Source organism: Macaca nemestrina, chromosome 6 (genome assembly GCF_043159975.1).
Source record: "Macaca nemestrina isolate mMacNem1 chromosome 6, mMacNem.hap1, whole genome shotgun sequence".
NCBI classification, from domain to species: domain Eukaryota; kingdom Metazoa; phylum Chordata; class Mammalia; order Primates; family Cercopithecidae; genus Macaca; species Macaca nemestrina.
This window is the reverse complement of record NC_092130.1, coordinates 179,522,963-179,594,344: the sequence shown is the minus strand read 5'-3', so window position 1 is coordinate 179,594,344 and position 71,382 is coordinate 179,522,963. Positions and strand designations below refer to the sequence as shown.

General features: G+C 49.8%; 2 long non-coding RNA genes across 2 annotated transcripts; one reads left to right on the top strand and one right to left on the bottom strand.

Moving 5' to 3' along the window:
• Positions 1-46,217: 46,217 nt before the first annotated feature.
• On the bottom strand, positions 46,218-48,321 carry LOC139363933 (uncharacterized). Its single transcript, XR_011625178.1, has 3 exons — positions 48,226-48,321; positions 47,868-47,953; positions 46,218-47,313 (listed from the first exon to the last, which is right to left on the bottom strand). It is a non-coding gene; the product is annotated as an uncharacterized lncRNA (long non-coding RNA).
• An 8-nt stretch (positions 48,322-48,329) lies between these two features.
• LOC139363934 (uncharacterized) lies at positions 48,330-53,040 on the top strand. The gene is made up of 2 exons (XR_011625179.1): positions 48,330-48,467; positions 52,576-53,040. It is a non-coding gene; the product is annotated as an uncharacterized lncRNA (long non-coding RNA).
• Positions 53,041-71,382: the final 18,342 nt, after the last annotated feature.

Sequence of the window (71,382 nt, the reverse complement as noted above, 5' to 3'; positions counted from 1 at the left end):
AATCCACAAGGTTGAAGAGAATTAAAAACCATGGGAGGGCCTCTCTGCAGTGTTTTCCCCACCAGAGCTGATAACCAAGATTTAATGTGTGTCACGAAAACCCAGGGTGCAACAGTGGCTGGGGTCACTCTCTTCTCCCGACGTGGCCCTGTGTGCCCCTCCTGGGATCCAGGGACTCGCCTCTGGCTCAGGAGATGGAGAGGTGTTCTCCAACACCCCAGAGTCAGCCTGCTGGGCCAGCACGTGGCACGAGTTCTGTGCCTGGCACTTGTGAACTGACTGCACCCCGGGAAAGACAAAGGGAAGGACCCGTGCCGTGGCATCTGTTTGCCTGTGAACTGCGACACAGACACGGGAAGTGTCCCCTTGTTATCGTCAGCCCAGGGAGAGCTGTGTGGAGGATGGAGACACCAGCCATCAATCTCCCGGAGCACGCGGCATCTCTGTTTAATAGCAGATAGAGCGTCTCCAAAGGGCTTTTTTTTTTCTCTTTGTTTAAAATGACATATAGTGGGTCTGGACTTATCAGTGTCTCTAATGCATTTTCTGTGCTCTGTCCCCACTGGGGGATTTAGTCCTTTCTAATGAATGTATGCAGGATTGATTTTGAACTTGGTATAATTTAATCCATCAATTTAACATTAAATGCATATGCAAAGGGAGCCTCTTTGTGGCTGAAGACCAGAAGGGGACGTTCTTATTCATCTGAAATGAACTTGAGACATGAAAACCATCGGCTGCTATTCGTATCTGCCATGGGGTCTGTGACCGGGCTGTCCCGGGCTGCATGAGTCCTGAAGCACCTAAACCGGCCCACAGCCCCTCAGCGACTCCCGGGCACGGCTCACACTCCCTCAGAATGGAAGGATGTGGCTGCTTAGGGGCCTGGCTGCCACGCTGAGGGCTTTCTGGTCAAGCCGCGCTAGCATTGAGCTCTGAACTCAAGCCTGGAGCCGGATGGGGAGCTCGAAGCCAGTGTGCTGATGCGCCATTGAAAGTCACACCCGTGCCCAGGGCTGGACGACAGGGTGAACTGATGTCCTACTTCTTTGATCCTAATGGTCTGTCAAAGCCTTTAGACAGTGCATCATTTATAAAGCTCAAGGCCACACGGCAGCGGGGGAAGTGCAGTCCTTCAGGTGCGCACAGACTCCGGGGAGCTCGGGAGGTCAGAAAGAGCCGAGTGGTTGAAAACACAGCCCCTGAGCTGAGAGAGTTGCTGAGTCATTGTTGATTGTGCTGAGTGCAGCTGTGATTTCCTGACTCACTTCTGTGTGTGGGGGCGGGAGCAGGGTCCCCTTTTCCGCAGCTGTTCATTTCTCATGGCCGGGTCTCTCCAATGCCTCCCACTCTCTCACTGACAGTCTGTGAGCCCAGCAGCAAGGCCTGCGTTCGAGGGAAACCAGAAGTGTTTATGGCCCAAGGGATCCCCCACTCAGGCCTTTTTCAGACTCATAGTATTCACCGCAATGGGTGCTTTCCTGAGTTCTCCATGGGGACTTGAAGGTTTGCCCTAGAAACCAAGCCTCCTCTGGGATGTAATTCTCAGTCCTGTCCCCACCCTCTGCCATCCAGGGACTGGGCTGGGAACTTGCTGTGAGGATGAGAAGGCGGCAGAGCCCACGATGACACGGACCACTACTGCACAGACCTCCAGGACTGTAAACTGACAGGGGCAAGCAGATACAGAGCAGATGGCCCACAACCTGGGGCAAAAGGAACATTTCTACTGCAAATCAACGCAATTATTGTGTTTGACAACGTTTTTCTTTGCACAAACTCTTCCACTTGACTTCCAAAAAGAATATGAGAGAGACTTAGTGCACACATTTGATTTTCACAATTGGAGACTCAGCCTCAATCAAGGAAGAAGAACTGGTGTTCAGGGGAACTCCGCAGCAGCCAAGGCTCATACTCCAGTAACATCTGTGCACTCCCTGCAAGGCTAACCATGGAAGTGCCCTAGAGTGTCCAGGTTCGTAATCGCCCACTCCTCCAAATGACTTCAGGACGGCTAAATGACCTTCCTAAAGTGCTATTATTTCAACCAGAAAGTCTCATTTCCCACAGACACACGGAACTGAGGTGGCCTCTGGCTCCCCTGTGAAGCCTTGTCCCTGGCCCCACTTTTTCTCCTGCTCTGTCCTGTCACCATCTGTGACTGCTGCGCTCTCTAATCCCGATGGCTGCCTTGGCCTCCAGAAGCCAGGCTGTGCCGCCTCCCTTTTGTCAGGGCCCTGCCCATGTGCACAGGCCCTCGGGGTCTGCAGAGCCCAGCTCAGCCCATCCCCAGAGCTCCACGTGCTCACAGAGGCGCACCCCTCCCGGGTCTTCCCAATGCCTTCCACACCCCTCCTGGCAGTGACTTGGGTTCCTCACAACTCGAGGGACACCAGTTCTGCCTGTGTGTGGCAGGACTCAGCTCAGCACCATGATCTTCCTGGACACCCAGCCAGGCAGCACAGGGTACAGGTGACCCGAGCTCTCTCCATCAGGCCGTTGCGTCAAGCCAGGCTGCTGGCTACACTGCCTAGGGAGCCTTCCTGACAGTCTGCTCAGAAACAACGCCAGTCAGCGAGGGCTTGGTGTGCGGCCGTGAGCACTGGCCTCACGAGCGCGGGGCTTGGCACGCTGGCACTGTGTGCGTCTGCAAGGCCCGGGTGTGGACAGAGGGGGACGGCATGGTCTAGGCCTCCTTAGAGCAGCCCCAAAGCCCGAATACTGTGGCCGAATGAGCCCTCGTTGCCTCCTTAGTGGGGACAGCAGATCTACATGGGGGCCCGTGGCATCGCCTGACTCAGTGGCTGCAAAAGCCCTGTGGACCTGAATGAGGAGCACCTGAGCTTCCCGCTCAGCTGAGCTGAGTCTTTAGAAAATGAATCCTTGTTGCTTCCCATACAAAATAAATGAACCTGAGCTGCAGCCAATGGACACCAACGGGGACATGAAGAAGAAACACTTGTATTTATTGTTATAAAGTAGACTTGCCCGGTTTGTGTGGGGTGTGCTTGGGATGTGAAGGGAGCTGAGTGTTCTCATGTCTGGGGTTCCCCCTTCCCTTAGTTGTCATGGGAAGAAGCCCCTTCTAACCTCACTTATTCTGAGGTGAACGCAGGTGGCCCCTACCCACGTGCTGACTGGAAAACAGCCCTTCCTCGGCCCTGGGTGCAGCAGGAGGCCGGGGGAGCCCCACTGCCTTCTCCGTTCTCTTCCCAGAAGGTGCCCGCCCTCCATCTAGATCCTGGGATTGTGAGCAGATCCAGCCCCAGCCCCGGGAAGGTGCAATGCTTGCCGCCAATCCCCACTGGGCAGAGCTGACCAGGTGCGGGGATGAGGCCTTGAAGGCACAGGTGCTTCTCCAGGCTGATCTGCACCTGGCTGGGGACTTCCTGAAGAAGCGGGGCCAGGGAAGGCGGGTCCTTCTTCGCAGTTCTCCGTGTGTCACTGCCATGTTTCTCTGGCCAGCATGGCGTCCCGGAAGCTCTTCCCCAGGCCAAGCAAGGCCACCCTCTCTCCTTTGTCTCCAAGCTGCCGGTGATGAGTTAAATGAATGCACAGCGAGTGTCCAGAATCCCCCCTCCCGTCCCCCGTGCACTCACTGCTCCCTGGGTGGTGACTCTTGTTGGACCCCCTCAGCTCCAGACCCCAGCTGGGGTCACACTGGGCACCCTTCCAGAACATGTCCCGTGTCCCCTCTGTTTCAGATCTGAGTCAGTTCCTTTGTGTGGGGCAGGATAGATGGCTTTGTCCAGGGAGGTGCCTTCTGCCTGGTGTTTTGGGTCCCATGGAACCCACTGGGATGCCTCTCGAGGCCCCGCACTGGGAAGGCAGGGACAGCCCAGCTGTGCACTGTGGCATCTGAAGATGGTGCTTCTGGATTCGACTGGCTTCGGCCTTAATGTGGACACAAAGAAAGAGTTCCTTTCTTGCCTAAACTTACAAGAGTAACTTTAGTTACAAATCAGCTGTTGGACCAACATGTACATTTCATATTTCTCATGTGGGTTTAGTTGCTCAAAGACTTGAAATTTTCATATTGCAGCAATGATTGTGGTGATGCTATAGAAGTCACTGGAATCGTTTTGCGCTTTTCACAAACATTTTACATGGGCTCAGAATTCTTCAGAGTAAACCGGCTTCCTGGTTTCTCAGCTCCAGCTTTGATGAACCCTGAAGCTGTCGCCTTGGGAAGTGACGCTGGGCTTCAGGTGTCAGGTGCAGACTGCACAGGCAGGTCCCATCTCATTCCCCCGAAACACCAAACTGCAGGAGAGAAAGTTTTCATGAAAAGGCAGACGTGCTCTAACAGAGAGGATAAGAGAGTCAATATCAACAGAACACGACCTTAGAAGCTGGGAAGCAGAAGGAGAAGTGGAGACTCACTTAGCAGAACCAAGAAAGTGAAATTCTAGGTCTGAGTGAGAGAAGCTGAGACCACCCAATTGTGCCACAGAAACTCTGGGAGGCTCAGAGTCATTATCTCTGGCAGGAGGAAGTGGCATGGGGGAATGCCTAAGTACCTGGCGATTTTCTATTTTTTAGGGTAGGTAGTGGGTAGTGAGTGTTTAACATATAAGTTCCACACAAGGAGTTGTGTTGAAGACACTTGCACAGCAAGAAATCCCAAATACCACCCCCAACATCTGCACATATGAAGTGAGTCAGTAAGAGCTCCTCATCCACTGGCCAGAGCAAAGGACAGTCACTAAACAGGTACGCGCTCCAGAGAACCAGATCAGCCACGGGTCAGGGGCTTCCCTGGCAGGTGCCTTCCCTGGACACGTATTTACTGAGTGGTGAACGGCATCGTGCAGCCTCACTTGCTTCGTGTTGATTCAGTGACCAATAAGAAAGATTTCTTTTCTCTAGATCTTTCTGGTGCCTCCCAGGAAGTGACATTTATCAATGGTCAGTAAGTTTAATTGATGATTTGGGTTACATATTCAATTTATTTATACCTGCCTTGTCCCATGAACAGTTTTAGCAGGTTTTTTACATACTCCCGATTGATTTAAACGATGCACAGTCATTGCCCTTTGCAGTCTTGCAGTGTGCAATACAGGGCTAACCGTGTTCATAATCTTAGCCTACAATGCTGACTACAAATTGCCAATGCTTAATCATTGTTAGCAAAACTCATGATGTGGAGAAGGAGCAGGAATCCCTTTTGATGGTGACAGACTCTGTTTCTCTGATGCTGACGATCTTTCCCCTGATACCACCAAAAAATTGTCTCCAGAGATCACTCAATCTCTCCTCGAAACTGTGGGTTTGCAAAATCACACGTTGCTTCATTTTGATAATTTCATAAGTGCAGAGTTGAGCACTTGGCTGCGGAAGACCCTCTGGGGAGTTTTGGAATGCAGGTCTTGGGTACTGGTTTCCACTACCATGCCTTGTGGAACAAGCGGCCCCAGAGAGAGTCACCGGGCACTGGCCCTCAAAGGGCCCATGTGCGGAAGAGGGAGACAGCCCCAGGTGGGGTTAGCCGCGCGCTCCGAGAGGCCTGGGGCACAGCCCTCGGTACTTCAGCATCAGTGAGAGATGAAGCCGCAGGAGGCCTCTTCTGCAGAGGGAAGGGCCGTGTGAGCTCAGAGGTCCAGGCAGCGCCTCTCTCCCACCCTGACCGCCTGCGCCAGCTCCCACCCGGACTGAAGGTGCTGCTTTCCTGCAGGTTCTCTGGCTAAGGACCGAGGAGGCAGCGGCATATCATCTTCCCTGTCTGTGGTGTCATAGCAAATGGCCCTTCCTTTTTCTCACTGTGCAGTTGGCCTTGAGGTGAAGCTTAGAGCACAGGACGCGTTGTTAGAGACTGGTGAAGCTGTGTGTTGTACCAGAGAAGACACATGGCCTTAGTTCCCATGTGATGAGTTTTCAGAGTGATGTGAAGACCTGCCCTCTTACTGAGCACCACCTCTCAAACGGCTGAGGGCTCTGATGTGGCCCACTTGCAATGTGGGAGGTCATCCTAGCAGAGGGCAAGGGAGGGGAGCTGGCCGCAAAGGTGGACAGTCAGGCTGGAGGGCCTGAGACCCCCAAGAGATCCCCTTGCTACGGGACAGGGGGCTGGCGTTTCTGGAGACAGTGTGCTAACTCCAAGAGCCCAGGGAGGGCCATGCTCCTGGGAGCCAGCCTCTGCAACCTGGCTTTCTGGTGCAGTGGGGCGGCGGGGCTGAGCCCAACCTGGCTTTCTGGTGCAGTGGGGCAGCAGGGCTGAGCCTGGCCTCTCTGTGCCGGTGGCTGGCTGCCCCTTCTCAGGGGTACAGGTGACATGCAGTCTGCACACATGGACTGCACAGGGGCCTGTTGCCTCCCTGGACACTCCTGCTCCCAACTTGGGGCGGGTCAGCTCAGCCCAGAGCGCCCAGTACCTTCTGAAGTTATTTTCTCCTCTTTACCAGGAAGAAATGTTTATAGGAAAAGAAACGGTGGCATAGAATTTTGGAAAACAAATGTATTTTGAGGGCTACTGCTTGTAGCTGGGTTTCCCAGATGCAAAGTTTACACATTTTATTGTCATCCTTCCATGTTTTGTGCATACATGATCGAGAGGTGTGTGTGTGTGTGTGAGAGTGTGCATGCGTGGGATGCCAATGTGTACGTGGTACAACTGTGTGTGCACAGGTGTGTGTTTTTGCTCTGAGTATGTGCAGTGTGTGTGTGTGATACGTATGTTGTATGTTATGTTGCAGAATGCCCATGTGTGTTATGTGGTGTGTGTGCCTTGTGTGCAGGGGCATGTCTGTGTGTGTTACATGCCTGTGCTGTATGCCCGTGTCTGTGTGACTGGTCACTGTCGTGTGTGTTGTGTGTGTCTGAGAACGGGGTGCTCGCTCTGTGTGTCGGGTTTATGTACGTGGTGCATCTCTCTATGGAACTTGGTGGGAATGAAGAATCAGGTTAACCTCCCAGCTCTCAATCAGAAAATGACAACCAAAATTTGCAGTCACACAGAGAAGATGAATTTGTTAATGTCTGGCTGGACTTTCCGCTGAGGTCTTAACCACCTGGAAAGCTGAGGTGCAGCGTACGTGATTGATGGCACACGGACGAGGGTGGTTTCTGCTGAGCACTTCAGGCATGAAATTCAAACTCAGCAAAAGAGCCCCCTTTGCCAGCCCCCTGCTGTTGTTCTAACCCAGTCGCTTGTCCCGCTCTTCTCGGAAGATGGCAGCCGCACTTGAGTGGGTTATCAGAGTGGCTGCTTTTCATCAGGAAGAGGCAGAGAGAGGCTGAGTCAAGTGGAACCACTGCAGTCCCCCACTGTCAGGCGGCCCCCACCCGCACTCGGAGCCTGCCCAGGGGCAGCTTTGTCTAGACAGGGAGGGGTACAAGGACTCGAGCTGAGCAGGGCACTGGGCAGTGGCGGCACCAAGCTCTGTGCTCAGAACAGCCTCGACCCAAAGCCGGATAAGTGACCCGGCAGTCCCAGCCCCATCTCCTCCCTGCTAAGCACTGGCAGGACCCACAGGTAAGGAGGGAGGAGGGCAGGCACTTCCTGCTGCCTCTGGACATTTTTCATTCTCAGGAGCAGCACAGACCTGGCCACTCCATGTACAGAAAGTGCCCTTGCAGTGTTGCCCTCCCACACCATAGGCCACACACCTGGACATTCCACAACATATAACGTACACATCACACACACACACACACTGCACACACTCAGAGCAAAAACACACCTATGCACACACAGTGGTACCATACACACATTGGCATCCCACAGCGTCCCATCTGGCCACAATTGCCTCTCCCCTGTTAATGACTCTCAGGACACTGGACATAGGAAAGGGCAGTGACCCATGACAGATGACACGCAAGTGAGCTGAGCCCTGACGCTCTCCAGCTTCCTGCCTGAAGAGAGTCTCTGAACCATGACACAGGGAGAGGAGCCCAGGCACAGCCCACAGCCTGGCTGAATGCAGGAGGCAGAGCCGAGAGTCTGTGGAGGTGACAGAAAGTGACGTTTGCCCTACAGAGTCCTGCAGAAAAGAGACAGGTGTGGAGCACGAGCTCCTGGGATCCACAGCAGGTCTGGATGGAGGAGCCCACAGAGTGCTGCTTGGTGCACGATAGACTGGATTAAGAAAATATGGCACATATACACCGTGGAATACTATGCAGCCATAAAAAAAGATGAGTTCATGTCCTTTGTAGCTGGAAACCATCATTCTGAGCAAACTATCGCAAAGGCAGAAAACCAAACACCGCATGTTCTCACTCATAGGTGAGAATCAAACAATGAGAACACTTGGACACAGGAAGGGGAACATCACACACTGGGGTCTGTTGTGGGGAGGGGGGAGGGGGGAGGGGGGAGGGATAGCATCAGGAGATATACCTAATGTAAATGATGAGTTAATGGGTGCAGCACACCAACATGGCACATGTATACATATGTAACAAACCTGCACCTTGTGCACATGTACCCTAGAACATAACGTATAAAAAAAAGTATTTAATCCCATCAGCATAGCAATTTAAAGATCAAAGATTAAAATTTTATAAAACAAATTGTGAGATAATGCAATGTCAATCTTGCAATGCTTTATGAGAATAATGCAATCATATTACAATATATAAAATTTTCACATGTCTAACAAAAGCTTTATAAAATGAACATATTGTATAGAGTGTGATTACAAACTGAAAAAACAATTTTCTTAAATAGAAGATGTGACAGAACATAGTTATGAGGATTTACTAGGTAAGGTATTTTGAGGACTTCTTAAAACAATAAACTACACATCTTATATATTGAAAAAGAAAGAAAGAAAGAAAGAAAGACTCACGAAATGGGAAGGAGGCTCCGGGAAGGAGTAGAGGTCAATGCCCAGCACTCACCCTGGGCCAGCCACCTCTCCTGCTGGGGAAAGTCGAATATGCATTGGGTAGAGCGCACAGGACCAGCACTCACCCTGGGCCAGCCGCCTCTCCTGCCAGGCAAAGTTGAATACGCATTGGGTAGAGCGCACAGGAGAGCGCTGCCTCAGTACTGGAGAATAATTCATCCTTAATTGCTCACCTCTCAGGTTCTGCCTAACAAATCTTAAAAGCGAGATCCAAAAGGATTGATATTGTTTCAAAGAAACTCAACGTTGTTCTTGAACAATTCTCAAGAATATGTATAGAAGTACAAAAATATCCATCACCCAGCAAAGTAAAATTCTCAATATTTGGCATCCTATTATAGACTGAATTGAATCATTCCCCAAAATTCACTTGTTGAAGTTGTTTTATTAATATGGTTAATTACATTGCTGGCTTTTTTTTTTTTTTTTTGACAGGGTCTCACTCTGTTGCCCAGGCTGGAGTGCAGTGGTGCAATCTCGGCTCACGGCAACCTCTGGGTTCAAGTGATTCTCCTGCCTCAGTCTCCTAAGTAGCTGGGATTACAGGTGCCTGCCACCATGCCTGGCTAATTATTTTTTTTGAGACAGTATTTTGCTCTTGTCACCCAGGCTGGAGTGCAATGGCATAGTCTTGGCTCACTGCAACTTCTGCCTCCCGGGTTCAAGCGATTCTCCTGTCTCAGCCTCCCTAGTAGCTGGAATTACAGGTGCCCACCACCATGCCCTGCTAATTTTTGTAATTTTAGTAGAGTCAGAGCTTCACCATGTTGGCCAGACTGGTCTCGAACTCCTGACCTCAGGTGATCCACCTGCTTTGGTCTCCCAAAGTGAGCCACCGTGCCTGGCCCATTGCTGGGGTTTTAATGTTAAGTCAGTGTTGGAATATGGGCATGAACCTAATCATGATGTATTATCCTTGTTGTATACAACTGGATGTAATTTGTTAGAATTTTGTTCAGAAGTTGTACATCCATATTGAGAGTTTTTATTTTTATTTTTTTCCGTAGTTTTAAGACTTTGTATGGTTTTGGTATTAGGGTATACTGACTTTAAAAATGAATTGGGAAAAAAAATTTTGTCTTCAATTTTATAAAAGAGTTTGTGTAGAAATTGTAGAAAGTAAAAACTTTCCCCCTCAAAATTTAAGAATAAATCATAAGTGTTAGAAATAATAGTTTATTTTAAAAACTAACTTCTTTCAAGCCTCCTTGCTTTGCGCTAATAACTCTTTGTTAAGCCCTATCCTGTGTAGCTGTTAGACATGCTCAAGGGCACGTAGTACATTCTATGTCCTCGTACCTTAACCAAGATATTTGTATTGGACATGCTCACAGGCATGTCCCAGCTCGCAGCCTATGCCTCTTCCTTATTTAGAAATATTATAACTTTTCTACCTATTTTTAAAAAGTATTTAATTATTAGCAAATCGAGTTTTAATTTAAATTATGAGGTCTAGCTCCAGCCAACAGAGACAGGACACAGCAATAAAGACCTCAATTAGGAATAAATATTCTAATGTCTCCTTATTCTATATGTACCCTTGCCATTATTCCATCTGCAAAGGGCACCTTTACTACAAAAAATAAAAAATTACCTCACTAAAAAAAAAAAATTTTTGTCTGAATGCTAATTTCTCCTTGCAGCACCGAAGAACAAACATTTTACATTTCTAACAGAAATAGTATAATTTCTTCCCTAAATGTTTGGTAGGATTCACCCGTGAAGCCACTACAGAAAACACTGTGACAGTTTGTTTAAAAGTTGATGGCCAGGCATGTGGCTCACGCCTGTAATCTCAGCACTTTGGGAGGCTGAGGAGGGCGGATCACCTGAGGTCAGGAGTTCGAGACCAGCCTGGCCAACATACTGAAACCTCATCTCTACCAAAAATGCAAAAATTAGCCAGGTGTGGTGGCGGGTGTCTGTAGTCCCAGCTATGTGGGAGGCTGAGGCAGGAGAATTGCTTGAGCCCAGGAGGCGGAGGTTGCAGTAAGCTGAGATAGTGCCACTGTATTCCAGCCTGGGCACCAGAGCAAGACTCTGTCTCAGGAAAAAAAAAAAAAAAGAAAGAAAGAAAGAAAAAAAAAGTTGACCACACTCCTAAAATGTATTCCAGCCTTCCCCTCCTAGGTATTTACTCAAGAGAAATGAAAGTTTATGTTTTCTCACCAAGACTTCCACTTAAATGTTCATAGGAACTTTATTTGTAGTATCCCCACATTGTAAACAAACCGAATGTTCATCATTAAGTGAATGCATAAACAAACAGAGGATATGCTCATTATCCTGATTGTAATAATGGTTTCACGGTTGTATATATCTGCCAAAATGTGTCAAATAATACACTTAAATATTTGTAATTTATTGTATGTCAATTATACCTTAGGAAAGGTGCTACAATATGAAACACTATAATATAAAATGTATTTTAATAGGCAAAGATCTGAAAACAACCGTATATGTTGTAAACAGAATAATTACAAATGCTTCTGTAAATGTAAAAATATAACAGTAGAAAGAAAACTTTGATAGGCTGGGCATGGTGGCTCATGTCTGTAATCTCAGTACTTTAGGAGGCCAAGATTGGCCGATCACTTGAGGTCAGGAGTTTGAGACCAGCCTGAGAAACATGGTGAAACCCCATCTCTGCTAAAAATGCAAAAGTTAGCCAGGCATGGTGGCAGGTGCCTATAATCTTGGCTACTCAGGAGGCTGAGACAGGAGAATTCCTTGAATCTAGGAGGCAGAGGTTGCAGTGAACCAAGATTGTGCCACTGTGCTACAGCCTGGGTGACAGAGCAAGACTCCATCTAAAAAACACACACACACACACAACTTGATAAATGAGTTAAATAGAAGAGATGACACAGATAAAGAGAGAATAAGTGAACTAGAAGATAATGCTGAAAAATGACTCAGAACACAACATAAAGTCGAAGACATTTTAAAAATGTCATATAGAGTTTGAAAGATATTACAGATGGGGTGAGAAGTTCTAATATGCTATCTAATTGGAGTTCACAAAGGAACTAGTTGAGAGAATGAAGAAAAGTAACTATGTATAAAGTTAATCACTGAGAATTATCTAAAATTTATAAAAAACATGGATGCCATAATCATTTGCCATCAGATAAATGCAAATCAAAACCACAATGAGAGATCATCTCACACCAGTTAGAATGGCAATCATTAAAAAGTCAGGAAACAACAGATGCAGGCGAGGACGTGGAGAAATAGGAACACTTTTACACTGTTGGTGGGACTGTAAACTAGTTCAACCATTGTGGAAAACAGTGTGGTGATTCCTCAAGGGTCTAGAACTAGAAATACCATTTGACCCAGCCATCCCATTACTGGGTATATACCCAAAGGATTATAAATCATGCTGCTATAAAGACATATGCACATGCATATGTTTATTGTGGCACTATTCACAATAGCAAAGACTTGGAATCAACCCAAACGTCCATCAGTGACAGACTGGATTAAGAAAATGTAGCACATATACACCATGGAATACTATGCAACCATAAAAAAGGATGAGTTCATGTCCTTTGTAGAGACATGGATGCAGCCAGAAACCATCATTCTCAGTAAACTATCGCAAGATCAGAAAACCAAACACCACATGTTCTCACTCACAGGTGGGAATTGAACAATAAGATCACTTGGACAAAGGAAGGGGAACATCACACACTGGGTCCTATTGTGGGGGGGGGGGAGTTGGAGGGAGGGATAGCATTAGGAGATATACCTAATGTAAATGATAAGTTAATGGGTGCAGCACACCAACATGGCACATGTATACATATGTAACAAACCTGCACGTCGTGCACAGGTACCCTAGAACTTCAAGTATATATAAAAAGAAAAACCTGGATGCTTAGATTCAGAAACACAAATTCAAACAAGATACATAAAAAGGAATCTGCACCTAAATGCAATATAGTGAAATTTAAGGATAAACAGAAGATCTGAGAAGTATCTGGAGAAGAGACAGATTAAAGAACTCATTAAAGATTGATAATGGGTTAACAGAATAAAGTCATTTGAATAAAGAAATCAAAGAACTACTGCAATTAGACTGACAGCTGACTTCTCCATCCTCAATATGGAAGCCAGGAGTCAATGGAATTACATCTTTGCAGTGCTGACATTAAGTAATGCCAACCTTTATTCATAAACCCAGAAAAACTATCTTTCAAGAAGTTTTCAGTTTCATCTTAAAGAAGAAAAAAATTCAGACATATGTAAACAATGAGACAAAGGTCAAAATTACCTTCTTTGGAGTGGTTTTCTCACCCTCTAAAAATGTCACCATTGCTATACTCTTCAGCTTACCAGTGCTATTCAAAATATCTTTTTTTTATTCCTAGCACAATCTATCCCAGAGTCTTTATCATGTTGAACTCAATGATGTGTCTCACTTGCATCACATGTGAATAAAAAATAATGAGAGATAGTTATTTCATCCTGTGTTCTTCCTGAATTCTCTACTTTATTACTTCTATCTCTTGGGGTAAAAAAAATTCAGAGAACATTTAGGGTAAAAATGGGAACTCCCTTAATCCCCCCAAATGCGCTAGACAGACTAACATTGTTTTTCATTTCTGCATGTGCTCTCCTTTCTGTCTTCCAAGTTCAGAACAAGAATTGCCACCATATATTTAAGAGTGGTTCCCCCTTTCTTCTGGACACTTTACTCCCTATGTCCTGCATGTCTCATCTCTCTGTTCAGAAGCTCTTACTTCCTCCTGTAAGGAAAGACTTTCCTGTTCTTGTCTTCTGGGTCAAGCCTATGCATTGTTCATGACTACATCTAAGGGTCCTTTTACTATTAAGGCTGTGGGAACAACGCCCCTCACCCTGGACAGGTCTTTTAACTGCAGACTCAGCACCCCTGTACAGACTTGGACCATGACTGATATGGTTTTTTTTCCTTGGACGTTTTCACTTTGTCCATCTCCCTCCATTCAGCTGAGACTTCTTTTGAGCAAGAACTGCTTGTTTTCCTCAGCACCTTCAGTGCCTCATGTAACACCTGACATTGGTGAGCTGCCATATAAAAGTCAGAGGAATGTGGAAATAAATTAATGAAATTTTTTTTCTGTGACTCCTCTGAACTTCTGGACTGATGTGTGACGAAGCAGCAGGAGCAGGATGTGGCAGGATACGGAAGGACCAGGAGACGCTGTCAAAGGAGGACAAGACACTGGGGTGTTTGGGCTGGAGAATGCCTGGGTGCCCAGCAAGTGATGCTCAGATCGGGGGGGCCACTGCAACTGGAGCATTTTGTGCAGGCTCTTGGTAGGAATCTTGTGTGGAGCCGTTTGCTTATCTAATGGTGGAATAGATTACCTCCAGGTCTCTATTGAACGTGAGTCAGGATCCGTGGGAGTGCCTGGGAGTCCACTGTCTCTCTCTCTCTCCAGTTCATCCTCCTTTGGATAAATTAATCCTCCTAAACTATTTCCAGCATTATTTCAGTCCATTGCTCACAACCCTCCAAATATGCTGCATTGCCTTTTAAATCAGACCCATTTTATAAAAGCCCTGCATGAGAGTCAAACTTGCTCCTTGATCCCCTGGTCCCCATGTGCCAAGGCCGTTCTGAGCATGTCCAGTAGCTTCCGTCAGCCCCCGCCTCCTCCTCCTGCTGTGAGCCTCCTCTTGGGAGTCACCAGGGATTTCCAAGTTAACATATCCAAATTGAATACATGACCTTCAGGTTGTTCAGTTGGGAGAAGACTTGAATTTGCCCCCACAGGAAGGGGGTATGTCACGAAGTGGCAAATTTTCCACCTCTGGAAGTGTCCAAGTAGAGAACAGACTACTGTCTCCCGCGAGTGCTTGAGAAAGGTGGCGGGGGCATTTCACCTCCCAGAGGCTCCTCCCAATGCCAAGATTCCAAATTCCTGTCAGTTTCAATCATCTGCTGGCAGAGATCAATCAATCAAGTTAAATCCGCCAGTTATCTCTTTTGTGTGTCCTTGCATATTATTGCTTCCACCTCGGCTGCCCAAATAGGACCCCAAGGCCTCTTCACCATGGCCCCTTCCTCCTGCCTGCCTGCATGGTGCCTGGCTCCCCAGGAGCCCCACGCTGTCTGAGGGAGGGCAGTGCTCACTCATCTTTATGCATCTGCTACCCACCCTGGAGCAAGCACAGTGCAGACCCTCAATGAAGGCTCAGGACCCACGGGAGGCGGGGAGGTCTTCAGGGAGATACAAGGAAAGAAGCGTGTCGCGGGGGCCGGCAAACTTTAACTTTGCCAGGTGGGGGTAGCTGCTTGTGGCACTTCCTTTGCCATCAGTTCTGTCAGGGACAGGCTTTTCGAGACAATTATATGAAACCTTACTTCCTTCTGTATTACTGTCCTGCCATTCCTAATAAGCTCTATTTTAATTTAAAACAGCAATTTACAGGGTAATTCATTTACAACAACACAATCCATTGTGATCACAATGCCATACATTTATGTTTTGAGTAATTTTTAATGCTTGTAGCAGCTGGGTCTCTGAAAATAACTAACATTTTTCACCTTGTGCAGCGAGTGGAAGAAAAAATCTCTGCTCTTTAATTATAGAACCACCAAAGACAACATGCAGCGAACAGGGCAGTTATAATTGCAAAATCAGAAATGGTTTGCTGAGAACATAGCAGATCCCTCCATGTAAACATGTAACTGCCAGGGAGAGCAGGTAAAGCCTGAGGCAGAACTGTGCCCCCTCCAGGCTCACAAGCCACGGTAAAGCCTGGAGAACTGTGCCCCCTCCAGGTTCACAAGCCACGGTAAAGCTTGGAGAAGAACTGTGCCCACTCCAGGTTCACAGGCCTCGGTAAAGCCTGGAGCAGAACTGTGCCCACTCCAGGCTCACAAGCCACGGTAAAGCCTGGAGCAGAACTGTGCCCACTCCAGGTTCACAGGCCTCGGTAAAGCCTGGAGAACTGTGCCCACTCCAGGTTCACAGGCCTCGGTAAAGCCTGGAACAGAACTGTGCCCACTTCAGGTTCACAAGCCTTGGTAAAGCCTAGAAAACTGTGCCCACTCCAGGTTCACAGGCCTCGGTAAAGCCTGGAGAACTGTGCCCATTCCAGGTTCATAGGCCTCGGTAAAGCCTGGAACAGAACTGTGCCCACTCCAGGTTCACAAGCCACTGTAATTTTAAGTCAAATTGATTAACACAAGAAGCATCATTAGGAAGATGGAATTATAGAAAGAGTGGAAATAGTTCCCTCTAACCAAAAAGAGCTGTATTCAAAGGGCACGAAGTCGGGGTTTGTTGCTGCTTGTAGTTATTGGAAATGCACACACAGCCTGAGCCACAGCCTTGCATGGGTGTGCAGCTGTGTCCCGAAGGGCGGCACCCTCTTGCCTACCTGGGCACCACATTAACCACTTTTTTTCTCTCTCTTTTTTGAGACAGGGTCTTGCTCTGTTGCTCAGGCTGAAGTGCATTGGTGCAATCATGGCTCACTGCAGCCTCAATATCCTGAGCTCAAGAGAGGCTCCTGCCTCAGCCTCCCAAGTAGTTGAGACTACAGGCGTGCACCACCATGTCCAGCTGACTTTTTTATCTTTATATTTTTAATTTTAAAGGAATCTATCTGCAGAATACTTACTGGCTAATTTTTAAATTTTTTGTAGAGACGAGGTCTCACTATGTTTCCCAGTCTAGTAGGGAACTCCTAGGCTCAAGTAATCCTCCCACCTTGGCCTCCCAAAGTGCTGGGATTATAGGCATGAGTCCTATACTTTGCTGCCATTTTCTTTTTGAATTAAGGTGTTCTGGGAGTGATTAAGCCACCTGTGCTCCTATGTAACTAAAATCCCTCATTGCACACTTAGCATCAGAACTGCTAGGCAGGACCACACCTGCCACCCAGGCACTGGCCTTCGACAGTCACACCAACGTCCTCCGCCACAGACACTTCAAATCTTCATTTCTTCACGTTTCTGTCCCTGCTCACAGGTGCATGAGGATTGGACTCCGCCTCCCATCTTGGTCTTGCAGTGAAGTGAAGGCTGAGCCAAGAGCTTGCTTTCAGCGTTAGTATTTCCGTGATGAAAAGACAAGAGAAAGCTCTGTGCTCTCCTAGGGTGTCCGCTGGGTGGGAGTCTGTGGCTCCAGCTGCTCAAAGGCGAGACTTCAACTTGAAGGTTCTCCAGCCTGGAAATTTGGAGTATGTTCCCTTTGGAAAATTTCCACCCACCACATTTTCCTTCCATTTCTTTTGTCTCGATATAGCGGTCCAGGAAACTGGAGAGAATGCGGCAAAGAAAAATAAAATAAAATGAACCCAACATGCGGGTTCCCAACACTCTTCCTTTAAGCACTATTAATGAGAATGAAATGTGATTTTCTTACAATTTGATTCATTCAATGTATGTTTCTTGGGCCGTGCTCTGCACTAGCCAAGGTGCTGGGGTCGGGGAAACACTGCAGGTGCAGCAGAAGTAGGGGTGCCTCCCACGGGCTCCTGGTAGCCCCTGGCTGTACACACGAGGTAATGACGTTAACATGGTGACAGGTGACGGCACATGCCCTTGGCGCGATTCTCCTGTTCTCTTGCCTCCTCTGGTGAACATAAATCCTATCTAGAACACTAAATGTCCAGAAACGGACCCTACCACACTGTAATCTATTACTCTTGTAGAACAATGCACAGTAGGCCAGTCTTGACGTTCTCTCCAGAATAACCATTACTTGATTAAACATGGAGTCGTCAACGGTTTTTTATCATTCTTTTATTTATTTATTTATTTTTTGAGATGGGGTCTCACTCTGTTGCTCAGGCTGGAGTGCAGTGGCACGATCTCGGCTCACTGCAACCTCTGCCTCCCAGGATCCAGTGATTCTCGTGCCTCAGCCTCCTGAGTAGCTGGGATGACAGGTGCCTGCCACCACGCCCAGCTAATTTTTGTATTTTTAGTAGAGACGGGGTTTTGCCATGTTGGCCAGGCTAGGCATTTTTTGTTTTAATGAAAGAGTTCTGACTCTTGGGCCTTGGAGACGCAAGCCCAGGCCCACTCCGTGTCACCACTGGCTGCTCCATTCTCCTGCTTGTCATTGATATATGCGGCATGGAAATAAAGGGAGCGCTGGTAACAGAGGCGGAGTAAACGCACATTAAGGAGAGCCGCCCGTGCCTGCCCTTATCTGCATGTGCAGGTCGGGTAGATCCATCACTGCAGGGGCAGCCGGCTCCGGATCTCAGACCCGCCAGAGGCCGGGAGGGAGGAGCAGCGTGAGGAGTACGCCGCGGACCGCGCGGTGAAATGCAGCCGTTTCCATTTAGAAATTTCTATTGGGGGCAGGGGCAAAGTATCTATAATAATTTTAAGGACATTTCCCAAATGTTTATTTAGATAAAAGATAGATAACGGTCAAGCTCCCGAACCTGCGGCCTGATAACTAGGCTTTATTAATGACCTGCCATATGCCAGGGCTGGGTAATTAAAGTTTTTCCCCCAAAGGAAGAGAGTGGACAAATTTATTTGATGGTTTGATAACCAGGGACACTGGTTGAAAACTATTGATATAATCGGAGCTCATTCGATTTACTTGCGACAGCCACTCCTATCAGCTAATTTCACCTGTGAATAGTTAATTACCCCGGATGCATATGGGCCGGCCATTAATAACCTGGACTGTCAGGGCTCCTTTGTCCCCACATGCGCCTTTTATCTCCCGAATCTCCTTCTTCTTTTTTTTATTCCTTCCCATTCTCTCTCTTAAAAAAAAAAAAATAACGCTTGGGAAGACAGATGTGAGCTGTGAGATTCCGCGGCTATGTGAGAGGAGGCGCCAGGGCCTGGGTGCAGAACGAGTCTCCAAGTGTGGCGTGAACAAGGGAGGGTGGCTGGAGCTCCCTGGCCAGCCCCGGCGGAGGCGCTGCCTCCAGACCCAGCCTGTGTGCAGACGGGCTGGGGGAGCTCGGACACCGGGCTGGCTGGCCTTTGCCAATGGACCTCGGGTGTGTCCAGGCCCGGCGAGGGCCGGCAGCCCAGTGGGGCCACTCCCTCGTCCCTGGAGTCCCCAGCGAAGCACTGGAGGCTTCCCTCTCCTGGGAATGTGCCTTTCCACAGCGGGACCTTGCTCTGTGTTGTTCATCCTGCTCCAGTGTCTGGGTCTCGACCAAGTCAACCGACCTCTCTGACGTTCATTTGCTCAGATGTAAGGTGCAGTTGACAGCATCTGTGCTGGAGCACGTGGTGGCCTAAGGGCAACAGGTGAAAAGGGCATCTCAGAAGACACCCTCAGGACAGGGGGATGCCAAATGCCACAAGTGGTGGAGGGTGCCCCGGCTCCGAAGGGCTCCTGAGCCTGGCAGGCTGGTGCCGACACATGTGCTGGGGCTCACTCTAGCTGTTCCCTCGTCGCTTTTATGGATGTTCACAGAGTAGGGTGAACTTCTGCTTCCCCCACATTTTGCTTTTCAGGACTGTGTGTCTTCTGTGACCACGGCTGTCCTAGGCTCCAGTGGGATCTCCTTGCCGGCCCAGCAAAGAGGGCGAGCTCAGAGCAGGCTAGGGTCAGGGGGAAGGGAAGCCTCACTGTGCAGACAGATGCTCTCTGCAGGGGACGCTGCTCGCTGGAGTGTGGAAGATGGCCAGAGATGGGGAGGCGAGGCGGGGACAGGAGGTTCCTGAGAGCTGCCCCTCCCAAGGGGAGGTGACCACAGAGGGGCCTTTGTCTTCAACAGAGCCCATCCGTGTCCACAGCAGACAGGGCTGGTGATCCCCAGCAGGCGGGGGTCAGAGGCAGGTGGAATCAGGGAGGAGGCAGAGGGCCCTTCCTCCAGGACGCTGTGCGATCCCCTGGGTCCCGCACTTCCTCTTTCTCCCTGTTTTCTGTCTGTCTCCCCTAGGGTTGAATTCCCTGAAGCTGAGCAGAGCTTCCCCTGCCTCGATGTCCACCCACAGCAGGACCACAGGGGTGCAGCAGGTGTGCAGGGAAGGCTGGAAGAATGAATGACCTGCAGAGGAAGTGCTTGCTCAGTGATTGGCAGGATGGAGTCGCTGACTTTAGGGAGGATGCGGACCATCCAGCCTCGTGGTCGTCCCCTCGGTGACCTCCAAGCCCATTGCTGTGTCACCAAGCGGGGGAGTGCTTCATGAGTTTGGGTGCTCAATCAAGGACACTTTGGGGCCCCTGGAGAAGGAACAAGGTGGGTAGCGGGCAGCCCAGGGCATCACTCTAGTTTTGAAAAGTTCTCTGATGGATCCTAAAGTGCAGCCAGAACCATTGACCTTCCCTAGAGGACAGCACTAGTTTTCAAACTTGGTTGCACTTTGGAATCCCCACCGAGAAGCTTTAGAAATACTGATGCCAATGTCTCACCAGAGGGATTCATGATCAATTGGTCTGGAGTACAACCTGGGCCTGGGGATTGTTAAAAACTCCCCAGGGGATCTGAACTTCCGCAGCCTGGACTGAGACCACTGAGTGTGAGATTCCTGTGCAAACTAAGCCTGTGCTCCATCAAGGCTCCAGGGATGCTGGGTGTGGGGCCATGGGCTGACCTGGCCCAGATCAAGTTCTTTAAGGCCACCTGTGTTACTCTAGGCTCGGTCCTTTGAAAGATGCTTCAGTACCCCCCAAAACCATCCCCCAAGGGCTTTGAGGGGCCAAGGTGGTCCTCAAGGAGGATAAGTGACCCTCAGTTCCTTGCTGGACACCCCTCCCTCCCCAGACACACCGATCCCTGCAGGTAGAAGGAAAGAGGGAAACAAGGGCTCCACCAAACACCCCTCATCCCGTCCTGTTAGCCTACCCCAGACACATCTCCTCCCGTGGTACAGCTGCCAGTGAAACCACTTTTGCAAAATTATGACTGAGACAGTGAAAGAGAGCTAACTTAACCAACTCCATCTTCCTTCTAACCTCCAAGCTGTCCTTGTTCATTCCTGGGCATAGGCTGAACTAACTTTGGGAGAAACTTTGTTTATAGTTTAAACAAAAACAAAAACAGCGCTTTCCCAAGGTAGACCTCCGTCTTGCTGGGGACTAGATTGCCTTTGTAGGACTAACAGCCACAAGATTAGAAATGATGGTTTAGGAGTCATGCAGCTGGAGGCTACTAGATTCTGACCCTCCCTAAACTGGTTCTAGGATCAGTGCTTGAGAAATTTTGCAGACCCTGCACTTGATGGACCACCCAGATCGATAACTGGCTCATCTGATCTTGTGGCCCTCACCCAGGAACCGACTCAGTGCAAGAGGACAGCTCCAGTTTCCTATTATTTCATGCCTGACCAACCAGCACTCCTGGCTCACTGGCTTCCCCTCATCCACTGAGTTGTCCTTAAAAACGCTGCTCCCCAAATGCTCAAGGAGACTGACTTGAGTAGTAATAAAACTCCGGTCTCCCGCACAGCCGGCTCTGTGTGAATTACTTTCTCTATTGTAATTCCCTGTCTTGATGAATCAGCTCTGTCTAGGCAGTGGGCAAGGGGAACCCCTTGGAAAATTACACCAGCACCGTTCACCAGCTCCCACCAGGCCAAGGCACCCCCCAGGCTGACCTAGGCCCATCATCCTCTGGCCTTTGGGTGGGCCTGGCCCAAGAGAGGCTCTGCAGGGGTGGAGGCAGGAGGAGCCCTGCGTGGCTGCGCTTGCCTCCCTGGCCCGGTGGACACCACTATCCCCTGGCTCTTGTACTCTCAGAGCCTGCAGGGCTGCCTTCTCCCCTGCCCTGCTGCCTGGGTGAGGTGCCACTGCCCATGACAGTTCATTCTTGCTGCCAGGAAGACCAGCACCAGAGAAGTGGAGAAGACAGATTTTACCCAGGGCAGTCACGTGAGGGGCGGGGCCCGCTGTGGAGCTGGGCTCCATGGCAGACATGGCAGGACAGGAAGAGACTTGCAGCCAGGGAACGGGGGTTGGTGGGTGGGGAGGGACCGCCAGGAGACATGGAGCCCCCCTTTTTCTGGCAGAACCAACCTCACAGAATTCCTGCTGACTGGAGGCTGGGGGTCGGGTACTGAGGGTCAGAGAGAGGAATTTTCCAGATACTGAGGGTGGCCAGTACCAAGGGTGGGGGGTTCTTGTTACAGTGACCTAGTGCGGTTCACTGTTAAAACTGGATTGTACTGGAAAGGAGGCAGATGAGCTTAAGAGGAGGTTCAGGAGACTGGCTGCAGTTTGGACCCCAAATAATCTATCACAAGCCCCCACTCCCAGCCAGCTGCCATGGGACCCTCTCCCTTAACCAGCTGAGCACCCCTCCCATCCTCCGTTCCCAGAGAGTCACTGACCCTCCCGTCCTCCATTCCCAGAGAGTCACTGACCCTGCCGTCCTCCATTCCCAGAGAGTCCACTGCCCCTCACCTCCTGCCGCCACCTGCCCATCCTGTCCTGCAGCAGCCAGAGGGATGGTGGGAAACCCACGCAGCACTCACCATTCCCTTGCCGGGCTCCGCAGGGGCGCCCATGGCTCTTAGGACAAATCCAGGCTCCTTGCCCCAGGCACTGGCCCCGTGGCCCTGATCCCTGGCCCTTGCCACCCTCTCCTCCCTGCCCCCAACGGCCCTGACCCAGGGCCTCACCACCCTCCCTTACTGCCCCCCATGGCCTTGACCCCCACTCTGCCCTCCCTTTTCCACCCCCCACAACCCTGATCCATGGCCTGGCCACTCTCTCCTCCCCACCTCCTAGCGCCCTGACCCCCACCCTCTTGCCCTCTCCTCCCTGACCCCTAGAGCCCTGGATCCCACCCTCTCGCCCTCTCCTCCGTGACCCTCACTGCTGTCTTCACAGCCATCTCCTCCCTGCCCTCAGGAGCCCCTCAGCAGCCCGCCCAGGTCTGCCCAGCATAGCCACCATCCCTTCTGCTCAGAAAGTCTCAGCTCAAGGCACTCTCTGCAGAGGGCCCCTGCACCCCTGGAGTGACCCCTCCCCACTCTCCACCACTTCCAAGCCTCAGGCATCACTGCTGGGGGAGCCTCAGGCTCTCCTGGGACTGAGCTCCCTTGTCTTCTAGCTCCCTTGTCCCACTAGGACCTGGTTGCCAGCCCCCACCTGCAAACCTGGAACTAGAGGCTAGCCACAACACCCTGTGGTTCTGGTGGGGGCTGGAGAAGGGAAAGGGCCCAGCTCTCAGGGTTCCCCGTCATGCTGTGCCAGGTCTTGCTGACTCAGGGACTGTGCTGGCCATGGCATTAGGGAGAAAGGCTGCAGCCAGCAGGGCTGAGTAAGGTGGGTGGATGGGCACCCTGCCCTAGGTGCCATAAGCACCTGCGTCCAGACAAGTTCAGCAGACATGGGACCCGATTGGGATCCTTGGACTGAAGCTCTAGGTGTGGGCTGGGCCCTCTCAGCCAAACCGGTTCAGACAGCTGCAGTCTTAAACTCCATGTAATAGGAAAGGGAGGGAAATCCATCCCTGGGGGAAGCTCAGCCCTGCAGCCCCAAGAGGCTGGCTGATGTGATGTTTGCTGTGGGAGTGCAGATTCCTGGTCAGTGATTAACTCCAGAGGATGTGCCTGCATCCCGTCCTTGGTAAGAGGATCCCACAGCCAGGAAGTCCTGCACAAAGACGCCTGCCGGAAGGCACCTGCAGCTCTCAGAGATGGGGGGCCCAGGGAGGGACAGGAAGAAGCTGGTTCCACGCTGCCCACGTTGCGACGTTTACCAGTGCGTCCCCCAGCCTAACAGCTCTAAGGTTTGGTTCACCATGTAAGCAGCTGGCAGGCTGAGCATAACCTTCCTTGGCCCTGCACTCCTGTGTGTGTGGGCAGGTGGGCTCATAGGTGCCAGAGATGGTTCGGGCAGCATGCTGCGTGTTACACGCGCCCTGGCACTGGGGAGTCAGAGCTGAGCCAGGCAGAGAGCATCCACGCAAGGAGGCACAGAACAAGGCAGCAGTGCAGCACCTGCTGTCCCCTTCTGCCTAACAGATGCTCCCAGGGGCAGCTCCTTCAGATGGCAGTCATGTCCTTAGCTCGCGACTGTGGTCAGCAGCAGGGCCTGGGCTCAACAGGGAGTTCTGCCCACCTCTCCATGACCATGTGACCATGTGGCCGTGGCTGAGCTCTCTGTGGGTTGGAACCTGGGCTGGAACAAGCAGTCAACATGGCTGGTCCCAGGTCTCACCCCCAGGCAGGCTCATCCACTCATTCTGGTGGCTTCTGGGGAGGGCTCCAGGACAAGGGGCAGCAACTCCAAGGCCCCCTGAGGCCAGGCTCTGCCCTGACATGAAGTCCCTCCCAGGGTGCTCCATTGGTCAAAGCAAGAGCAAGACCAGCTATGATGCAAGGATTGCTATGCAAAGATAAGTACATGCATGTAACATGTGGGACACACTTAAAGCACTACATGATTTGCTATCTGAATTTCACATTTAAGCTGGAGTCCTGTCTTTTGTCATTGCTCTTGTTGGTGTGTTTCTGCTCCGCCTGGCAACCCTATTCAAATCAAGATTGATCAGAGACAAAGGCTTGGTGCATGGAGAGCTTTTCTGCAAGTCCTGGGCAGCCTCTGCCATGGAATACTTACCCTGGGATGAGGCTGTGTGGAGGTGGATACACCAGGCTTCCTTGGGAACATGTAGCTGACATCTTAAAACTACTTTTAAGAAGGTCGGGGTCCCACTAGACAACTCTGGCACCGGTGGGTATGAAGGAGGGGTGAGCAGCCCTGCAGCCACCCGGCTTCTCCCAGTCTCCTTGTCATGAGCTGCGGTCAATGCACGGTTGGTCCCTGGGGCAGGGGAGCAAGCGTAGGTCCTGGTCCTGGTGGTGCCCATGCCGACTCTGTGACCCAACTGGGCCCCTCCCTGGGCTTCTGAGTCTCACACAAAAAGAGAGAAGTCAAATCAGATGTCCTGCACATCCTATGCATCTGTGTAAGTTAATTTTCATCCGAGCTGCTATTCAGTGAGACGGAGAGGAACTTCTGGGAACTAAATTAGAATCTGATTTCACGGTTATTTTCTTTTACATGTGGATAAAGGAGGTTCTGGCTGCCTTAGTGACTTTTATGACAGTTTCCATTCTCGGGATGGTCCTCGTTCTGCACCTTGCTGCTCTGTTCTACGTAACATCCAGGCTGAGAGGGGAGGGGGCAGGCCCTCCTCCTCTGTCCCAGGCTCTGCAGTGGGCGACTTGGTTCCATCTTTGCCTTTATCAGCTGGGCATGTGATCTTGGTGCTCCCAGCCTTGTTCTCTGTGCTAAGAACATGAGGTTCACTGGAAAAACTGACATTGAAATGGGCTTTCCTTTCTTTTCTAGAAACAAGAAGATTTTCGCACTGCCTATCTGAAGATCTGTCCTTTCCTCTTTTTGTTTTATTCCTTGTAGTCATATGCATCTCTGCAGCAACGTGCATCCCTTGGGATTTCTAGGGTTCCAGCAAAGTGTCTCCACAGAGGAAGCTGGTGGGGGAGAAGCAGGTGCCTTCCGCTGCTGTCCTCATTTTCCTGTAGCCCTTAGCCTCCCAGATAAAGATGACACTCTGAACATGGCGAGCCTGGCCGTGGCAACCTCGGGGTGACCCCAATCCACTGTGGGCCCAGTCAAAGCTCAGGAGCAAAGGCCCTACTGGCCCTCAGCTCGGTGAGATCCTGGCAGAGGTGGTGGCTGTGTCCCTACCTGCTTCTCCAAATTCCTCAAAACAGAGGGACCCGGATGTGCAAAGCTGAGGACCCAAGATGCTGGAGCACAGGTCCCAGGGACCCCCTAGTGGGGATGATGGGTGCTGACTGGCCCAGGTCCTTGATGACCCCCTTCTGCCTGGGAGGGAGGAGTCCCAGACAAGGAGCCCCTCAGCACCAAACAGAGACAGCAAAGTCCAGCAGGCAGCAGACTCCACGCATCTGGAAACGGCCTCCCATGGGCGGCCCTGCCAGGCCCCTTAGGGAAGTGAGTGTCCTCACAGTGCCTTGATGCCCACTCCCTCCATGCTGCTCCCTCCATGCTGCCCCAGCACCAGCCAGGCCTGGACCCCCACTGTGGTCTGTCCCTTCGGGACAATTTGGAGACCCCTGCATCCCATCCAGGATCATGTGCTGCTGTCCCTCCTGGCCTGACGCTGGGAGGCTGGAGCTCCCTGTGCACCCTCCCTGTGGTCAGCCTCAGGATTCTGTCCTCAGAAAGCCGAGAGATCCCGAGCCAGCCGCACACGTCTACCCTACAAAGGCGCCTTCTTCCTGTCCCATGACCTGGCTCTGCTCCTTTTATGAACAACTTGTTTTTGAGATAAAATGTCTTCTGTTTTCAGAAAATTTAGGGATTAATGTGCTGCACAACTCTCTTTTTAAAATTAATAAACTTTATTTTTAGAGCAGTTTTAGGTTCACAGCAAAAATTGAGCAGAAGGTACAGAGTTCCAGGGATCTCCTGCCCCCAGGCAGGCACAGGCTGCCCTCTACCAACTTCCCCACTAGAGGGTGTGTTACTACCAAACCATCGTCATCACCCCGAGTCCACAGCCTGCATTCGGGCTCACTCTTGGCACTGCACAGTCTAGGCTTTGGATAAATGTGTCCACCACTGAAGGGTCCACATGTGCCCACCGTAGAAGTGTCATGCAGAGTATTTTTGCTGCCCTAAAAAATCCTTCATGCTCTGCCTATTCATCCCTCCTTCCCACTCATGCCTGGAACCACTGATCTTTTTACCATCTCAATAGTTTTGCCCTTTTCCGAATGTCCTAGAGTTGGAATCACACAGTGTGTAGCCTATTAGATTGGCTTCTTTCTCTTAGTAATAAGCATTTAGGTTTCCTCCATGTCTTTTCATGGATCATTTCTTTTTAGGGCTGAGTAATATTCCACTGTCTGGATGTGCACTATTTATTTATCCATTCACCTACTGAAGGATATCTCAGTTGCTTCCAAGCAAATATGGAATTATTAGGCAAGGAATGGAATTATGAATGGAAGCTTCTATAAACATTGTAAATAGAGCTTGCATAATGAACAATTTTCTATGAGCATCATGAATAAAGCTTTTATAAACATCCACATGCAGGTGTTGGTGTGGACACACGTTTTCAACCTCTTTGGGTAAATACCAAGGAGTATGGATTCTGGATTACAGGGTAAGCATATGTTTAGTTTTTCAGAAACCACTAAACTGTCTTCCATAGTGGCTGTGTCACTTTGTATGCCCACCAGCAATGGATGAGAGTTCCTGTTGCTCCACATCCTGGCCAGCATTTGATGTTCACAGTGTTAAGGATTTTGGCTATTCTAATAGGTGTATAGTAGTATCACGTTGTTTTAATGTGCATTTCCCTGAGGACACATGATGTGGAGTAGCTCTTCAATGCTTACTGCCATCTGTATGTATTCCGTAGTGAAGTATCTGTTATCTGTTCAGATCTTGCCAATGTTTAATTGGGTTGCTCATTTTCTTCTTGTTGCATTTTAAGAGTTATTTGTATATTTCAGATAACAGTCCTTATCAGGTATGCCTTTTGCAAATATTTTCTCCAGGTTGTGGCTTATTTCTCATTCTCTTGACATTGTCGTTTACACAGCAGAAGTTTTTAATAAAGCCCAACTGGTCAATTATTTGTTTTATGAATCATGCCCTTAGCATTTTATCTAAAAAAGCCGTTACTATACCCAAGGTCATCTAGGTTTTCTTCTACGTCATCTTGTAGGAGTTTCATAGTTTTGCATTTTACATTTAGGTCTGTGATCCATTTTCAGTTAATTCCATTTTGAGATGATTTTTGTGAAGTGTGTAATGTCTGTGTCTAGATTTACTATTTTGTCTGTAGCTATTTGTTGAAAGGCTATCCTTCCTCCATTGAATTGCCTTTGCTCCTTTGTCAAGGATCAGTTGACTAAATGTGTGTGGGTCTATTTCTGGGCTCTCTTCTGTTCCTTTGACCTATTTGTCTATTCTTTTGCTGTTATCACACTGTCTTGACTACTAGAGCTTTATAGTAAGGCTTGACCTCAGGTAGCACCAGTCCTAGGACTTTGCTCTTCTCCTTCAGCACTGACATGTCTATTCTGAGTCTTTTGTCTTGCCATATAAACTTTAAAAATCAGTTTTTCTGCATTTGCAAAATAACTCACTGGGATTTTGATTGAGATTACATTGAAGCTACAGATCAACTTGGGAAGAATGGCATCGTGACTATACTCATGGAGATGGAATATCTCTCCAATTATTTAATCTTTGATGTCTTTCATCAGAGTTTTGTAGCTTTCCTCATATGTATCTTGTAGATATTATTATACTTATACCTAAATATTTCATTTGTGGGGGTGCTAATGTAGATGGTGATGTGTTTTTAATTTTGAATTCCACTGTTTATTTTTGGTACATAGAAAAGTGATTGCCTTTTTATATTAACCCTATATCTTGCAATATTGCTATGACTTATTCCAGGAGGATTTTTAGTCAATTTTTTTTGAATTTTATACATAGATGGTCATGTCATCTGTGAACAGACATGATCATAGATGACATTATTTGTTTTACTTTTTCCTTAATCAGTATACCTCTTATTTTCTTTTCTTGTCTTATTGCACTAGTTAGGACTTCCAGTATAATGCTGAAAAACAGTGGTGAGAGGTGGCATCACTGCATTCTTCCTGGTTTCAATAGGAAAGCTTCTGGCTTCTCACCATTAAGTATAATGTTAGCTGTGGGTTTTTGTAGCTATTATTTGTTAAGCTGAGGAAGTTACCTTCTATTCCTAGTTTGCTGAGAGTTTTCATCATAAACGAATGAAATAAATCATGAATTCCATTTTGTAATAACATTACAGCACTTCACAGGTAGTTCAAGTATCCTATATAACAAAATAACCCTAACTCTTCTTTTCCATCCCTTGTTATCATTGCTCATTCATTTCTTATACATAAGCACATATGTAAGCACAGCTAACTGAATGCATTGTTGTTATTATTTTGTCAAATCCAACAAAAACCCCAATATTTTCATCTATTAATATAATCATCTGGTTTTTCTTTCTTAGTCTGCTGATGTGATGGATTTTATTAATTGAATTTTGAATGCTGAATCAGACTTACACACCTGGGATAAAACCCATCTGGTTGTGGTGTATAATTTTTTTTTACACTTTAATGGATTTGATTTGCTAATATTTTGTTGAGTATTTTTGCATCTATATTTATGAGAGATATTGGCCTTTGGTTTTTTTTTCTTGTAATATCTTTGTCTGGTTTTCATATTAAGGTAATGTTGGTCTCATATAATGAGTTAGGAAGTGTTTGCTTTGCTTCCATCTTCTGGCAGATACTGTAAAGAATTGGTATGATTTTTCCTTAAAAGTTTGGTAGAATTTACCAGTGACCCCATCTGGGCCTGGTGCTTTCTGTTTTGGGAAGTTATTAACTATTGATTCAATTTCTTTTTTTTTTTTTTTTTTTTTTGAGACGGAGTCTCGCTCTGTCACCCAGGCTGGAGTGCAGTGGCCGGATCTCAGCTCACTGCAAGCTCCGCCTCCCGGGTTCACGCCATTCTCCTGCCTCAGCCTCCCGAGTAGCTGGGACTACAGGCGCCCGCCACCTCGCCCGGCTAGTTTTTTGTATTTTTTAGTAGAGACGGGGTTTCACCGTGTTAGCCAGGATGGTCTCGATCTCCTGACCTCGTGATCCGCCCGTCTCGGCCTCCCAAAGTGCTGGGATTACAGGCGTGAGCCACCGCGCCCGGCCTCAATTTCTTTACTATAGACCTATTCAGATAGTCTATTTCTTCTTTTGCGAGTTTTGGCAAATTGCATCTTTCAATGAATTGGTCTATTTCCTTTAGGTTATCGAATATGTAGGCATAGAGTTGCTCATAATGTTTCTTTTCTTTTTTCTTTTCTTTTCTTTTGAGACGGAGTCTCGCTCTGTGAGGCTGGAATGTAGTGGCGTGATCTCGGCTCACTGCAAGCTCCACCTCCTGGGTTCACGCCATTCTCCTGCCTCAGCCTCCCGAGTAGCTGGGACTACAGGTGTCCACCACCACGCCCGGCTAATTTTTTGTATTTTTAGTAGAGATGGGTTTTATCATGTTGGCCAGGATGGTCTCGATTTCCTGACCTCATGATCCGCCTGCCTTGGCCTCCCAAAGTACTGGGATTACAGGCGTGAGCCACTGCACCTGGCCCATAATGTTTCATTATCCTTTAAATAGCTACAGGATCTGTAGTGATGTTTCCTGTTTCCTTTCTGATACTAGTAAGTTGTGTCCTCTCTTTTTTCTTAATTATCCTGGCTAGAGTCTTATCAATGTATTGATATTTTCAAAGAACCATCTTTGGGTTTTGTTGATTTTATTTTCTGTTTTTAATTTTATTGTTTCTGCTCTAATTTTTATTGTTTTCTTTCTTCCGATTACTTTGGATTTAACTGCTTTTCCTTTTCTAGTTTCCTAAGGTGGAAGTCTAGATTATTGATTTTCTTTTCTTTTCTTTCTTTTTTTTTTTGAGGCTGAGTCTCACTCTGTCACCCAGGCTGGAGTGCAATGGCACGATCTCAGCTCATTGCAACTTACTCCTCCTGGGTTCAAGTAATTCTCCTGCCTCAGTCTCCCAAGTGGCTGGGATTACAGATGCATGCCACAACACTCAGCTAATTTTTGTATTTTTAGTAGAGATAGGGTTTCGTCATGTTGGCCAGGATGATCTTGAACTCCTGACTTCAAGTGATCCACCTGTCTCGGCCACCCAAAGTGCTGGGATTACAGGCATGAGCCACTGTGCTTGGCCGATATTTCTTCTTTTCTAAAATATATTCAATGCTATAAATTTTCATCTAAGCACTGCTTTATTGCCATTATTTTGCTATTATATTACCATTATTTTGAACACAGTGTTACCTGTTAGATCAGCTAACAATATGAAAAACAGAACTTTTTATTTAACTTTCACTCATTTCTTCTTCAGTGTCCTTTCTTTCTTTATAAGGATCCAAGTTTCCGACCTCCATATTTTTCTTCCCTCTAAAGAATTTTTAATATTTTCTGCAAGCAGGTCTGTGGACAAGAAATTTCTCAATTTTATCTGAGAAAGTCATTGTTTTTTCTTTATTTTTGAAGAATAGTTTCACGGGGTATAGAATTCTAGGTTGGTGAGTTAGGTATATATTATACCTTCTGTAGTTGTCCCACAGTTCTTAGTGTGTTTTTTTTTTTTTTAATTTTTTCTTTGCTATTCAGTTTTGAAATTTTCTATTATCATATCCTCAAGCTGAAAGATTCTTCCCTCAGTTGTGTCCAGTCTAGCAATGAATCCATCACAGGAATTCTTTATTTCTGTTGCAGTGTTTTTGATCTCTAGCATGTCTTTGCCAGAATTTCTACCTCTCTGCTAATGTTACTCATTTGCCCTTGAATGTTGTTTGCTGTTTACATTAAAGCCTTAGTATATTAATCACAGCTTTAAAAATTTCAGGAATCCCAACATTCCTGCCATATCTGACTGGTTCTGATGTTAGTTCAGTCTCTTCAAACAGTGTTTTTTGCCTGTTAGTCTTGTAATTTTTTGTTGAAAGGTGGATAGGTTGTACAGGGTAAAAGAGAACTGCTGTAAATAGGACTTTAGTGAAGTGGCCGTGCTGTAGGGGGAGTATTTATGGTCCTGTGACTTGGTCTCAGCCCCAGTGAGCCTGTGCCCCTGGCCTCTAAGCTACACAAGTACCTCTCAGATTCTTCCTCTCTTAGGTGGAACAGGATGGCTAGAATGGGCTGGAGTTGGGTGTTTCCAATCTCAGCTCTGATAAAACTTCAGCAGGTCTGGCTCTGGTTAAATAGTTTCTTCTGAAGCTTTGCCAAGAAGAGAATGCTCTGGTGTATCTCAGAACAGCCCCTTTCCCTTTCCCCTGCCTAAAGCACAGGGGACGTTTCTCTGATGGTCACTACGGGCACTACAGGGCTTCTGGAGGTAAAACTCACAAACGTGTGCCCCTCAATGCCCAGGTCCCCTGGAGTTGATAACTCTCAGACTTGTCCACACTGAGCTTCTAGCAGCTCAAGAGGTTGTGCTTCTCTGTATCCACCTGTCTGTCTGTCACTCCAGTTCTGAGGGCAGAGGCTTGCTGTGTGACCTTACTTCTCTGATGAGTCTAAGAAGAGTTTTGACTTTTCACTTTGTTCAGCATTTTGTTTCATTAGGACTGAGGGGCGACCTCTGAGTGTCTTACGTGCCAGACTCCATAACTCCTTTTTACAGCTTCACTGTGTCTATACCAAGCTGGAACCTTTTTCTACATAGTCAATGCTAGATACAGCAAAATGATGACCAATGGGTTGGTTATTTCAGCAGGCGTTCACTAAGCACTTATTAGGGCTAGTCCTACACACCTACATACTGCAGTGACAGCACAGAGATGAACAGCGTCACCAAGGGGCCTGCATCAGGGTGTTAAAGATCTTGAGGTTGTTCATGGGACAAGGGACAAGTTGGGAGACAAGACAGAGGACCCAGTGCCACCAATAGGGGCACTCTCAGTCTTCAGCCCCAGCCAGAAGACAGTTCCCAGGTGCCCAAGAGTTCCCCAAACGTCCCTGGTAGACCAGTGGAGTGTGACAGAAACAAGATTAAAATAAAATGGTTCAGGCCACTGGCCCTGACCTGCCTGGAACTGGAGCTCTGCTGAAGGGATCTGTGGGGGCCGAGGCTGCTGCCTTCATAGAAGCTGATGGTTAGGATTTCCCTACAGTGCTGAGGGCCAAGTGGTGTCCCCCATACACACTATGTTGGAGCAGTAGCCTCCAGCTCCTCAGAACATAACCTTATTTGGAGACAGAGATCATACAGTAGTAGCGTGGCCCTGGTCCAATATGATGGTGTCCTCATAAAAAGGGGATATTTGGACACAGATGCACACACAGAGAGACCCCATGTGATGGAGAGGCAGAGACAAGTGATGCTGCCGGGAGCCGAGGAACAATGGATGGTCAGCAGCCTCCAGTCACTAAGAGAGGCTGGAGCCGGGCCTCCCTCTGCCTCCAGAAGGAACTAACCCTGGTGACACTTTGATCTCGGCCCCCAGCCTCCAGAACCATGCAAAAACAAACTTCCGTTGCCTAAGCCCCCAGCCCCAGGAAACAAATGCAGTTAGAGTTGCAAAAAGCAGCAGCAGAAACTACTGGATATACAAGGTGTTTTCTGATCTACTCTTCCTGATAGAGTCAGATGTGGAGTCTGAGAGTTCATTATTGAAATTCTAGCAAACAAGCTGACTCCACGTTGATTCTGGAAGCCACTGACAGTGGAGGCAGGATTCCCTGTAAACTCCCAGTGTGGTTTTGTGGCTTGGGCCTTGGGCCCGGCTCTGCCAACCAACGACCCACTGTCCTCCGCGCTCCATGTGGCGTCTTGCTGACCGTCTGCCGTTGGTAGAGCCTGGGGAGGTCAAAGTCCCAGGAATGGTTCATCAGCATTTGCTAATCCTAGAAATGCAATCCCCACGTCAGTGACCCCCGGCATTAATTCTGGGTGCTGGGGGGTGGCCATGGGCAGCTGGGTCAGCGTCCCTGCCTACAAACCGTCCTAGGGCCCCGAGAATAGGTGTGTGACAGGTGGGAAAACGCGTTTCCTCCAAAAGGCAGAGCCCGCATAAGTAGAGGCCGCTCCCAGCGTTCATCTGCCAGCCTCGCAGCTGACCCATTGTCCTTGGCACTGGCTCAGGAAGCAGCTCAGCTCAGGAGGATGGCCACGAGAGCCACTTTTCAGCTCTTCTTTTCCTGTCCCTCCCGAGAAAAGCCTCAACTAGGAAGCAACAGCTGGAGGGAGTGAATGGTTTTGTTATGCTTGGAGAAAAAACAGGTTTCATCATGGCTTTCCCACCCTGACCAGCAGCACCTTGGGATGTGGACATGAGGAACCCCCCAAGCAGGTCTTCCTTCCCCTAGGAAGAAGTCTCTGCTGGCCCAGGTGGCTGGGAGAGCTGCAGACAGCACCCAAACTGTTCACTGGGGTGCCACCTGTACTCTGAGCCCTGCACCCCACAGCCTGTAGAGCAACCCCTTGTGCCAGCCGGCGGCCTCAGAGCAGCCTGCCCAGGCCTGGGGCTCGTGGCTTGCCTGTTTCCTGGGTGGGGGAGGGTTCACCCAGGAGGATTCAGGCGAGTGTGAGGGAGCGGCTGGCTGAGAGATTAGGATCTCAGCCCCTCTACAAGATGCATGAGCCTCGCCGCTCCTGTGCCGGCCCCATTCCTCTTCTGATCCATTAGTGAGGTCTCCATCACGGCTGTATCTCCCTCGGAGGTCGGGTAGCATCCATCCTGGCTGGCCGCACCCGCATTTCCGTGTCGCATGATCCATCCGGTGCCTCTGCAGACAGCAGGCACTAGGACAGATGGGCTGGAGCTGGCATATCGTGCGGATAAGCTGTTTATCGCTCCATTGTCACCGCCCCATCTCCCTGCAGCTGACCCCGCGCTCACTAATGCCCAGATCGTGGGCACGAGAACGGCCGTTCCTGGGGGTCACAGTGTGCATCTCCTCGTTCTTTGGTGCTGAGGAAGGAGGTGGCAGAGGCCTTGGAGCAACAGAGCCAGGGTTGTGGGAGAGGAAGGGGGCTGAGCGTGGTGAGGGCCCTGCCAGGTGCTTTGGGAGCCCTGTGGGCCTGGAGAATGAGCACGTTCGCTCCATCGTTCGATGACAAAAGCACCCGGTGTCCCTGAGCCGGGCACCCGCCGTCCACTTGGTCGGCGCATTAGCCGGTCGGTAAGCTGCCCGGTCCAGGGGGGCTTTCGGCCTGCGGGACGCCGAGAGCCATCTGTAAACCTCTCCCTGGTTGTGTGGGTCTCAGGCCGAGGCAGCCCACGGTGAAGGAAGATGTTTTGGAGAAGCTGTTGGGGGCTGAATCCCTAAACACAGGGGACACCCCACACCCGTGGGATTTGGAAAACCGAGACAGGGATCAGGGAAGGGTGTGGGACTCAGGAACGGGGAGCGGCTGGTGCTCCTTTAACTCACCTGGTGGCAGTTCAGGGTGTTTCCATCTGAGATCCTACACTCAGCCGGGGGCCCACGGTGTAGCAGGCCGTCGGCCGGGCCCCAGGTCTTCTGGGCAGCGAGGACCCTGGCAGGACCCCGAGAGCTGGGCCAAGGAGGGCGGCGCGCTCCGGGGCACCTGCCAGGGGCCCCACACGGCTGCTTTTAGGCCTGTGGTGGCAAACACGCTGCTGGCGCCCGCTCAGGCCCTTATGGTTGTGAAGGATCCTCGTCACTCCCCGTTGGCTGCCTGAGCCGCCTGGGGACCCTCCTGCTGCTGTCAGCACAGACTCTGGAACCGCGACCGGTGCAGGAAGCTCCCGTGTGAAGGTGCCAAGCACCGCAGAGGCCCTCACAACGCCGGGGCCCGTTTCCCCGTGGAGGTGACGTGAGAACGTGACGAGAGAACGTGACATGGGAACGTGACGTGAGAACGTGACGTGAGAACGCGATGTGAGAACGTGACGTGGGCACAGCATGGCGGGAGCGGCGCCTCAGAGCCAGCAGGGAGTGAGACGAAAGGAGGGGCGGATGAGGGGCCCCGGGATCCCGGGCCCTCACGGCTTGTGTGCCGGCCAGGCTGCGGCGGTCCTGGGCGCGGGAAGCAGAGTCAGGACACAGACCAGGGAGGGCAGGAGGGCCGGGGCGGAGCCAGGGCACCTGCGGGCGAGGACGGCTGGGTGCTGCGTCCGCGGCGTCAGGGCGCAAGGCCGCCTGGTGGAGGTCGCCGTTCTCCGGGGCTGCTGGGACACATGGCTGCAGCTGCTTGGCTCACGACAGCGGAAGTCGGTCTCTCTCATCTTGGAGTCGGCGCGGCTGAGGGCGAGGTGTCCTTCTGGGGGCCCTGAAGGGCTCTGTCCCCGGCCTCTCGCCTCGGCGCCCCTGCCCGGGTAAGCATTGCGCCAGCCCCACCCGCACCTCACGTGGCGGCCTCTTCGCCGGCTCGGGTACTTCTCTCTGTCGCTTGCAAAAACACGCGTCCTTGGATTTAGGGCTCTCCCTGTTCCGGGAGGCTCTCATTTCAAAGTCCTGACCTTAAGGAAAGCTGTAGGACCCAATTTCCAAGCACGGTGGCATTCCCAGGCAGGAGGGGTTAGGACCTGGGCGTGTCTTTTTGGGGGACTCCATTTGGCCCCCAACAGGGCCTCAGGGTGGCCACTGCTTCTAAAGTTGGCTGTGGTGCTTGTAGACTTGCCACGGCCATCCTGGTATTTTTGAGTATGTGAAATGACAGATTACCACCTAGGAAATTGAAGCAGGTGCGGGCGAGTACTGAGGCTGTTCGTGCAGGTCCACACCTCTCCCTGCAGCCGCCACCTTGACCCAGCCTCGCCTGTCATTCCTTCCCATCCACCTGTTCTGGAACCACTGGCCCCTTGTTCTCTCCCTCCCTGACCATGCCGAGGGGTCACCGCCTCTGGTTGTCAGCCTCTTTCCCATGGATACATGTTCCTCCAACCACTGGTCAGCCCCTCCTAGTGTCCACCTGAATATTAGCTCAAGTGACTGATCCGGAGGGACCCCCCCACCCCGCGTTACAACCTGCCCTTGCCTTGTGTGTGAGGAAGTAGAGGCGCTAAAGCCTGGCAGCTGGGAGCCCATGTGGGGAGTGGGGACTTGAGGGCCTGGGCTGGGGCACCTGGAGGAGCCCAATCACCACCTGTGGCCCCCCGGGCACCAAGGACCCCCAGCACCCCAGGCACTGTGTGTCCATCTCAAGAGTGGCTCAGGCTCACAGGAGCCCCCACTGCTGTCCTCTTGCATCCCCACAGACACACCCGGAGTTAGTTCTCTCAACCTCTGCTTGCTCAAATTTGGACTCCAGTTCCAGGACACCCAGCCACACATAACTTGGATGAGCAGCCCTCCTTTTGTGTTCAATAAAAGATAACACAAGAGATCATTAGAGCAACTATGTCAGAGTAAATGTATTTCCTTGTTCAAGAGTGAAGCTCCTTCAGGAACATCTGCAATTTGCTTTGTCTTGCTGAAAACAATATTTTCCCAGAAGACCCCAGCATGAGGGCCATTACAAAACGTAATTCATATTGCATAAGTTCCGAAGCGTTCAGCACGAATAACAAATGGAGGGTTAGTGAAGTATTTATGCTCTGCTGTGAGCGCGGCATCTATAAGTCATGGGGGTTCCAGGCGCCTGGCCCAGCACTCGCTCAGGATGTGCTCGGCCCCCAGGGCTGCAGCTGAAAAGAGCCCTGCTTCTTCCATGTGGGGGAATGCGGTGCTTTGGGCACAGACGCAGCCAGACTTTCTTGTTACCGAGGGAGAAAAGAGGGCTGGTAAGAGGAGTGAAAGACAACCCAGCTAGCGGGAGGAAGTGTTTGTGATATAAACAGCGGATGAAGGGCTGGGGTCTAGAATGAGCAGGAAAGCGCCAGCCTTATTGAAAGATGCCCAAAGGCTGGCAGGGCCCTTCCCGACTGAAGAAGTGCCAACCAGAAACTCAACACCCAAGGAGGTGGCGTCCTGTGAGCTGTCGGGGACATCAAATTTATGTCACAGCAATGCACTGCCACCCCCACAGTGGGTTCGAGATTAGAGTGTTGATGTGCAAACGTTGCCAGGATGAGAGACGCTGAGAACTCCTTCACACTTATGCGTGCAAATTGGCACAGCCACCTTGGAAACTACAGGAGCTGTCTGGGCCTCCAGCAAGTCCACGCCTGGTCTGCTCTCGTCCTAGAGATCCCTGTGCACACGGATGGGGCGTCCACACCACCTGTCTGTAGTGGGTCCCGAGGACACCACTAGGCTGCCGTCAAAAGTGCATGAACGAGTAAAGCCTGGCATTGCCAGGGAACAAAAAACAGCACAGTGAATGACCTCGGCCCAGCAATCTCACACTTAAAAATCCATTGTGAAGGCATGCTGAGAAAGGCACCAGACGATTCATGTCCAGACCTGTTCGCTGGACGGAGTGCAAAGGCGTGCAACACACAAAGGGCCGGCGGAGTACACTGATGAGAGCCCCAGCGTCCGTGGTTTAGGAGAGAAAAAAGCTGGGCACAGAAGGGTTGATGTACGATGTCCCCTCTTTTATGTGGAAATGGGGCAAATGATGTATTTTCAGCTATACTGTACCAGTAGCCCCACCTCACACACGTTCACCCCTCCCAAGCAGACCTGTGACTGGAGTGGAAGTGGCCTTGACAAAGCTAGGTCACCAAAGGCAGTGAGTGACCCGTGGCCAGTGATTGGTCCATCTGGGACATCCACCTTGGAACCCAGCCGCTGTGCCACTGAGAAGCCAGGTGGCCACAGGGGAGACCACACGGGGCCCCCGGGCGCAGCCCACATGGGGTCCCCCCGACAGCAACACCACACACTGAGCACCCGTAGGACGTACAATGGACCTTCCTAGGACCCAGGACCCAGTCTCCCACTGCCTCAGGGTGGAGCCCATATCTGTCCAAACTGGACAAAAGAGCAAGGCTCATTACCTTGTTGTTTGAAACATGGTGCTCTGAGGCAGTAGAGAACCGGAGCCATGACCGCAGTGTTGTGGATACACATATGTACATACATTGTAAAAAGAAACGCTGGGAGGCTGAACCCAAAATCAACAAATCTGCCAGGCACTGTGGCTCATGCCTGGAATCCCAGCACTTTGGGAGGCCAAGGTGGGCAGATCGCTTGAGCCTAGGAGTTCAAGACCAGCCTGGGCAACACAGAGAAACCCAGTGTCTACCAAAAAAAAAAAAAAAAAAGGCCAGGCCTGGTGACTCAGACCTGTGTTCCCAGCTGCTCAGGAGGCTAAGGTGTGAGGATTGCTTGAGCCCAGGAAGTTGAGGCTGCAGTGAGGCGAGATTACACCACTGTACTCCAGCCTGGGGGACAGAGCAGGTCCCTGTTTCAAAAAAAAAAAAAAAAATTAACAAATCTGCCTTGAAGTGGAGGTGTCAGGGAGGGGTCAGGGTTGGGGGAGAGCCTTCTCGTGGCATATCCTGTTAACATAGTTCGGTTTGGAATAATTGTGTTTTGTACAAACAAGAATAAAATTAAAGCCAAAAGAAGAAAATGCCATCCTGAAAATTGAAAACAAACCAAGACAAAAGAACCTAACGATGTATCAAGTTGGTGACAAACCCCGAGAGAAAAGCATTGCTTAAAGTGACTTTGGAGCACAGCGTTTTGACTTCAGTCCTCTGTGGAAAATGTCATTGGGACAAACAAAGACCTGAAGAAATTGGAGGCATCACATGGTCATCGTCACACGGCTGCTGCCACATGGCCATTGTCACACCATCACCGCCACACGGCCACCACCACATGGCCACCGCCACACTGCCATTGTCACACGGCCATTGTCACTCGGTTGCCGCCACATGGCCACTACCACACGGCCACTGCCACATGGCCATCGTCACAGCCATTGTCACACAGTCACCGTCACACAGTCACCACCACACGGCCATCACCACACGGTCATCGTCAAACAATCACCTGTTGTCAGCTGACATTGTATTGATGGGGAGCGCACGCCCAGGTAATCAAACATAAGTTAAAGGAAGGTGGCCATTCAGCCGCTGGGGACTGCAGATGAGGGGACTGAGCTGTAGGGAGACCTCATGGCTTCTGGGGACCGGGGCCTGCGCAGCCTCTTCCAGCTCACCTCGTCGCCTCCTGCAGAAAGCAGGTTGGATTTCTTGGTCTCAGGATGGCAAGCGTGGCTACTGAAGTGGGGTCTGTGGCCTTGTTGAGCGCAGGCCAGTGGGGCGTCCCCTGAGCATTCTGCAGCAGCTGCTTCGCTGAAAAGCATCCGAGGTAATCAGATACCATGTTTGACATATTCTCCATGATTCCAACCTCTTTCCTATTGCAAGTAAACAAATCCTGCCAGGCCTTCGGGTGACCACAGTCAGCAATCTGCCTTCCCACCTACTGACACCTGAATTGTCACTCTGGGTCTCCCTGTTGCCCGGCCACCTGGTGACAGCTGCCGGATGTGGGCACCTCCCATGGGCCCGGGACACCCAATGTTCACGGGCACTGCCTTCCTACATTCCCACAAGCTCTGGGGTCGCAGTTTCTGCGTTTACCTTACCACCTCCAGCCCTGACTGACCCCAGGCCAAGAGTGTGTGTACCGTTTCCCAGCCCCCCAGAGACTGCCCTGCATGGGAGCTCACACACCCATTGCACAGGTGGCCTGGCCAAGAGCCTTTCTCGGATTTGCTGAGGAAGGTGTGCCTCTGTCCTCTCCCTCCATGGGGACCTCCGCCCCCTCGTCCCTCTCCTTCCTCCACAGGGATCTCTGCCCCTTTTCTCTCTCTTTCCTCCATGGGACCTCCGCCCTCCCCTTCCTCCGCCACCCCGCCTGGGCCCCTCGCCCTCCCCTCCCTGACACTCAGGCCTTGGGCTTTGCGTTGCTATGCTGACAGCTCCCTACTGGATGCCCAACTGTCGTAGCAAGTCTGTTCTGTTCAACCTCCTGGGTCCTGGGTCCTCCTGCTTCTCTCAGGTCCCTTGCCTCATCCTGTCTCTTGCTGCTGGATGTGCAGTCCTATGAGGGCCACGGGCTTTGTTTGGCTCTCACTGTGTCATAGCACCTAGAACTGGCGCTGGCGAGGCCTTGAGGCGAAAGCACACGCATGCCTTCCACATGCTGGGAACGACCCCCAGAAGCTGCGACCAGCTAGGATCCCCGTCCTCCAGGCAGCTGAAACCTCCCCCCAGCCTGTGAAGCTGAGACCTTTCCCCTCTTAGCTGAGATACCCCCTTGGGCAGCTGGGAGCCCCTTTAAGGTGACTGGGATCCTGGTCCCATGGGCAGCCAGGTCCCCAGCGCAGGGCAGTGGGGCCCCTTCCTCAGGCTGTGGGATCCCTGTCCCCAGTCCTGGTGAGGTGGATCTGGCTGATTCTCAGCGCTTTTCCAACATTATCCCCAGAACTGACACCCTGACCCAGCCCAGCAGGCACGGGACTGGTCCAACCCTCCCTGCCCCTGCTGTGTGCTGACATCCTCCTAGGACCTCTCCCCATGGGTAAGGAAAAGAAGAAAGATAGAGGGACCTGGAGAATTTGGGATACTTTGGGTAGAAAGTGAACACCTGATCCTTCCAGGAAACTCCTTTTTCCCCTCTGCAGGGATTCAGTTTCCTCTGCAGATGCTGGCGGGGCAGCCGTGCACTGCTCAGTGTCCTGCCAGGTACGACTGGTCCCTGCTTGCTCCATGACATTTTGAAGCTATTCTTTCTCACCACGAAGATGACAGACCAGGGTGTGGAGTGCATCTTAGCGCAGAGGAGTGCCACTTTGCCACGATTGCAGATCAGAGGAGCTTCTTCTCCAGGGAGGCTGCCTTCATGACGCTGACCACTCCACCCCAGCCTTCACCGCCCGCTTCTGCCAGCCTGGCTCTTCCCACACACATTTCTACCACGTAACAAAGAACGGGCCCTCCAGTGCTGTGGGAAACCAGGCTCTCATGTGAGTTCTTTGGGAAAACAAGAACTGGGAGAGGAGAGGGTGAGATGAGAAAACACACAGCGAGTTAGTCCCCTCAGAAGGAAATGAACAAACTCCACAAAAACGTGACTGTGCGGGACAGCAGGCAGGACCCCGCAGCCTTCAGTGATAACATAAGAGGACCCCGGTTGAAATCCTGGCTGGAGCAAACTGTTCTTTCCACTCCGAGCTTCCCAGACCTCCATCCGCCCAGATAGGTGTAGCTACCCAGTGGAGACTAGCCCCGTAGGCCTTTCCCTCCAAGCCCAGATGGTGGCCAGGCCAGCCAGGCGGTGGGAGGCGCCCCACAGTCCCCTAGAAGATGAGAGACCCGCCCCCCCGGGGGCACGGGGAGTGCTGTAGACAGGGAGACTTCCTAGGATGAGAACTTTTCCACTGGCTCCATCTGGGCCGGAGGAGGCTCTGGGGAGCCTCCGTCCTCGGTCCTGAAATGAGGTGGTCACCCCTGACCAGGGGGCTTTGGCTCCTGGTATTTCCCGGTCCGTCATGAAGGTGCTTTTCTTGTAAGTGCCAGCCAGAGCCTGAGCACTGAGAGAGCCCCATCTGGCCACCTTGCCTTCAGCAAACCGCGTGGTTTTATCTGGATATACATGTATCCAAGTATGTAGAATTGTAAAAATGAAAGAGTGATCTGTAAAAACTTTTAGAATGTTTTACCTTTGAGGGTAGAAAGGGAAAAGGGTGGAGGGGATGAGGCAGAAGCTCAGGTTCTCCAAGCAGCCCCAGCTTTGTTTAGAGGCAACTTTGACCCCTCATAAGTATTTTACATAATTATGAAAGAATCAATCCCTAAAAATGGAAAGCAAAAACAAGCTACAGCCTAACTATGCATCAAGTGTTGGCAGAACCATGCTGATGGCTCCTATTTCAAAGACAATAAAACATGGAGATGTGGCTGGAACTCCTGGATGGCACAAAAGCTGGGAAAATAGAAAACAAAGGGCCCTCGACATCCTGCTGTGTCTGGGGTCCATGCTACCAGGGGCAGCATTGGTGCTGGTGCCCTGGGCCCTGGGTGCGACTGTGGGGAAAGTAACCGGGTCCTCTAGGAATCAAGGTTTTCAGCTCAGGAGAACAAAGACACAAAGTAGGAGGTGAGGAGTTACCTAGAACCTTTTTCAGACAGAGTCTCATTGTCACCCAGGCTGGAGTGCAGTAGCATGATCTTGGCTCACTACAACCTCTGCCTCCTGGGTTCAAGCGATTCTCTTACCTCAGCCTCCCAAGTAGCTGGGATTACAGGTGCCCACCACTACACCTGGCTAATTTTTGTGTTTTTAGGAGAGACGAGGCTTTGCCATAGTGGCCAGGCTGGTCTCGAACTGCTGACCTCAGGTGATCCACCCGCTTCAGCTTCCCAAAGTGCTGGGACTGCAGGCGTGAGCCACCACGCTCGGTCATGTTTCTTAATAAAACAATGTACGAGGACGGTGTCTTTGTTCTGAAAAGCACCAGTTTATACCCACAGTGATTCATTGTCCAACCCCTTGGCAGGGGGACGTGGGGAGGACCTGAGCTGGACTTTGGCAGGGAAAGGCTGGGAGGACCTGAGCTGGAGAGTATGGCCACTTCGAGAGCCACTTGTGTTTTTCTTTTTCTTTTTTTTTTTTTTAGATGGAATCTCACTTTGTCACCCAGGCTGGAGTGCAATGGTGTGATCTCAGTTCACTACAACCTCTGCCTCTTAGGTTCAAGCGATTCTCCTGCCTTAGCTTCCCAACTAGCTGGGATTACAGGTGCCCACCACCACACCCAGCTAATTTTTGTATTTTTAGTTGAGACGAGGTTTCGCCATCTTGGTCAGGCTGGTCTCAGACTCCTGACCTCAGGAGATCTGCCACCTCAGCCTCCCGAAGTGCTGGGATGACAGGCATGAGCCGCCGCGCCTGGCCTGGGTGGCTGGTTTTATTCAACGCCCACACAGGGTCTGGCACCTTTGACCTTGGCACAGCCTGCGAGCCTGGCTGTTTCCTTAGCTGGCCTGTGCTGTGGACTCATCTCTCCAGAGACCCGCTCTCCCTCGCCCTGCTCTGATCAAGGGTTTGGCTCCACTGTTGCCCTTGCTGAGGACGGAGCGTTCATGCCCCGTGAAATTCGTATGGGGAATCTATCCTCCATTGCAATGTGTTAGGAAGTGGGGCCTTTGGGAGGGGATGAGGCCATGAGGGTGCAGCTCTTGTGATGAGATTAGGGCTCCTGTGAGAAGAAACACCAGAGCCTCCCCTCCCTCTCTCTGCTGTGTGAGGTCACAGGGAGGAGGGGCCGTCTGTGAAGCAGGAGGGAGCCCTCCCTGGACCCCACCACTGCTGGCATCCTGACCTCAGACCTCCAGCCTCCAGGCCTGTGAGAAACCCACGTCTGTTCTTGGAGCCCTCCAGCCTATGGCATTTTGTTATTCCAGCCTGAGTTGGCTGAGATGCCCCAGAGAGGGAGGACTTTGTCCCCTCTCCCCAGAAATAGTCCACACTCTACTTTTGGCTTTGAGACTAACATTCTAATCTAGCAATCTAAAGCTTTATGATGTTGGGTTTTTTGTTTTTTTTTCACTCCACTTGATCTTTGCTTTCTTTGAATTTTTCTTTTTTTTTTTTTTTTTTTGAGTCTTTGTCTCCCAGGCTGGAGTGCAGTGGCGTGATCTTGGCTCACTGCAAGCTCTGCCTTCCAGGTTCACGCCATTCTCCTGCCTCAGCCTCCCGAGTTACTGGGACTACAGGCGCCTGCCACCACACCCGGCTAATTTTTAGTATTTTTAGTAGAGACGGGATTTCACTGTGTTAGTCAGGATGGTCTCGATATCCTCACCTCGTGATCTGCCCGCCTCGGCCTCCCAAAGTGCTGGGATTCCAGGCGTGAACCACCGCGCCTGGCCTCTTTGATGTTTTCATTACCAAAGTAGTGTATGCTCATTGTAGCAAGTCAAACCATGTGATGAAAAAGTTAGCCATCTCCCTCCCTGCCATCAAACACACCTCTGAGGTGCACCGTGAGAAACTGGTTGATCATTAATCTATCTCTGTGCCTTTATGTGCGTGCAAACACACACACACACTTCACATTATACATACGAGTGGGCGGCTTTTCTGTCTCATTATTTTTATTATAATTATTTTTAATTTTTTTAAAATTTATTTATTATTATACTTTAAGTTGTAGGGTACATGTGCATAACGTGCTATTTTATTTTTTTTATTTTTATTTTTTAAATTTATTTATTATTATTTGTCTCATTATTTTTAAGCAAAACCAGGATGCGTCCCACCACTGGTCTCTTAGAACACTGCCTTCTCTGCTACTTCACATCTCCAGCTGCTGCGGAGCCCACTCTTTTGGCGGACAGCTGCCTAGGGAAAGTGCCTGTTTGCACATCAACAGTATGGGGACCAGGGACCCTGAGGTTGACCATGGCTTCACGTAAAGGAAAGCCCCTTCCTCCTGAGGCTGGCTGAGGACAGGCGCCATGTTCCACTCAACGTCTGTCTGCTAAAGGCAGGCAACCGGCAGGGCTGCAAGGTTTTGTCCTCATAAAAAGGCTGCAGTAAACACCCCTAAATCCCTATGGTTATGCACAAATGCTAAGATTCCTGCGTGATACTTTTCCCCTGGCCCCCGGTCCCTGCCCCCCTGAGTGATGGCTGGATAAATCAGTTCACTTTTAATTGAGCGGATGTGGCCAGATAAGAGTCTCAAAAGGTCATTTCAATGTGCACTTTTGCCAGAAGCGTGAGCTAATTCCCCAACCCTCAGCAGCTCCAGAGGTGCGGAGTTCTGACGTTTGCTGTTCCGAAGCAGAGAAGCAGGCTCTGCTGTTGCCAGAGTTTGCATTTCCCTAACCCCGCACTGTGCCTCGTTTTAAATTCTTATTAGTTGTTCGTAGATCATCTTTGGCACGTGGCTCATTCCTGTGCTTTGCTATTTTTCCCATTGCATTGCCTGACTTTTTCTCAACATAAAGTAAGATAATTTGGTCTTTGAAGTATAGTAACCCTTTATCATACAAACTGCAAACATTTTTCTCAGTCTATCATTTGTTATATCGCTATAATTTGTACTTGCCATATAAAAATACCTAATTTGACATTGTAAAATATATTTAACTTTTCTTTAAGGTTTTGGGTTTTCTGTTCTGGTTAAGGGAAGATCTCCCAGCTTCCAGATTACAAAAATAGTGTTTCAAAACTTCTTTCTAATATTTTGTTGTTCTATTTGTAGCATACTTAAGCTTTTGTGCTGTTACATCTTTTTTCTTTCTAAAGTAGAGATCTACATTTGTTTTCCTTCAGCCGGAAGACGCCTCAGTGCTCAGCCAGCCTGTCGCCTTCCTCTACAATGTTTAATTTGCATTTCATGCCTTGGGTCTTAGATCCCAAGTCACTTCCTCAGAGCTTTGAACTCCCAACTTAATTAGCTCCTTTTCCTGCTTGATCCAAATCAAACTGGAAGACCGAGTAAGTGCATACGGTTCCTTTCCACTCAACATTTCTCCAAATGTGAGAAAATATACGTTAAAAATAATAAATCCTGGCCGGACACAGTGGCTCACGCCTGTAATCCCAGCACTTTGGGTGACAGAGGCAGGCAGATTGCCTGAGCTCAGGAGATCACAACCAGCCAGGGCAACATGACAAAACCCCATCTCTATTAAAATACAAAAAATTAGCCAGGTGTGGTGGTGTGTGCCTGTAATCCCAGCTATTCGGGAGGCTGAGGCAGGAGAATTGCTTGAACCCCGAAGGCAAGCAGAGCAGATGACTCTGCGAAACAGAAGTGATTTCGAGACCCAGAAACATTATCGCAATCTTTTTTTTTTTTTTTTTTAGTTGGAGTCTCGCTCTGTCACCTGGCTGGAGTACAGTGGTGTTATCTCAGCTCACTGCAAGCTCTGCCTCCTGGGTTCAAGCAATTCTCCTGCCTCAGCCTCCTGAGTAGCAGGGACTACAGGCATGTGCCACCATGCCCAGCTAATTTTTTTTGTATTTTTAGTAGAGACGGGATTTCACCATGTTGGCCAGGTTGGTCTTGATCTCCTGACCTCATTATCCACCTGCCTTTGCCTCCCAAAGTGCTAGGATTACAGGAGTGAGCCACCATGCCCAGCCCGTTATCGCAAAATTTTAATTCGTATTAGAAGTGATATCCGAGAGTCTAATGCATTCATAAAATTAAACAAACGGGCCTCACCGAAAACAAAGAATAAAAAGCGATCAGAAATGAAAAATCTAAACATCTCCTCCAGCAACATACGTAAGAACAAGTCAAGTCAGCAGCATGAACATGGTTGAAGTCCAGATTAATGAACTGGAAGTTATGATCAAAGAAATCTCTCAGAACGCAGAGAGGTAAGTAAACAGGCATTGATGTTCACTGTGTGTGTTTTACCACAATCAAGAAAATTCAGAGGAGATGATACTTACACGCAATCCAGGGTATCCAGCGTTTCTCTAGGATTTCCAGGAAAGAAAACAGAAAATTCTAGGAAGAATAACGGAGAATTAATAAAAGATCTCGGAGCTGACACGATACAAAGCACTAGCTTTGATTCAACAGGGGTAAAGGGGTTAAATGACACAATCAGAACGGACCCAGACCAGTAAGTTCTGAGTCTCTATGTTACCTGAGACTGAGAACACCAGACAACAGAAAGCGTTGCCATCTTCCAGAGAGAACAGACAGCTTAGCTAGAAAGGAAGAAAACCAAGCATTCATCAGACCCTCCTCATTGTGACACTGGATCCCAGGAAGAACAGGGAGCCTGTCCAGGGGCAATTTCAGTATCCATTGAAACTAAATCAGTCTCACCTTTTCCTGTTTGATTTCTAGGTAACTTTCTTAGAAATATACTCGCAAATGGACCAAAAATGAGACGTATACAAGGATGCTCTTTGAAACTTTATGTGAGAGGAAAAAGTAGCACACATGGCCATGAATAGGGAAAGTTACATCAGGTTTGCTGGGTTTGTACGATGGAGGGCCAGGCAGCCGTTTAGAAGAACAAGGTAGAACTGCGCACACTGCTGGGGCGGGATCCTCACGACAGCCAGTGAGCCACAGAGAAGTCAGGTCCCATCTAAAATATAATTTTTACAAATAATATTAATAAATTTAATAAATATATCCAAATATGTTCAATTATATATATATGTATGTGTATATATACATACATATGTTTTTTGAGACAAGGTCTCATTCTGTCACCCAGGCTGGAGTGCAGTGGTGTGATCTTGGCTCACTGCAACCTCCACCACCCTGGTTCAAGCCATTCTCCTGCCTCAGCCTCCCAAGTAGCTGGGATTATAGGCGCCCACCACCACACCCGGCTAATTTTTGCATTTTTAGTAGAAATGTGGTTTTGCCATGTTGGCCAGGCTGGCCTCGAACTCCGGACCTCAAGCAATGTGCCTGCCTCAGCCTTCCGAGGTGCTGGGATGACAGGCGTGAGCCACCACACCTGGCCAATATATTTAAAATATTTTTATATATAAAAGGCTGAGGCTGCTTTTGAACAATAGCATATTTATATCATATATAAATGTTTCTATTTTGTATTTAGGTATATTTAAACTACATTTCCACACACACGTGTACACACAGCAGTGCACACAGACTGCTGCTGGCACTCACTTCTGGAACCTGCTGAGGTGCTGGAGGGTGTGAGGATTGGTTCTCACTTGTTACTTGAGAAACTTCTATATCATTTAAATGCTATGCTGTAAAAAAAAAAAAAGAAACACTAATACATTTTTAAAATCTTTAATAAGCATCATTCCTTAATTTGGCCAGGCTGGGGATTCTGGGTTCTGGAGCTAAGAGCCATGGTGCCGCCTCTGGAACCTGAGAGGACGGTGGGGACGCAGTTTCTGACCCCAGAACCTGAGAGGACGGTGGGGACGCAACCCCTGATCCCAGAACCCGCGAGGACGGTGGGGACGCAGCCCCTGATCCCGGAACCCGCGAGGACGGTGGGGACGCAGCTCCTGACCCCGGAACCCGCGAGGACGGTGGGGACGCAGCTCCTGACCCCGGAACCCGCGAGGACGGTGGGGACGCAGCTCCTGACCCCGGAACCCGCGAGGACGGTGGGGACGCAGCTCCTGACCCCACTGTGGCCAGGCGCCCGCTCAGCATGGTGGGGAATGGAAGGCTGTTTCCTTCTGAGGCTGTTTCCCTGCCCCCTTTCTGAGTTGCTGCTGCTGTGAAATCCCCACCTGCCAGGATTTCAAGGTGCTTGTTTTCTGGTGGTGTGGCTGTGGTGACCAGACATTTCCTAAGAGTGTTCCCAGCTTTTCCATTTTTCTAGTCCCAGCGTGAGGTACGGAGGGTCGTCCCAGGATGCTGGTGTCTGGCAGACACAGCCTAAGGGACTCCACAGATCCGCTCTCCTGGGGCCTGGAGAGCTGTGTGGACTTCAGACCCTTGGAGATCAAATTGAATGTCAAATGACCCAGTCTGAATATTAAAGGGGTGAATTTTAAAACCCTTTTCTGTAATTCAGACTATCATGGATTGGACCTGGTAAACTACAGTAAGTGGTGTGTGTGTGTGTGTTTAGTGCGTGTGTGTGTGTGTATTTCTGTTATGTGGCAAATGTGTATCTGCCTCTGCTTGTGCCTATTTGTGTGTTAGTTATGTGCACGTGTGTATTTGCCTCTGTGTGCCTGCTTGTGTGTTATGTGCACGTGTGTATATGCCTCTGTATGTGTGTCTGCATGTGTTAGGTGTTATGTGCGTGTGTGTATTTGCCTCTGTGTGTTATGTGCACATGTGTATTTGCCTCTGTGTTACGTGCACGTGTGTATTTGTCTCTGTGCGGGTCCCTGCTTGTGTGTTAGGTGTTACGTGCACGTGTGTATATGCCTCTGTGTGTCCCTGCATGTGTGTTAGGTGATATGTGTATATGTGTATTTGCCTCTGTGTGTTATGCGCATGTATTTGCCTCTCTGCATGTCCCTGCTTGTGTGTTATGTGTTATGTGCACGTGTGTATATGCCTCTGTGTGTGTATCTGCTTGTGTGTTATGTGTTATCTGCTCGTGTGTATATGCCTCTGTGTGTGTGTCTGCATGTGTGTTAGATGTTATGTGCATGTGTGTATATGCCTCTGTGTGTGTATCTGCTTGTGTGTTAGGTGTTATGTGCTCGTGTGTATATGCCTCTGTGTGTGTATCTGCTTGTGTGTTATGTGTTATGTGCTCGTGTGTATATGCCTCTGTGTGTGTATCTGCTTGTGTGTTAGGTGTTATCTGCTCGTGTGTATATGCCTCTGTGTGTGTATCTGCTTGTGTGTTATGTGTTATGTGCTTGTGTGTATATGCCTCTGTGTGTGTGTCTGCTTGTGTGTTATGTGTTATGTGCTCATGTGTATATGCCTCTGTGTGTGTGTCTGCATGTGTGTTATGTGTTATGTGCTCGTGTGTATATGCCTCTGTGTGTGTGTCTGCATGTGTGTTAGATGTTATGTGCATGTGTGTATATGCCTCTGTGTGTGTATCTGCTTGTGTGTTAGGTGTTATGTGCTTGTGTGTATATGCCTCTGTGTGTGTATCTGCTTGTGTGTTATGTGTTATGTGCTCGTGTGTATATGCCTCTGTGTGTGTATCTGCTTGTGTGTTAGGTGTTATCTGCTCGTGTGTATATGCCTCTGTGTGTGTATCTGCTTGTGTGTTAGGTGTTATCTGCTCGTGTGTATATGCCTCTGTGTGTGTATCTGCTTGTGTGTTATGTGTTATGTGCTTGTGTGTATATGCCTCTGTGTGTGTGTCTGCTTGTGTGTTATGTGTTATGTGCACGTGTGTATATGCCTCTGTGTGTGTGTCTGCATGTGTGTTAGATGTTATGTGCATGTGTGTATATGCCTCTGTGTGTGTGTCTGCTTGTGTGTTATGTGTTATGTGCTTGTGTGTATATGCCTCTGTGTGTGTATCTGCTTGTGTGTTATGTGTTATCTGCTCGTGTGTATATGCCTCTGTGTGTGTATCTGCTTGTGTTATGTGTTATGTGCTTGTGTGTATATGCCTCTGTGTGTGTGTCTGCTTGTGTGTTATGTGTTATGTGCTCATGTGTATATGCCTCTGTGTGTGTGTCTGCATGTGTGTTATGTGTTATGTGCTCGTGTGTATATGCCTCTGTGTGTGTATCTGCTTGTGTGTTAGGTGTTATCTGCTGGTGTGTATATTCCTCTGTGTGTGTGTCTGCATGTGTGTTAGATGTTATGTGCATGTGTGTATATACCTCTGTGTGTGTGTCTGCTTGTGTGTTAGGTGTTATCTGCTCGTGTGTATATGCCTCTGTGTGTGTGTCTGCTTGTGTGTTATGTGTTATGTGCTCGTGTGTATATGCCTCTGTGTGTGTATCTGCTTGTGTGTTATGTGTTATGTGCTCGTGTGTATATGCCTCTGTGTATCTGCTTGTGTGTTAGATGTTATGTGCATGTGTGTATATGCCTCTGTGTGTGTATCTGCTTGTGTGTTAGGTGTTATCTGCTCGTGTGTATATGCCTCTGTGTGTGTATCTGCTTGTGTGTTATGTGTTATGTGCTTGTGTGTATATGCCTCTGTGTGTGTGTCTGCTTGTGTGTTAGGTGTTATGTGCTCGTGTGTATATGCCTCTGTGTGTGTATCTGCTTGTGTGTTATGTGTTATGTGCTCGTGTGTATATGCCTCTGTGTATCTGCTTGTGTGTTAGATGTTATGTGCATGTGTGTATATGCCTCTGTGTGTGTATCTGCTTGTGTGTTAGGTGTTATCTGCTCGTGTGTATATGCCTCTGTGTGTGTATCTGCTTGTGTGTTATGTGTTATGTGCTTGTGTGTATATGCCTCTGTGTGTGTGTCTGTGTGTTAGGTGTTATCTGCTCGTGTGTATATGCCTCTGTGTGTGTGTATCTGCTTGTGTGTTGTTATCTGCTCGTGTGTATATGCCTCTGTGTGTGTGTCTGCATGTGTGTTAGATGTTATGTGCATGTGTGTATATGCCTCTGTGTGTGTATCTGCTTGTGTGTTAGGTGTTATCTGCTCATGTGTATATGCCTCTCTGTGTGTGTATCTGCTTGTGTGTTACGTGTTATGTGCTCGTGTGTATATACCTCTGTGTGTGTATCTGCTTGTGTGTTAGGTGTTATGTGATCGTGTGTATATGCCTCTGTGTGTGTGCCTGCTTGTGTGTTAGGTGTTATGTGCTCGTGTGTATATGCCTCTGTGTGTGTGTCTGCTTGTGTGTTATGTGTTATGTGCTCGTGTGTGTATGCCTCTGTGTGTGTATCTGCTTGTGTGTTATGTGTTATGTGCTCGTGTGTATATGCCTCTGTGTATCTGCTTGTGTGTTAGATGTTATGTGCATGTGTGTATATGCCTCTGTGTGTGTATCTGCTTGTGTGTTAGGTGTTATCTGCTCATGTGTATATGCCTCTCTGTGTGTGTATCTGCTTGTGTGTTATGTGTTATGTGCTCGTGTGTATATACCTCTGTGTGTGTATCTGCTTGTGTGTTATGTGTTATGTGCTCGTGTGTATATACCTCTGTGTGTGTATCTGCTTGTGTGTTATGTGTTATGTGCTCGTGTGTATATGCCTCTGTGTGTGTGTCTGCATGTGTGTTAGATGTTATGTGCATGTGTGTATATGCCTCTGTGTGTGTATCTGCTTGTGTGTTAGGTGTTATCTGCTGGTGTGTATATGCCTCTGTGTGTGTGTCTGCATGTGTGTTAGATGTTATGTGCATGTGTGTATATGCCTCTCTGTGTGTGTATCTGCTTGTGTGTTAGATGTTATGTGCATGTGTGTATATGCCTCTCTGTGTGTGTATCTGCTTATGTGTTAGATGTTATGTGCTCATGTGTATATGCCTCTGTGTGTGTGTATCTGCTTGTGTGTTATCTGCTCGTGTGTATATGCCTCTGTGTGTGTGTCTGCTTGTGTGTTATGTGTTATCTGCTCGTGTGTATATGCCTCTGTGTGTGTATCTGCTTGTGTGTTATGTGTTATGTGCATGCGTGTATATGCCTCTGTGTGTGTATCTGCTTGTGTGTGCTCACGCACTATTCGTTTAACCAGGTTCTCAACCTTAGATTCTTGCTAAGGTCCCCTGTGGAGGTTTTGGGAAACACCCTGCTGGTCCGAATTCTGCACACACTGAACGCTCAGGACGCCTGGGAGCCGGTGGATGGGATCGGGTGGGGCTTGAGCCAGGTGTTTTCTAATTTCCAGGGTACTGAGGGTGGTCTCCCAAGCAACTCCCATCAGGCCCTGTGACAAAGGCCCTGTGACAAAGCCTCAAGGGGCAGGCAGGGGCGGGCCCTTCTACTGTGGGGCTGGGGAGTGACCACCTGCATTTGTAGGCAGAATCACCTTGAGAGATGTCCACACTCATCATTCACTCATCATCTGAGGCTGCGTTGGAACAAGAGCACAGCTGAGCAGCCGAGACAGAGACTGTGTGGTCTGCGAGGTGGAAATTACTTGCTCTCTGATCGTTTAGGAACAGGCCTGCTGCCCTGCCCAGGACATCTGTGTCCTGCAGAAGCTACAGGTCAGCTCTAACTCACGCCTCAGGTGCCGGGAGTCTCAGGGAGGAGCCTCCAGGACCCCAGGACTGGAAACTTTTGCAAAGAAAAGTAACCATATTTTCTACAAAAAGGGTTATACAATATGATTTAATTATTCCAAGCCCGTGGTAAAGCCCACATTCTCCACACATTCTGGTGCTTTCAGCCCATTCCAATGAGAGGTGTTTATTTTGACAAATGCAGTGTCTTATTGAAAACTGTTTAAAAATTAACATTAAATTTAAATATGAAAAGTGATTGTTGCATGTGACTAGTAAATTCCACACTCTTTGAACTCATAAGAGTCTCCTTTCTTTCCAAATACATTTTCCATCCAAAATGTGAACACAGTGTTAAGTCTTTACAAAATGGTTTAAAAAATATTATTTTAAAAAGTCCATTCTTGCATAGAGTTTGGCCGCAGAGCAAAATGAAACCCCATGCAAGTGAAATGTTTTACCATGTTCAGTTCCATCATGAAAAGCTGGCAAAGTCAATGGGATGGGGAGGGGGTGGCAATCACATTTGGTTTAATTTATGACGAGAAATCCAATCCAATGCATTTTTAAATTCAGGAAATACTAAAATGTAGACTGTGGAGGCCAACTCCATGTGAACTGCACAGCCCATAATAGTTGGCTGATTTAAAACCTGAGCAATATGAACTACCCAACTAATGAGACTTGAAAAACCAGTACAATCAATTAATAAAAGTAAATGTAATAGTTAGAAATGTATTGAAATAGAAAGGGAGCGCTAAAAGTAAGTATTCTCAGCAAGCTGCAAACGTGCTCCTCAGCAGGGCACACCCCACTGGAGGCCCCTGAGTCCTTAGGGAGAAGGGCTGTGGCCTCCCGACAGGCCCTGGCAGCCTCGCGGGGGAGGATTTTGTTCATCGGTCCCCTTGCTCTCTGATTGTTTGCAAGCGAGGACTAAAGGAGAAATCCTCGTGACTTCTGTGTTCTAAGTTAGAGTCACACAGACTCTGTGCTGAGACCAGGAAACCTGCTCTTTCCCTATGGGTTTCAACCACGCTCCTCTGACCGGGGTCTGGGTGAGGAGCGCCTTGGTCAGGCCCTGGAGCAGGGAGAGGGGTTTGTGTTGCTGTCTCGGCTCAGGCTCCAGCAGTGCCTCTGGGGCATGTCCTGAGTTCCCAGATGCCGTCCTGGCTCTCCCAGGCAGGGTGGACTCTGGTTTTGCACGTCACAGAATCTTTGGGGGCATCCACAGCCCTTTGCGCTTGAGGCTGGTCTGACAGGCCTGGCAAGGGCAGGATCACACGAAGTTCATGCGGCAGCCCCAGTCACCTGCTTGCCCCATCTACAGACTTGATAACCGAGGGCCCGGTGGTCTCCTCCCAGGTTATCTGCTCGAGCCCCAGGCAATGTCAGGTTGCCTGCTGCTCATGGTGTGGTCCCTGGGAGGCCACGTCTCTTCACCTGGAACCCACCAAATTGGCACGTGCATTTCAACAAGGTCCACCTTCCACGTCTGAAGCTCCCCCGTCAGACTCCCCTGCTGGCTCCTTCTGCACCAGCCCTCGGAGGCAGTCACTCCCAACCCCCAAAGCCTCCTGCACACCCCGTGACCCTCAGAGTCAGAAACACCTCTCCACATGTGACCACTGTCTGACTCCCACCTGCCCACGGCACCTGCCATCCATTTGTCTCGCCGGCCATGCAGGCGGGACTCAAAGGATCCCCCGTCGCCTGCCCTCCTGGAGAGGCATCTAGCCACAGCTGTGGTCACTCGTGTTCTCACAGTCGTCTTGGATTCCAGAGGCAATGGGATGGCTTTTAGTGTCAGAACCCAGAATTTCCAGTCCGATCAGAGTAAGAAATGAAGTGTGTTAGATATTTTAAAAAATTAACAATTTTATTTTTTCTCAGCGTAACATTTAAGTGATCTAGAAGTTTACCAGGTAAAAGTGAGAGCCAATCCTCACACCCTCCAGCAAATACCAGGTTCCCCAGAAGTGGCCTCCAATAACTGTACTGTGTGCACTTTTTTTTTTTTTTGTTCGAGTCTCGCTCTGTTGCCCAGGCTGGAATGCAGTGGCACAATCTTGGCTCACTGCAGCCTCCGCCTCCTGGGTTCAAGTGATTTCGGCTAATTTTTGTATTTTTAGTAGAGACAGGGCTTTACCATGTTGGCCAGGCTGGTCTCAAACTCCTGACCTCAGGTGATCCGCCTGTCTCAGCCTCCCACAGTACTGGGATGACAGGCATGAGCCCCTGTGCCCGGCCCCTGTGTGAACCTCTCTGTATATGTGCTTGTGCATGTGAAAATCTATTTTTAAGTATGAATGGGATCTGACTGTTCTGTAGCTCACGTGTTTACCGTCTCAACGTGCCTCCCACAGCGGCATGCACAGTTGTTTTGTCCTGTTAAATGGCTGCCTGACCCGCCATCATACGGACGCAGCAACGTTGGTGGAGCTTTCTCTATTCATGGCCAGGGTTCGGCACAGCAGGCGAGGGGAGCCGGGGCCACTGCGCACAGTGGAGGAGGCAGAAGCAGGGGCAGGGGTGCTGCTGCAGCCCAGGGATCACTGTCAGAGGCTGGACACAGGCAGGGCTGGCCCTGCTGGTGATAGTGGCTCCTGCACAGAGGTCTGTCCCTGTAGAGGGCTGTAAACTAAGGAGAGAAGAGGACTGGCCTCACGCGTATTTTCCGAGCAACCTTCTCCCTGTAGAGGGTGTCTAAAAGCAGTGCCTGGTTTCCTTATCCGTTCACCACACTGACCATCTCCGCATGGCAGGCGGCGTGTGCAGCCGACCGTCAGCTCTACCCAAGCTTTCGTGACTGCCCCCCACTCCTGACAGTCAGCACGTGCGGTGTGTGGGCATGGAGTGGTACAGATTCCAACTGACCGGTTCCCTATCAGGGAGACGGGCTCTGATGGGAATTTGGCTGGGCCCAGGACAAGGAAATGTGAGTGGTCACAAACCAGGGTCACACCCTGGCCTGGCAAGGTCGGCAAAGCCAGCCAGTGACTGTGCCCAAAAGATGAGGACAGTTTAAGGCTCAAATATAGACTTGAAGCCAGAGATTTTCAGTCCCAGGTGTGGCTGTCTCCCTCCTCTCCCTGGAAACCACACTGAGGACCCCACACAGACCCTCAGGAAGCACCCGCTGCTGGGTTTGGGGTTTCTTCTTGCAGCAAAACCTCCCCCAAGATTCAGAGAGCGAGCAGCAGTGGCACCGGTGTCTCCAGACCTGGCAGCTCATAGCCTTTTTTTCCTGTCCCTGGGTTTAAAATTGAGTTTGCAGCCAGGCAGGCAGCAGCCGTTTCTCGGGTGCTTTTTGTTGTATGAAATTGACCTGGATATCTTGTTCTGGACTCCCAGATCGACCCCTCAGAAGAGCTGCCTGCCGTCCTCCCGTTTCCTCATCCTTTCTCTCTGACTGTAGATACCTCTCTGGACACAGAGGGTGGCTGGGACCAGCTCTGCACAGCATGTGGTGGCCTTGTATGTCATGTGTTTGGAGAAAAGGCTCTTTCTCCCTGGGGTCTCCAGGCATTCCCCAAATCCTATTACCGTTTGAGAGTCTGAACCTGGAGTCCTGTTGGCCTGAGAATCTCCACTGCAGTCTGAGAGTTACAAGCCACTGAGGGTTGTGAAATGAGGGCCTAACTCTCTGCGTCCTGCTCCAGTGGAAATGGACGGAGACCACACCCCCGAGCGCTGCTGGGTGGCCTGAGAGACAGCAGAACACGGCCCTCTCTGCTGGAGGCTGTTGTCATTCAGGAAACGACCTTTATTTCTTTTTTTTTTTTTTTTTTTTTTTTTTTTTTGAGACGGAGTCTCGCTCTGCCGCCCAGGCTGGAGTGCAGTGGCTGGATCTCAGCTCACTGCAAGCTCCACATCCCGGGTTCACGCCATTCTCCTGCCTCAGCCTCCCGAGTATCTGGGACTACAGGCGCCCGCCACCTCGCCCGGCTAGTTTTTTGTATTTTTTAGTAGAGACGGGGTTTCACCGTGTTAACCAGGATGGTCTCGATCTCCTGACCTCATGATCCGCCCGTCTCGGCCTCCCAAAGTGCTGGTATTACAGGCTTGAGCCACCGCGCCCGGCCCGACCTTTATTTCTTATTTCTTCGGGTTCACATGCAGCCTCCTGTCCAGCCGGAGGATGGGGAGCTGGAGAACGGGTCAGCCGCAAGGCCCCGCGTGTCCATAGAGGGCAGTCTTGGTTTACTGAACGGTACTACACTCCAAATTGCATTTGTTCTCACTTAGTAGAAAAATATGCTATAAATTTGCCATTACAACACAATCAACATGTCTTTTTTATGAAGAATGTCATACAGCCAATTATTTGTGTTTCTGTTACAGCTGTGTGCTGTTGCTTTAGAACAAACAATACTCCCTTTCTGCCGCAGAAAGAGCATATGTTGGTTTGAAATGAAACCTAGTAGGGAAAAGTTGAACGCTGCTGGAAGGCGAGAAAACCCTGAGCGCGCTGGGTCTTGATAGAAGACAGTGGGGAGGCAGCCGCGTTGTGGCCTCTTCTTCCCTGACAGTAGAGTGAGCGAAGCCGCCGTCTGTGAGAGGAGGAATGGGGCAGAGAGGCTCCATGTCCACACCCGCCGTCTGTGAGAGGAGGAATGGGGCAGAGAGGCTCCATGTCCACACCCGCCGTCTGTGAGAGGAGGAATCCGGGCAGAGAGGCTCCGTGTCCACACCCGCCGTCTGTGAGAGGAGGAATCCGGGCAGAGAGGCTCCGTGTCCACACCCGCCGTCTGTGAGAGGAGGAATCCGGGCAGAGAGGCTCCGTGTCCACACCCGCCGTCTGTGAGAGGAGGAATCCGGGCAGAGAGGCTCCGTGTCCACACCCGCCGTCTGTGAGAGGAGGAATCCGGGCAGAGAGGCTCCGTGTCCACACCCGCCGTCTGTGAGAGGAGGAATCCGGGCAGAGAGGCTCCGTGTCCACACCCGCCGTCTGTGAGAGGAGGAATCCGGGCAGAGAGGCTCCGTGTCCACACCCGCCGTCTGTGAGAGGAGGAATCTGGGCAGAGAGGCTCCGTGTCCACACCCGCCGTCTGTGAGAGGAGGGATCGGGACAGAGAGGCTCCATCCATGTCTGCCCGCCCTATTGTTTTCTCTTGCGATGTCCTCCTCCATGGAGCCCCAGGAGGACAAAGCTCGTCCTTTGGCACCACCAAGGCTGAGGACACCAAGGCAGGAGCCCAGGCTGAGGATGGGGCTGGAGACGAGCGGCTGTAAAGCGAAGTGGAACCCTGACCACAAACACGAGGCCCGTGGGAGTCGGCACATGCTGCCGTTTTAGCCGGGTGGCCCTTTGACTGTAAAATCATAGACGGCCCACGAGCAAGCTTTGTGGTGAAAGAAGGTTGGTTGCAAAGACAAGCGATGAGTCCCGGGAAAGGCCGTGCTCCTGCCTGGGACTCCACGAGACACGGGCTGCCTCGGAGGAGGAGCCGCAGCAGGACAGTCGGTTGCTTTTCTCTCGAGATGCAGCCATTGGTAACACTGAATTGGAGCCCCACTTGTTTTATATTTGACTTTTATGATTTCTATTTGCATTGCTGTACTGCTCTGTATTACTAAAAACGAACGGGGAGCAAACAACCCCACGGCCCCGGTGCCCCTCGCTCTCTTCACCCGGTCACCTGAGCTGGAGTCCTGGGGTCGTCCCCGACTCCTCACATCCCCGCCTCCAACACCACAAACCCGACCATCCTCCCCTTGGGTTCTGCTTCTCCAACATCATTGCCAAAACCTCATTCATTACAAATTCCAACTTGGTCCCAGAATAACAAGCATAGCGAGGACTGTCGGCCACTTGCTGGCTCTGGCCCCTGCCCTGTGCTGGCTGGTTGGCACAGATGCTCTTTAACCCTCCAAAGAAGCGTCCCCAGGAGCCCCTCCTCCTTCTCCTGGCATGTCTGGATTCTCTGCAGGTATTTGGGGTGATACACCCACCTGTCTTTCTTCCCCCACAGGTGCTGGGTTCCTGAGGTAGGGGCTCAACGTGCATGGTCTCAGCATCTGACCAGTGCCAATGAGTGGCAGCAATGTGGTGCCTCAGTGATTTATGAAAGAATGCATCAGGCATGAGCTGGACGTCAAGCTCTCCGCATTCCTCCTGGGTGGCCGCCTTAGTCTGCAGCTGTCTCCAGTAGGGAGGAAGGTATGCAAAGCTACAGAACCACATGGGGTGGGGCCACAGCATGGGCACCTCTCAGCTCCCCTCACGTGAACCTTGCTTCGTGGGGCGAGGTGTCAGGTGGAAATATTCTCTTTGGCGCCACTGATCCCACGGTGGAGGAGGAGGGGGCTGTTGCAGCAGCCCAGGCCGGAGCTGCACACCCCTCTGGCCAGGTGGTGGGGATGGCTGGCCTCTGTTCAGCACGGCCCGCTGCTGGCTGCATATCTCATGGGTCTTGTCCTAGCCTGCTTCTCCCGCCATCTCTCAACAGTTAGGGAGGTTATGTTTTCAAAGATGTTTCTGCTGAGTTCAGTGGTGTGACAGACTCCCAGAGACCAACCCAGTAGAAGGATTTGAACTCCTAGGGGTCTGTCCCCCCTCGCACCTCCTACAGGGTGGGAGTTGGGCCATTGCCGGGACTGGGTCTGGTGCTCCGTGAGTTAAAGAACACGCTGTCTATCTCTTGGTCTTCCTGTCATCCTTTGTTCCTCATAGTTGCAAAATGGCTGCTGGAGCTCCAGATGTGGGCCACATCTCCCTTTTGCCAGGGCCCTTCTGATGGTGAATTTTATGTATCAACTTGGTGAGGCCCTGGTGCTCAGCTGTTGAGTTTGGTGTTATAATTTTTAGATATGATTAACATTCAAGTTAGTAGACTCTGAGTAAAGAGATTACCACCTCCCTTCCCACCATTGGTGTGGTGGGCCCCATCCAATTAGTTGAAAGTCTTAGGAGCAAAGACAGGTTTCTCCTCAAAATTGTACCACAGACATCCTTTCTGCATTGCTAGTCAACCCAGCGGATTCCAGACCCAAGATTGCAGTGTCATCTGGGCTGGGTGCGGTGACTCACGCCTGTACTTCTAGCACTTTGGAAGGCTGAGGTGGGCAGATGACTTGAGGTCAGGAGTTCAACACCAGCCTGGCCTACATGGTGAAACCCAGTCTGTACTAAAAATACAAAAAACATTAGCCAGGCATGGTGGCGTGCACCTGCAGACTCAGCTGCTCAGGAGTCTAAGGCGGGAGAAACGCTTGAACCTGGGAGGCAGAGATCACAGTGAGCCAAGATTGCAACACTGCACTCCAGCCTGGGCGACAGGGTGAGACTCTGTCTCAAAAACACCAACCAACCAACAAAAAATAGAGTGCAACATCAGCTCTTGCTGAATTTCCGGCTTTCTCTGGAGAGCTCTGGTTACATTAGCCTCGGATCCATTCCTGCTCCCACCTAGAGGGCAGGTTGCCCATCCCAGCTGTGGAAAACTCAGGTGTCTCATCGCACCTGTCCCGCCTCCAAGGTGGAGATGAAAGAAGGAGTTGTGGTGTCCGTTGGGTTCCTCCCCCAGGCCTGCAATCCAGATGCGGTGGAACCAAAGACAACCAGGGCATCCAAAGTGTCCCCACCCCACGCCCAACAGCACACCCAATGCCATGGTGGGGTGACAGTCCCGTGCCTCAGTCATCACCACACCACATCACCACGGACAGGGTGGTCTCAGGAAATCAGACCTGAAAGCAGGAACCCAGCTTTCAGGCTTGGAAGTTTTCCCTGAGCGTTTGGTATTGGATTTGTTTGCAAAGTGCTCAGATAACTAGAAAAAGAGCAAGATTTTCCAGTATTTCCCAGTCCCTAAAATTCAGTTTCTGCTTCACAGCACATGATCTCACCAAGAAGGAGATTAATACAGTTTTCAGATCTTTTAGCTGTTACAGTCATCACTTTCCTTCACATGTGACTATGTGTGAAAAAAACAATAAAACCATTTTAAGAAAAAAAGAAACAATTTTTGATTGAACTGGAAACTAATTCTTATTTGAATCTGTTATATTTCTAGATACATAAATAATTTATGCATATAAATGGAATAACACATTCTTATAAATAGAATCCACAGGGCTAATGTAGCATAGTACTGCTCATCAACAGAAAATGCTGGTGCTCTAAACAAGCAGAAAATATGGTCATTTTCAAAATAAACTCCATGTTTTACACACAGAATTTTCTGTGTTAATTAAAATTCTGAAAAATCAGATGGTATAAAAGGGTAGCTTTATTTATTTTTTCTTCTGAAGTACAGAAACATTTCAGTTTGGCTAAGATATTATTTTGGTTGGGAGTGAGAAAAAGAGATAAAAAAATTCTCTCATTAAAAAGCAGCAAAACCAATAGAAATTAAATCTTGTAAAAATAAGAGCCACATCTGGAGAGACAGCTCACGGCCAAGTGGGGGTTTCCCTGGCCGGGGTGTGCAGGGCTCCTTCTGGGCGATGTGAACTCTCCGGTTCCACGCAGAGGTGAAAGGATAAGCTACGAGCTACTGCAGGCAGGTGCCCGGCCGGCTGTCTCGGAGGGAGGTCGATCCCTGGGAGGGCCCTGTGTGTGGGGCGGCCCCCTAGGCCTGACAAGGACGAGGGGAGAGTTCCTAGGGGAATACGTGAAAGTATCTCTGTATTTGTAATGGTTTACATGGATTTTGCAGGGATGAAGAGTGAGCCAGAAGGAGCCCCACTGAGGGTGGGTGGGCTGCTGCAGGGGAGGCCAACCCAATGCCCCTCCTCACCCTGCAAGGGAGGCCGGCCTGATGCCCTATCCTCAACCAGCAGGTCCCCTCCTCCTCCAGTCTGGGGCCCTGGGCTGAGGGAGCCTTGGGCTGAGGGAGCGTGCAGGGCCCAGCCAGGGACCCCCAGGCACAGCTGCCCACAGCTGCCCACAGCTGCTTTTGTCCAGGGGCTCATGGGGCACTGGTCCCTGAACTGTGGGTGATGGGCACATGCAGGCTGTTTGAGGAAGGCCATAGTCTGGGTTCTGGAGGCCCATCCAAGTGGAGCAGGACCCCTGCCATGGGGTCTAGAGAGCTCCATCTAACCCAAGGAAGAAGAGGCATGTGGGTCAGAAGCCAGGTGGGTGGCACAGGCCGGCCAAAAGGGATCAGGAACCAAGGAAGATGAGGGGGGTGCCCGGCTGCGGGGGCACTGCACTGGTGGTGTTGCTTTGGGCATCAAGGCTGAATTGGGCCCTGCCCACGGGGGGTCCAGGGTCAACTCAGATGTGTCGGGGGGGGGGGGCTGCTCTGCAGCTGAAGGTCACACAGGGTCACTTCTGTCTGGGGAAAGGAGTTTAGGAGCAGACAATACCCGTCCACCTGCAGCCAGCGTGGCATCCAGGTGGAGTGGAGCCCACAGATGCCGGCGGGGGGATGAGCTCACAGACACCCTCATTGTCATGGAGGCTGTGGGGTGTGTGGGTGGGGCTGAGGGGCTCCTGCCATCCCTTTGCTGCTAGCCAGGCCTTGATGAGGGGAGGGGAGCTGACTTCCTAGAGATCGCGCCACGTGCCTTCCGCCATTTGTGAAGAACCCGCCGATGAAGCCCAGCCTCGGTGGTCATAAATTGGTGCCTGGCGAGATGCCAGCGATGTCCAACGTGATCACTCTTCAGGTCCCACCACACCGATGGACTGCCCCGCAGGACCTCACTGCTGGACTGCACCGCAGGGCCGCACCGCCGGACCGCCCCGCTGTCCTGGCAGGTGAGCATGGAGCCTGATGCTCCCTGGCGACGACCCTGGTCAGACTTCCAGGAGCGCCCCTGCGGGTAAAGTCACAAGTATGCTCTGTTCTGGGCTCAGCGGAGTGGCCTGGGACCACGTCCTGAGTCCGAGGACCAGCTGGCCGGACTCTCCCTTGGCCACGAAGCAGCTCACACGGAGGGCAGGAGCAGAGGCCTCCTGACCCTAGGCGGAACCCCACGTGAGGGCCTCCCTGAGGCCAACGTCTCCGGCTGCATCTCCCGCAGTGTTCGCTGGAGCCCGTGGCCATGCAGGGCCACACCGACCCGGGGGCTGTGCAGAAACTGGGGCCCTCGTGCCCCGTGGGTGGGAACGAACCTGCCGCTGCTGTGGAAAACCATTGGGCAGCTCCTCAAAAAGTTGACACAGACTCTCTGTAGGGCCCAACAGTCCCACCTCTAGGCCTATACTCAAAAGAATTGAAAACGGGGGCTCACAGAAGTACGTGAACACACATGTGCACAGAAACCACATGCGCAGCAGCCGAGAGGCAGAAGCAGCCCAGACCTCTCCTTGACGGCTGAAGGGATAATGGGACCTTCATTTGTTTCAGTGACAGCAAGGGACGCGGCACTGACGTCGGGAACCGCACGGGTGAACCTAGAGACCCAGTGCTCAGTGGGGTCGCCAGACACAGCGGACCACAGAGCGGACAATTCCTTTTACGTGTAATACCCAGAACCGATCATTCCACAGCGACGGGAGCCGGGTTAGCTGCTGCCTCGGGCGGGGAGAGGGGAACGGGAACGGCTGCTCATGGGTACCGGGTTTCCTTTCGGGGTGAAGATGTCCTGAAGCCAGAGGTGGCGGCTGCCCATTGCAAGTGTGATAAATGCCATCGAGTTGCTCACTCTAAAAGGGTTAATTTTGTGTTGTGTGAATTTCACTTCAGTCTTAAAAAGAAGAGGACCTGCCGGGTCCCCCAAGGCCACCACGACCCCTGGAGGTATAAAATACGCGTGCAAAGGGCTCACCCTAAGCTCTGCCTTTCTGGGGCGAGCACAACCCCGGCCAGCAAGCACCATGCACTTTGGATCCTTCGGAGGCTCCCCACGGAGTGTTTTCCAGACACTTTTAACGTATTCAAGTTCTATTTTACAGAAAAGTGTTTGGCGGTTATGTGTGGGCCCAGGGGCTGAGACACTGCTTGCTTGTTTTATTTTTCCTTGCTTTGAGGCATGTCGTCTGGTTTTTCTAAGGATCACTGAGAAGGGCTGGAAACTCGAATTCATGTCACCCGCCCCTCGCCGGGTGGTGCCTGTGTGTCCTGAGGCACATCCAGCAGCCTATCCTCTCTCCAGGCTTCCAGGGACGCCCGTTTTGTGGACACAAGTTCCCTTCACTGTCCATAGTGCAGGTTTCTGAAAGGCTGTGGGGAAAATCTTCTACATGTAAATTTAAATATCAAATGGAGAAGACCTCAGTGTTTAATCACACCCACCTTTTGTGGAAAAGAAAGAATTCATTCGTGAAACAAATCACCAGTCCCAAAGCATCGGCTCCATGACCCTGGCATTTTCTCTGCCACTCACTATGATTTTGACCTTGGACTTCACCTCCTCAAGCTTCCGTTTCCTTGTGGCTTGTTCCATAGTTTGTTCTCCTGTGTAACTCTCTGGGGGAGAGGAGAGCTCCTCAGAAGGGGGAGATGTCCTTTAGATGGTTGATGGTGCAAGAAAAGGAGAAGGTAGCTGATGATAACGCACTGCTGACCCAGGGTGTTATCAAAGAGTCAGAAGGAAACAGAGCCCCAAAGTCGCCATTTATTAAGTACATTGAACTTTACTATAGCAAATAAGAGGGGGCTCTTGACCTAGAAAACAGGGATCATAACGCTCATCTCACAGTGTTTTGTGGGGATGATATGACATCCTAGAGCAGTGGTGAGTACACTCATGTTTGTGTACATTCCGGTTGGAGTGGACTAGCTCATCAAAGTCAACAACTGAATTCTATGCCTGCTTTTTACAGTGCGGAATAACAACGTGCACCATTTAAATGTAAGGTGACACTGCAGTCGTTACAAGATGTGATTGATCTAGATTCATCCAGCTGCTTAGGTAAGCAGGGGCAGCCCCACAGGAGGCCCCCTTGGCGGGGCTGGGAGCTCTGTCAGCAGCAGGACAGGGTCTCGGTCACAGGGGACTGGCCCAGGATCAGAAGGACCTCATGGGGCACATCCAGGGCAAGCACCTGGCTCAGATCTCAGTCACGTGAGGGCTCAGCTTTCAGTGAGGGCTCGCGCGGGGTGAGGCGGGAGTGCAGGTAAGTCCTGAGAGCCGCCGCACAGCACGAGGTTGTCGTAGGAGGAGCTGAGCTGCAGGCTGCATGCTCTCCGGCTTGTCACCAAATCGAACCAGGTCCGTTTGCCGGTGCACAGTGGAAAGCCGAACACCAAAGCACTGGGCTTTGCAGCAAGAAAGGTTTTTTTTCCAGTCGACTGGCCAGGAGACAGGAGGAAGTACCCAATCTGCCTCCCTGAGCTGGGGTTGGACCGGGTCTTCCAAGCATGCGGTAATGAGGTGTGCTGCCATGGGGATGGTGCTGCGGCTCCACTAATTGGATCCTGGATCCTTATTTAGTCCTCATTCCCCGGCCCCAGCACTCAGGTTCCCCCATGTTGCACATGTGGGTCATCTGGGCACGCTCAGGTCATATGACCTTCAGCCTGGGGATCCACGGCAATTGAAGAACAAATCACAACTCCATTACACGGACGTTGAACCAGATTGGCCAGATGTGGCTATAAGCTGGGCGTGGTGAATCCTGCTTCGGCCAGAATTATGTGCAAAGTTGGAAATGAATGTGTTGCCGTGGACTGAGACCACATGGCTGCCGGGTTCTGGGGGACGTGGACCCGTTTTGTGTACGTGGCTCATGCATCTTGCCAAAAGGTTCACTGGTGTGGTTTATCCTCAGCACATGTCCAGGGAGGCCACGTGCAGTCACTCCACAGTGCTTTTCTGAACCTGCCGAGCCACTGCCACACCCGGGAGGCCTGGACACCTGCAGCCCTCATCAAATCAGCTCTCACACCTGGGCCTTCATTATTCTCAGTCTGTGTCCCACGTGCCACACAGGTGAGGTGCTGGGAGTTCAGCTGCAGACACTCCAGGGTGCAGTGTTCAATGTGAGTGAGGGAAACTGAAGAAGGAAATGAAGAAGGGGAAGGGGTAGCTTCTGGGACCTATTGGAAAATGGCTGTCCCTTAGACCCAAATCTGTCCACATACCCTCTATAAAAGCACAAAGAAAGTACACAAAACCACCCACAACCAAACGGAACACAGAGAACAAATAACACAAACTCCAACTGACACATAAAAGATGAAACAAACATTTGAATCCATCAGAGCTGGCGAGGGTTGGAGCATGCTTGGAAGACGGGAGGGTTTGCAGTGCCCGCGTGTAGGAGGAAGCCCATGACATTCACCAGAGGAGACGTCTGCTCCCCGAGAGAGGGAGATGAACAGGAGGTCTAAGGTGGGGTGGAACAGAAGCTGCACTGGGAGCTGAAAGGGTGATGCTTGGAATGTGCACAGGATGCACGGATGCAATCTTGTGGGCAACTGTCTGGGGAGAGGAGAGCTTCTGGGAAGGGGGAGATGCCGCTTTGATAAGGGCACTACTGACCCAGGGTGTTATCAAAGAATCAGAAAGAAACAGGCCCCCAAAGTTGCCATTTATTAAACAAATTGAACTTTACTATAGCCAATAAGAGGGTGCTCTTAAACTCCCTCCACAAGGCATCAGCTATTGCTGGTCCAGGAAAATCTGACACAAATAATCCTGAACAAAATAAGAAATCAGCATCCAGTCATAAAAATTGACTATAAGAGAGCCAAAATTGAGAATAAGAATAGAAATTTCAGCAGGAGAGAAACCTACCTCAAAAAATTCTCAAAGCGAATGAAAAGTGTACCACAACCCTCCAAGATAAGCAAGCAATTGCAGATTTAAAAGGTCATCACAAATCAGAGGCTCAAAAACTCAGAATGCAAATAGATAAATACTGGAAGGTGTAAAATTACAGCTAGCAACATTCAAGTAAGAAACTGAAGAAAAAGATAGAAATCATAACAAAAAGTAAGGATAAATTATGGGGTGCCCAAGGGAAAACATATACAACCAAAAGCACAGTGAGAGACTTAGAGAACAGAAATAAGAAGATACAAATAAGAAATTAAAATGAAAATAAAGGAGATTAAAAATATGAGAAAATAATAAATAGAAAAGCCTGTCAAAGAATATACAACATAGATGTAATTGGAGTAAATGAAGACTAAATAAACACAATGGAACAGAAATGATATTTAAAACTATAATTCTGGCCAGGCGCAGTGGCTCACGCCTGTAATCCCAGCACTTTGGGAGGCCGAGGCGGACAGATCACCTAAGGTCAGGAGTTTGAGACTAGCCTGGCCAACATGGTGAAACATTGTCTCTACTAAAAATATAAAAATTAGCCAGGCATGGTGGCGTGCACCTGTAATCCCAGCTAGTCAGGAGGCTGAGGCAGGAGAATCACTTGAACCAGGGAGGAGGAGGTTGCAGTGAGCCAAGATTGTGCCACTGCACTCTAGCCTGGGAGACAGAGTGAGATCTCGTCTCAAAGAAACAAAAACAAACAAAAAAACCACTATAATTCCACGCCTATAATCTCAGCACTTTGGGAGGCTGAGGCAGGAGGATCCCTTGAGCTCAGGAGTCTGAGACCAGCCTGGGCAACGTGGTGAAACCCTGTCTCTGCAAAAAATACAAACATTAGCCAGGTGTGGTGGTGCACATCTGTGGTCCCAGCTACTTGGGAGGGCTGAGGTGGGAGGATGGCTTGAGCCCAGGAGGCAGAGGTTGCAGTGAGCCAAGATTGCACCACTGCCCTCCAGCCTGGATGACTAAGCCAGACACTCTCTCTCTCTCTCGCTCTCTCTCTCTCTGTCTATATATATATATATATATACACACACACACTTTATATACTTTGTTGATGAGATCAGATTCATGGGAACTTCTGGAAAGTGATGGGAAAAAGTGACGAGAGCCTGCGTCACACCTGGAGCCCATCAAAGTGACGGAACAGCACTTCGAAGGCATGAGCACTTCCTGGTATGGAAATCATTCCTCAGTTTCCAAAAACATCCACACTGGTTTTTCTACGAATGGTGGGATTTTATTTAATTATATTTTATTGTTCAACCCTGTCTGTGTTTTGTAAGTTTTCTGAATTTAATTCTACCTATTGAAAGATGCCCATCATGTACTCAAGAAAATCAACTTGGAGCATTGAAATAAAATACAAAAATTGTGGGATGCAGCTAAAGCTTAAGGAGAAACTGATTACTCCAATGCCTATATTAGACATGAAAAAAAAGTTTAAAATCAATTATCTTTGCTTCCACTTTAGGAAGCTAGTTAAAAAAGAAAAAATTAAGGTCAAGGTAGGTAGGGAAAAAAAAGAAATAATAAAAATAGAAAGAAATTTAATGAAATACAAAACAACAGGGAAAATTTACAAACCCAGAATTTGTTATTTGTAAAGATTAAGACCAGGTGCAATGGCTCACACCTATAATCCCAGCACTTTGGGAGACTGAGGTAGGCAGATTACTTGAGCTCAGGGGTTCAAGATCAACCTTGGCAACATGGTGAAATCATGTCTCTACAAAAAATACAAAAATTAGCTGGGCATGGTGGTTTGAACGCCTGTAGAAGGAAGCTACTTGGGAGGCTGAGGTGGGAGAATCACTTGAACCCCAGAGGTGGAGGTTGCAGTGAACCAAGATTGCACCATTGCACTCCAGCCTAAGCAACAGAGTGAGACTCTTTCTCAAGGAAAAAAACAAAAGTTTAGTAAAATTGAAAATCCCTTAACAAGACTGATGATTAAAAAAAAAAAAAAAAGAAAGAAAAGGAAGGACAAATCATCAATGTCAGGAACCAGGAAGGGGCATCACAACAGGTCCTGCAGACATGGAAAGGGTAATGAGTGATGACAGGAACAACTTCACGCTGATGCATTCGACAGCTTAGATAAAATGGATGAATTCCTCGAAAGACACACATTACCAAAATAAACCCAAGCAAAAATAGAAAATTTAAATCACCCTATATTTGTTAAAGATATTAATTCATAATTAAACTTCTTACAAAGATAATTCCAGGCTCAAACAACTTCACTAGTAAATTCCATCTAGTACGTAAGAAAGAAGTAACATCTATTCTGTATAAACTCATAAACTAGAGGAGGAACTGTCATTTCCTAAAATATTTTATGAGATTGTTATAACCAGAATTCAAAAACCAGACAAAGGTATTATAAGACAGGAAATTGACAGACCAATATCCTTCATAAGCATAGATACAAAAATCACTAGCAAAACATAAGTGTATCAAATTCAGCAATAAGTAACAAGAATAAGATATCATGATTAAGTTGGACCGCCTAATCATGATTCTAGAAAATTCTAGAAATGCAAAATCTGTTTAACACAAGAAAATAAATCAATGTAGTTCACCATATTAACAAACTAAGGAAGACAAATTATATCATCATTTCAATAGATGCAAATCAATTATTTGAGAAAATATTACACCGTTTCATAATTGTTAAAAACTCTTAGCAAATGAAAAAAGTTGGTAAGTTTTTCAACCTGATAAAGAGATCTTACCGCTTCTTCTCAATATGGTACAAGAGGTAATAGCCACTGTAATAAGACATGAATGGGAAAATGGAAGTCATATTAATTCAAAATAAAGAAGTAAAAGTGCCGAGGGAAAGAAGCTGAATGCCAACTAGTTTACACTGAATTATTCCGTTTATATGAAAGTCTTGAACAGGTAAAACTAAACTTTGTTGTTGTTGTCTGTTTGTTGTTGATGAGATCAGATTCATGGGAACTTGTGGGCAGTGATGGGAAAAGGTGATGGGAGCCTGCGTCACACCTGGAGCCCATCGAATTGACTGAACGGCACTCCGAAGGCATGAGCACTTCCTTGCATGGAAATCATTCCTCAGTTTCCAAAAACATCCACATTGGTTTTTCTCTGAACAGTGGGATTTTATTTAATTATATTTTATTGCTCAATCCTTTTTTTATTTGTAAGTTTTCTGAAATGACTATGTATTACATTGGTAAATCAAAATATTAACTAATCCAACATAGTCCAAACATATAAAAATATGACCTAAAATTATCTCCAGGTATGAATGCTTAGCAAAGAGTGTTGTAGGGCTTAGCTCTCTTCTGAGCTATTTGGTGAACTCTTTCTAGAAGATGTTCTTCCAATGAACTTGGGCAATGGAAGAAAGGATTCATAATCATAATGAAGGCCTAGGGCCAGGAGGGCATCCGGTCAATAAGAAATTGGCCCTAAACCTTGAAGGTCCAGGTCTGAGGTTGGTCAGTCACTCCTCTCAGGTCAGCCTTGGAGGCAGCTGCCTCGTATTGGCTTCTTGACTCTTTGTCCTTCCTCTTCTCCATGTGTTTTGGGTCACAGTTCCTTTCTTCCTAAGTTTCACAAAGTCCTCACTGAGGTCTTCCTCCTGCCATGTCCTCAGTTACCTCCTGGGCTCAGCCCCACAGGATGAGCTCCCTCTGTTGCTGCTCCCCTGGGCAGCTGGCATCTGCAAACACCACATGGCCTTCCAGTTCTTCTCCCACCCCCACCCACCCATGCCTCCGTGGGGAGGGCAGCAACTCTCCCGGGTCTTTGCCTCTGGAGGGCTGAGGCCCCACTCTCTTCTCAGGATTTGTGCCAATTGCTTTGGTGACGCAGACACAAGGAATCCCGTCTGTCCTGTCACTCCCTGTCCCCTCTCAGAGCTTCCTTTTTTTTCTGACCCCTTCTGGATGCATTCAGGACAGGACACAGCGGGCAGTGTGGACAGCAGGTGTGTGTCTCCTGGCTCTGACTTCTGGGTGACCAGAGGCCCAGGGGCTTCGATGCAGGAGGGTCATCTACTTTGCTGCCCACCATGTAGACAATGAACACAGAGCCCCGGATGAGGCAGTGGGAGCTGTCTCCTCCAGGACTGTCCTGAGGGGCAGTGGACACAGCCCACAGTGGATGCCGGCCTTGCTGAGCAGGGAGACTAAGGACAGCAGCCCAGTGAGACCAGGAGCTCAGCTGAGAGGAGCCGCGCCCTCTCCAGGGAAAGCACTGCACCTCCCGTGTGGCGTCGGCTGTGTTGGATGCCGCCGGCAGAGAGCAACACTGTGGCCTGAGCTGTGTCCTCCAAATTCATAGGTGAGGCCCCAGCCCCCACGGGACTGTATCTGGAGCTACAACATTGAGGGAGGGAATTAAGGTTAAATGAGGTTGTGAGGAGGGCCCTGACCCAACAGGACGTGTCCTTGTAAGAAGAGAAAGCGACACCAGGGATGCGTGTGCAGAGGAGCAGCCGTGGGAGGACACGGGAGAAGCCACAGACTGCAGGCCATGAAGAAGCCTCGGGAGAAACCGCCCAGTGGCCCCTTGGTCTCGAACTCCCAGACCCCAGACTGCGAGGGACCAGTTTCTGGTGTTGAAGCCCCGGCCCATGGTGCTTTGTTACTGCTGCCCGAGCCAACAAGGCTGAATGAAGAGGAGGGACAGCAGTGTGCCGGGTGTGTGTGGGCCTTGCACAGCCGGGGAGGCTCTGGTGGCAGGAGATCCCGTCTCCAGCCTGGCTGGGCAGTGCTGGTGAGTCCGCTGACACCCGGGGCTCTGTGTTCATTGTCTACATGGTGGGCAGCAAAGAGATGACCCTCCTGCATCGAAGCCCCCTGGGCCTCTGGTCACCCAGAAGTCAGAGCCAGGAGACACACACCTGCTGTCCACACCTGCTGCCCTGGTGCGACTGCAGAGAAAGGCA